General features: G+C 47.6%; 2 protein-coding genes across 2 annotated transcripts; both read right to left on the reverse strand.

Moving 5' to 3' along the window:
- Positions 1 to 30,899: 30,899 nt before the first annotated feature.
- LOC142575699 (monocarboxylate transporter 9-like) lies at positions 30,900 to 41,216 on the reverse strand. Its single transcript, XM_075685263.1, has 4 exons — positions 39,803 to 41,216; positions 36,248 to 36,391; positions 32,691 to 33,842; positions 30,900 to 31,582 (listed from the first exon to the last, which is right to left on the reverse strand). Exons 1-4 carry the CDS (start codon positions 40,020 to 40,022, stop codon positions 31,383 to 31,385), a joined length of 1,716 nt encoding a protein of 571 aa, XP_075541378.1. The 5' UTR covers positions 40,023 to 41,216; the 3' UTR covers positions 30,900 to 31,382.
- A 7,462-nt stretch (positions 41,217 to 48,678) lies between these two features.
- On the reverse strand, positions 48,679 to 50,996 carry LOC142573968 (uncharacterized). The gene is made up of 3 exons (XM_075683167.1): positions 50,952 to 50,996; positions 49,119 to 49,270; positions 48,679 to 49,036 (listed from the first exon to the last, which is right to left on the reverse strand). The coding sequence occupies exons 1-3, from the start codon at positions 50,993 to 50,995 to the stop codon at positions 48,903 to 48,905; spliced, it is 330 nt and encodes a 109-aa protein (XP_075539282.1). The 5' UTR covers position 50,996; the 3' UTR covers positions 48,679 to 48,902.
- Positions 50,997 to 72,089: the final 21,093 nt, after the last annotated feature.

The following is a 72,089-nucleotide window of genomic DNA, read 5'->3' on the forward strand; positions in this document are numbered from 1 at the left end:
GAGAGCTCGTAGTAAGGTAACACCATCTGTCGCAAATTCGATTCAAATGGGCAGGTCGCTATCGCTAATCGATGCGTCAATATCATAAACAACGCAAGTCGTGGCTTCGTTGTCCTGCGGAATAAGGTAGTGGACATTGATGTTGCTCAGGAGCTTTACTGCCATCAAAGCATCGATTACGCATTGGTTGTGGACATCAATAGCCAGGTAGTTATTTCGATTATTAATGCTGATATCCTTGATTTCTCCTACGACAAAAGCCTCCATAGAAGCTTGTCGATTAAGGCAGTTGAGGTTGTCGGCAGGTGTGTCCAGAACAAAGAAAATTGTGTCTGCCGACGGCCTTCGCTGTAGCATGACAGTTGACTTGACAAAAACGGTCCGCTGATGTTTCGGCCCTTGGCCTTCCGGTGTACCACTATCTCGAAGCCTTCTTCACCTGAGGTGTCATCGCTTGAGCAGGAGTAAAACACAGTGTCCTCACTCTCAGCTTGACTTGGGGGTGCAGTTTCTCTTCCTCGGGCTGGTTCCTGGCGAAGTAATCACGTGGCGTCGGCGTTCTGCCGACTCCACTTCCATTGCCGTGGCAATGCGGGCGGCGTCTCTTACTAAAACCACGGGGCAGTACGTGCACAGCTCACCCTGTTTTGAACGCACAACCTCTTGCCCGCCACTCGGAACCTATACTGGTCGTTCATTCTCAGTAGCCGTAGAAACTTTCAATCTACCAGAACGACGAGCTTTTCATTCACTCCACCTCGATACGCCCCGTCTTCGTGACACATTAAAATTCGCCAAATTTCTGCTAGGTTCATTTGGCCCCGACCACCTCGCGCCCGCTACAGAGCGGCACGTAATATCAACTTCCCGCAAAGCTTTTAGGGCACGTGCCCCGTCCTACACATATCGGGTCAGCTTTGAACGTTCTTTCCCTTCCCCTCTCGGAAGAGTGGAAACAAAATGGCGGCGCTCAGAGACAACGCGCAAGCAGTTGGAAAACGTGACACATCAATGAGCACCTTATGTCAGTGACAGGCACGCACCCGGGGGGGGGGGGGGGGTGAGGGGTAGGTGCCTGTCAACACAAGAAACAACCAAACACGAGAAAGGAACATGTGGACTGTCTTGTTTGCCAGCAAAACTGTCCGGCAGGCTCACTCGTTTGCCGGCTTCAATCTCTGAAACTACGTCTCGGCATGCATTATGGTGATGATTATGACCTTAGTTGTCGTCATCGTCGTCGTCGTCGTCGTCATCGTCGTCGTTGTTGTTGTCGCCGTCGTCGTTGTCGTCTCACAATTTCATTTTCTTTCATTGATGGCGCATACCCATTGCGGAGAGTATACAGGCTAATACAAGCATTAAAGGCACGTCACCTCTCTTCTTTACGCGTTCCTTCAATGCATAATATACGTATAAAATATAGGTATAAAAAATAGGTATAAAAATACGTTATCGTGCAATATTTAGCTGGAATATGTCTCACCCTCCACTTATATTTTACTGAGCTCTGCTGTAAATGCTATTATTATTGCGACTACTTCTCCGCTTATAGGATCAGTTCTCCGGATTGCTGCAGAACCAATTATTTGTATTCATGTTCAGCAACAAGAGGTCCCACTTCGGTATGACCATTTTCATTACACGGGGTGTTTCTTCTTTATCGTTAACTCTCTTTTTTTGCATCACTCATGACATGAAGCACAATTCCAGTTCTGGAGTTGGGTCGCGATCCCAAAGGCAGACAATTTGCCGAAGAAATCAAAATAAACATATTACTAATTAACAAATGCTTCCCTAATTGCCTTTTCATCTAATTACTCTACACCTCATACTGAAATTTACTAATCGTATCCAGTGGCTCGGAAAGCGATATCTACTTGTAACGAATTCTCTTTCGAGATATGCATGCCTAAAGTTTGCGACGAACTGTATTGGTATTTCTGTAATTTTTTTCGTCTTCAATCCATGAAAATACTTTTTGTGAAAAAAGCAAGCTATAAAACAGTGTACTTCCACTTAATATATAGAAAAGAATTTATTGACAGGAAAGAGAGAGGTCGACCTGAGCTAGTGAGCTCCAGTCTGCTACTCTGCACTGGGGAAGTGGGAAGGGGAGGGAAAGTACTCGGATGGGTGATGATGATACTTAAAATTTGACAGCGCTCATATGGGGTGTCCTACGCGATTTGAGCCAAACCTTAAATATATGCTAATGACATGTGGCTGTACAGAACCAAGATAATGTTTGCCGTCGCTTGGGGATACTCAGATTATTTTTTGCATTCCGCCTAATTACATAATTATTCTCAATTATTTCATCAACTTCTCAAATATTATATTTAGATGAAAATTGTTAATGAGAGAGTCGTAGAGACAACATGAAAAACTCCCGATGAAGATTTCTGATGCACAATACTCGCTACATAAAAGTATTTTTCCGAGCGTGAAAGAAGCCAGCGGATACACGCAAAGTGCTTCGAGTGGGAATTCGCGCGGCACGGCAACCAACATTACCTTGATTCGGTACAGCTACGTTGCACTTGCATATATTTACGGCTTGGCTCAAGTTACGTGAGACACCCGTTATAAGAACTGCCGCTAGCATCCAAATTCTTTCTAAGTGGACGTGCCATTTCAAATATGCGGCTTCAATTTGCACCTGTCAATATGTGCGGCAAAGTAATTACTTTAATGGTTGATTAGTTACAGCTTGTTAATTGAGTAATTAGGAAATTTTGATTTCGAGTGCCAGTAATGCGGGCCTTTTCGAGTAATCGTGCTCAAGGAGTAAGCTTGAGCAAAGTTTTCAGGGGCGCCTTTCTTAAGAATTATGTAAACTGCACAGACACACCCTTACATGAGAGACCAATAATACGCTACTACCACTGGCACCAGCAGCAATACTTCCGCGACTACACTTGCGACTACTGATGATCACGTCACTCTCGTCGCAATTCCTTCGTCACCCGTGATACTCACGATAAGAGCGGTCCCTTGCGCTGACGAAAATTCACGGCGATGGGGGCGTGCTGCCCGGCGTGAGAACTTGAAGGCAAAGTCTGCGCGCACATGCTGTGAGAGATGTGACAGCTCAACGCTGTTTATTTTTTTTTTAACAATACTGTAGGCCTTTGCAAAGGCCGGAGCCTGTGCAAAGGCCAATACTGTAGGCCTTTGCACAGCACATTGGCCGGAGCCGGCGAACTCGCTGGAGCCAGCTGCTTCGTTTGTGTTCTTTCTTTCTTTCCTTCTTTCTTTCTTACTTTCTTTCTCTCTTTCTTTCTTTCTTTCTTTCTTTCTTTCTTTCTTTCTTTCTTTTGCATTTCAATGCGAAAGCAATATACGACTCATGAGGCTCTGTGACCTGTGAGATTCTGTGAACGACTGACTATTGTTTTTCCTTTTCTCTCCGTCTCTATTATTGCCCTTTCCAGCTACCCAAGTGTAGGGTAGCCAATCGGGCACGTCCTTTGTTAACTTCCATACCTCTCCCTCTTCGTTTCTCTCTCTCTCTGTCTTTCATCTTCGCGATTCTGGCTTCAGACATTCCTGCGGCGCTAACGTTTGTGTTTTGTCTTTAAGAATTATCGTTTTGCTTGCTCAGAACTGAAACTATTCGTCCACTTTTGCAAGCGAAAAGTGCACACGTACAAGCTGTGAATACCGCCATTTCTCTCTCGCAAGAGATACGCGCATGATCGTGTCGAAAGAAGCTAATTTGACCAACATATTGTCACAGGCGGGCAACTAAATCCCGCTATCACTAAAGTCCTCACTGTGACTTGGACAAAAAAGTGTCTTGTACAAACATTCAATTTTCGATCCACACAATGCGACCGAGTTCGAAGCGAACTGCGATGTGCAGCGGGCGCCCGGTTGGTACAATAGAATAACGGACCAAGTATTCTTCGTTGCTGTCGTTGGTTAATTTTCGCTTCCTAAATATGCAAATGAAAACGGTGTCACGTTGCTCAACAAAAGAACACACGAATTATGAACCCTCTTATGTGGCATTCATTGCGTCCTGTTACTTCCCGTGGTGTTAAATACACCATTCAGTAACCTGCTTGATCGTTTGCGCTTTTTTGATACGTTAAAAACGTCATTAAAACACAGATAGTTCACAGCTGGACATATTTCACCATGTGTGATAGTCCTTCAGAATTTCACTTGCCCATCTAACCAGCTATACGTCATTTAAGTCCCAACATTTCAAAGCAAATTAAACGTGCAAGAAGAGGCGAGCGTAAAGCGTTTGTGAATGGCAATAGTTAATTTAGGGGTTAAATGCAGGCGGATAAATTAGAATTTCAATGAGCTCATTTTTGTTTTACATTTAGATACACAAACAGCGAAGCGTGATACAGCTATACAGGGTGTCACAACTAACTTTAGCCAAAGTTTAAATGTGCCTGTACCCTCTAAGACGACGCGGCCAAATGCATGTTGCTGACTATTGCGTGGAGTAACTCACGCTACTTTTTGTACTCTACTTAATTGCACAATTAGTCAATAATTATTAACCAACTTCGGAAGCAACGAAGTTAGGCAATAAATTCCAATCAGAAAGTTCTAGACCGCTTTGTAAAACGTCCGATTAGACAGTTTCTAACTTTCTATCAATTGGGCATTAGTGTTTTTGCGTTTACTGCACATGCCCTCGAAAAGCAAAAAGATACCACGTGACATGTCTACTTGCGCGCCGTGATTTCAGCGCTCCCAAACACTCCGCATACAAACGATCATAACACTTCGCCGGGTGTGCTGCCGCTGCGCCTGCTTGTCGCTATCATGAAGTGCCACGAGGGAAGCACACCCGTGGCGTAAATCGCGCAGCCAACGCCTGCGTCACTGCCCAGTCGTCTTTTAAGCGGCTCTGATTGGTTGCGCAATCCTTGCTGATGACTCGCGTTGCGTCGCCGGCGCAGCTGTGAAGTCATAAAACCTTTCTTTCCCGCAGCTGCTCTGCTCTGGGAGCAACCGTGAGCAGACCGCCACCGAAACTTGTGAGCTAATACAGGCTGCGCTTGAAAACAGTTCACAAAAAGGACTGACCTGTAAGCAGCAGTAAGTGTCTGTGACGAAGTGACGGTGGACATATCGTCTTCGGAGCCAACGTTTCTTGCAAGGCCAAGGATACCACTTTGCGTAACCCAAGTAGGTTTACAGGTAGCCGAGTAGATTATATTATAATATTTCTTTTAATATTCATATCTTGGACAAAACTACGTGGTGCAATGCAGTTGTACAAATAGCATATACCTCTTATCTAAATTACAATTGAAAACATGTGTCGCTAATACAAAATAAAATAACATATTGCTCAGTCAGCCCCTACCGGCAACCACCGTGAAGCCATAACTTTTTTCATTTTTTGCGTTATGTAAAGCGCTTCTTTGTTTCTTTTATTAATTTGCCCACTTTGGTAGGTATTCATCAGGCGAGAAATGCGGGCCAACTTACTGGGCAGAGCAGTCTGACACAGCGCCTTAATTTTAGAGCGCAGCACTTTGGCGCCCGTTCCCGCGTCACCGTCGCCCTTGTCGTCGTCGTAACCAAGGTCATCATCCGCACGCTTCTCTGGCTGCGCTAAAACCCCTTAAACTTCGTAAAGTAGTGCCACGCTTTGAAGAATGCCGCCTCGTCCTCGCGCGCTTTGGCCGAGGCCGACGCCGTGTCGCTATTGGCATAATAACATCACGTGGGCCCTCGCGCCGTACATCAGCGCCATTTTTGCTCGAGAAGCGTCTACGGAGTGGCGAGGAGCGCATGTTGGCGCCGTTGCAACGCTCGAGCAGCGTAGGCGGCGCCACGATCGAGGAGGGAGCCTGAAAGAGAGGAGAAACGAGGAGGAGTGAAGGTGGAGGAGGAGAATGTCGCTACTTTACGAAGTTTAAGGGCTGCGCGCGCTCCTGCTGCCGTCTCTCGCGCGCGGCGCGAGTCTTGCTGTCTCCTTATCATAGAGTTTCATACAATAAGTACTAGGGACAACTCTGGCGCTAGTGTCTACTAAGGTCCCTCTACAATTTTTAATTTAGCGACATCTGCCGCGCGCGCCACCTGGGAAGTTCCTGTAGCAGACCGCGCCCAAGCTAAACCGCGGCGCCGCGGCATTGACGAGGTGAAAATGCACATCCGCGGAAATAAAACCTACTGGTGCCTGACTGTGGTGAAAAACGAAAGAATGGCTCGAACTGCTAAAACTAGTGCTTTAACTTCAAATGAGCGCTGAAAGAAAAACATTCGAGAGAGCGGAATGAGTGCTTCATCGCCTCGATTCCGCATGTTTACATTTCGTTCGTTTGCGCTCGTATTAAATTACATTACATGTTCACAGTATAAATTATCTGGATATGATTAAGAAGAGCATGAATTGTTGATTTATTTGCATTCCATAAAAGAGTTGAAGTGCTTGACGGGTGAAAAACGCGGAGTCTAAGACTTACAACACGAGACGTTTTCGTGCCTATCCGCGCGGCCTTGGTGATTGCTTGCGCTTAATTCCATTTGCTCCGTGAATTCTTTTGCTTATATGTGTGCTGCGTACACATAGCGGTTACTTTGAACGGAGAATTCATGTAACAAGGAAGGCTTGCAGTCGCTTGGACCGAAAAACTGTCGACATAACGTCGCTGAAACGTGCGACCCGCACGGCAACTAAACAACAGCATGTGTGTGTGGAAATGAGAACGAGCTCGCAGCTGTATGTAATGTACTTTGAAATATTGTATTATACTTTATTATTTGATGGCCAGTAGCAGTGGCTGTGCAGTATTTGTTTTTAAAAGCAGAGTAATGCAGGCACTTAAGCACATATTTATTCACATATGCAATGCACAAAATGCGATTATGATATGCAGGGTTGAAAATGACTTTTTGGTCATATTGTAAAGTGCAGTTAACAACGCGCGCACAAACACAGGAAAGTATAAAAGTAGAATTCGCTTCTGAAATTTGGGATTTCTTTATCGCACGTAACTCAATGCGGATATTTGTCAGCGAGTCAATGCGCATCTGCCCCGCTATTTACTTGCATGCTAGGTCATACTGCACTTGCTAAGTGAACGGGCTCATAATGCACTAAAATGAATAATCTCCGCAAATTTCGGGTGCCAACATTCGTATGTGCGAGTGAAATACCATCGCAGCTCTGCAGACACACGTGTATGGTTTCTCTCGCACCTTCGTATCGCTCTACGTTACTTTCTTCACATAGTCGTGCAGTTACCGACGGTTCAGTCTTTCCGCCCAGTTCTATGCGACCACATTTATATTCTGGTTAGGTTTTGCTTGCCGCGCGGGATGCAAAATAAGTTCTTGCCTTCCTCCGTCTGATCTCGGCACCCACCCGCACAGCAACAAGGCATTTCGATCTTTCGCATCCTAGGTCATACTGAGCTATTCAGCGGGCTCATAACGAACTAAAATAAATGATCTCCACAATAAAGTTTTTGTCTGTCTGTCTGTCCACAAACTTCAGCCATCAACTTTCATGCGCGCGAGTGAAATACTATCACAGCTCGACACATGCACGTGTATACTTTCTATCCCACCTTCGTATTGTTGCATGCTATTTACGTCGCATAGTCGTGCAGTTACCGACGGTTCAAAGTCCTTCCGTCCAATTCTGTGCAACCATACTTTTCTTCTGGTTAGGTTCTGGTTGCCGCGCGGGATGCAAAATACCTTCTTGCCTTCCTCGGTTCCGTTTCGGCACTCAACCGCACATCAACAAGGCATTTCGGCCCTCCCGGTACGAAATTATAGCAGCAATGTGCATAGCACAACAGGCGAAACGCGCGCTCTGCGCCCGGCGCGCAGGAGCTTTCATGGCGGCAAAGGGGCGGAGCAAGGTCGCATGTTACCGATATGCCCATCGCTGGCGTCGTCGGCTGGTTCAAAGCCTTTCCGTACTTTAAGATTATTGAGGGACTTTACTGGAGCTGCAATAGGGGAGCGGTTGTATCAGCACACAGCGGAGCAACCGTGGAGGGCACGAACGAGCGTAGATTACCTTTCAACAACTTAACGCCGTAAATATAACTCGTCTTCGTGATCGCGGCACCTGTTGTTTAATTCAAGAAGCCTCCAAGTATCGTTTGAAAAACCAACGACGGGTCTATAACGTTACTTGTTTCTGTTTTGCCATTGTGCAATGGAGCAGTAGACTTTATCGTCCATCGCGCATGAATTTTGAGCGAGACAAACAGGTTCACATAATGATGGAGACTTGAGTGATCCATAGTGTCCGAGCCAGATAAGCGTCCGGCTGGGTATGACATTTTGATAAAGGTATTTCTATCCGTCAGCACAGAGCTTCCTGCAAAAATTACCAGAAAAAAAAAATTGGCGGTAGAGTCTACAGCATCTACAAGCATGGCGGTTAAGCCGGTAAGGAAATTATGGGTGCGATACGTAAAGCACTTGTTGAGTGGGTTAGTGACCGGCGTGTCGAAATAATGAAGAAGCACACCCGTAGAGTTCAGTAGATGTTACATTAGGCTTTCAATCTTATCTTTATCGCTACTTTCAGTCCTACAGCACCCCTGGATTTTGACCCGCCGTGGTTTCGCAGTGGCTATGGTGTTGGGCTGCTGCGCACGAGGTCGCGGGATCAAATCCCGGCCACGGCGGCCGCATTTCGATGGGGGCGAAAGGCGAAAACACCCGTGTACTTAGATTTAGGTGCACGTTAAAGAACGCCAGGTGGTCGAAATTTCCGGAGTCCTCCACTACGGCGTGCCTCATAATCAGAAAGTGGTTTTGGCATGTAAAACCCCATAATTTCCTTTTCACCCCTGGTTTCATCGAATTCTTTGTTCTCCTTGTGCAGAGAAATGGCGCGAAGTGGGGTGACGGGAAAGCGAGTTTTAACGGCAGCGAAAGCCGTCCTAAGTCAGAAGCAGCCGGTTGGGAAGAATGAGCCCATCGCGCTCTCGTAGTGTATCTATCTGCACATGATCTACATTGTAGCTGAACTACAGCAGCGCCAGAGCTACCTCAAATAATTGTAGTGGTATTATAGTAGGAGGAATAAACATTAATAAAGAAACTCGCCGGCGAGAGAGTCTTCGCCCTATGTGGGAAATTTATTGTTTTCACAACCGAGGTGTTCGCGAAGAAGCTACTGCCCTGACGAAGACAAATTCCCCTGCTAAACATTGCACGTGTGCGCAAACAGAGACATGCGAAGGAAGGAGGCATTAAAGCCCCTGGATTTTCGAAACGTAGCGAAAGGCTTTGGTCTCGCCGCCGAGCTACGCAATCGCTGATGATGATGGTGATGATAATTGTCATCTCCTTTGGAACGGGGTGGAGGCAAATGGTCGCCTAGCCTGCTTTAGTTATTCTGGTCCTGCTACATTTAGCGCCACCAATAGCCTTTTGCCTTTCTGATCTCAATCTTGACTTTCGTATTCAAACTTTATCGCTATGTTGTACCGTTACAAACGATTGAAGTGACTCCGGTTCAAATAATCTGCTCACAGCATTTTTTTCTACCAACACGCTAAAGGCCTCTTACTTAGCTCCACTGCTAACCAGTTAATCATTCTTGCTTGTTTGAAATGGAACGCTTCTCGAAGGTGGGCACTACCTACTGGTCTTGCTGGGTGAATATCTTGGCGTTCAATGACGACGTGCGGTGATGTGTTGTCATATTTTTTTTCTTTTATCTTGTCGCTACAGTGAGAAAGAAAAGTCGCTAAACTTCCGCTAAGTCTTGCTGGGACGTCGCTAAAGATATCGCTAGAACGTCTGAGTGAATTTTAAATAACGTGGGGGTTTTGGGACACAATATAGAAGCCAACGCGACGTAAATCGCTTATACGAACATGTCTCAGGTTTGTCTATGCACTCTGCAAAAGAGGTATAAGCAGTGAATTTACCCTCCAGGATGCCGTGCACTTTTCACTTTACAAATATGCTTAAGTCACAACGCATGATGACAACTGAAATTGCGCATTGACCTTCACATTGTAATCTAGAAGCTTTGAATGTTGAACTAGTTGGTTTTTCATAATTGAAGTAGTGACTTAGTGCAATAAAAACCACGGAGACAAGAAAGGCGGACAAGGACAAGCGCTACTCGCAACTGTTTATTGGAAGGATAGACTTGTGTATATATATATATATATATATATATATATATATATATATATATATATATATATATATATATATATATATATATATATATATATTGGCGGTGAGGAGTTACGGAGTCGCCATCTATCGGAAGCGCCTCGCTGGCGTAGTATGAGGGAGGATCACGCGGCGCGCCCGTCATAGGTTTTGCTATCAGCGCTCACTGAAAACACCACGCGGGAGCTCCCGGACATCTCCTCCTTTCTCTTCATTAAAATCAACTCCTCCTCCTCCCGGACATTTTTGTAAGTACTTTCGAAACGAGAGAAGTTTTTTACTGTCTAAATAATAATCTTGGGCAAACTGAAAGCACAGAATCGTTTACAGACGCTATCTCTTTACCGAATACGTTCAGTGAACGCCACTGCGCGCTGTCGCCGCGATGGAGGGCCCTATAACGTAAAACTATTCCAATACGTTTTTATTCCAATCTTCTGACGTTGAATTTGCGTAACTGCCGACGCATGGATCGGGCGGTAACCCACAGGGTTCTCTGAATAGACCAATCGAATGCTCTCCTCGTCCATAGGATGTCACTTTTGTTTGCTTGAAAAACGAATAATATTGCCTACACTGAGCGACTTGTCTTATCTAATTGGCTGACAAGAGGCGAGGAGCAAGCTCATGTGGTTAGGTATTCGATGGGGTCGAGCCACTGCACTGAAACTCGATAACCGGAACAAGAGGGAGGTGCCGGTGTCTGCGATTGGTCCGCTTTCCCTTACTTAGCTTGCGAAGGCTCGTCGAAAATCGCGGCGGCATGCAACTGGAGCTTAAGAATGACGCTGAAACGGACCCTCAGCAAAGAAGAGTTGGCAGAACGAGGTTGTAAACGTGTCGAAAGTGCTCAAAAACGTTACACGGCCATGCAAAAAGTTTTGTTATACGCAATTAAACCCATGCTCTCTGGCAGGTGCGAGTCGCCAGTGCCCGAGTGATCGGCGGCAGCCATCTTTTATTCCTTTCAGAAAGGGGCAGCCTGCGGCTGTTCCGAAGAAAATTAAGTTTTGTTCGGCATATTAATGCATCTTTATCGCGTACACGTCACTTTGACGCGGTGAGTTTTTTGCGGTTTTGTGACGGCGCGTGACAGGGAGGTAAAGTGGGTGCAGCCCGAAAACGTTTCACCAATAGCCGAGGGCTAATGGCGAAAAGGGGTCGAATCAGAAATAACAATTTTTCTTTTGTTCGATCAAATCATGCATAATCAGTGCGTACACGGGGTATCAGATGGGGAGCTATCACTGTTTTAGTAACGTCGCGTGACAGACAGGTTAAGTGGGGGTGGTCCAACAAGATTTTTGACCAATCGTGGAGGGCTGATTGCAGAATTGGAATAGAAAAGTTTGGAATAGTTTTACGTGATAGCGCCCGGAGTCTCCTGAACCGGCTTCTTGCGTGAAAGGTAGGTAAACGCTGAGAGCAAACTATGGGAAATATGTTCTTCTAGTGTTTGTATAACGAAATGGAGCGTAATAGAATGGAGCCTCAATGCAGCGATCGCACAAATTCGCAGCGACCGACTGCGCGTCTGCATGCTTGTCCGCGCACTGTTTCGCTTTCGCCGCGTGCGCGTTTTCGCACCGTGCCATGAGCTTTAGGCCGAAGAATATGAGAATTTGATAGTATACACGCAATAATTGTTGCGTGGGCGCTATCAGAGCTGTTCAAAAATAATTTCATTGTAGAGACTTCGACGCCTACGGGGACTATGATGTGCCGTCGCGACAATTCAATCTTTTTTTAATTCTAAATTCTTGGATTTTTCAATATTATTTCCCGAGTTGGCGTCGCACTGTATGTTTATCGGTGTTCTCAGCGTGCGATTTCCCGCTGCTTCTTTTTTTCAATCCAGTGCATTAATTCATTACACAAACATGACCATATGCCATGCTTTTTTTTAATGTGCTTCTTACCGCTCCCTTTCCACTCCAGTGAACTTGCCAGTATCTATAGCATCGACAAGTTCATAGACCAAACTGTCATGACATTAGCCTGGCAGCGGACTCGGGCGAGCGACTCAGTGCGCGTTTTCCGAACATCGCAGACCCGGCGCCGTAGCAGAAATCTTCCCCGCGTCTGTGCTTGCCGCGTACCCGAGTTGTAGCCGACGATTGTTTGCCGGTTTTATGTTTCGCGAGCCAAGCTTCACGCAGCTCCTTGTCCTGCGGCTACGTGTGAATAAGGCTGACACCGGGCTCCGTTGCGTACGTCCTGCACTGCGGCACCGAGCAGTAACCTACCATGTTGCGCGCCTTCACAGGCAGCCACTACCTATTGTAGTGCTTTCAAGTGTTGTAAAGGAGACACTCGAAGCGGGAAAATCTCGCCACTAAATGAAAACTGCAACGTACGAGGGAATTGAAACTCTCTTTTTCAGCTCGCTTCAGCGCTCTCGAAGCAGCCGACGCGGCCGTTATGTCCACGTGATCCCTCATAGCACGTCACGCCGACGGTGGCGCCAGCTTTTCCAGTGGTGGAGCTCGAGGCTCATATATATATATATATATATATATATATATATATATATATATATATATATATATATATATATATATATATATATATATATATATATATATATATATATATATATATATATCCTCTTGACACGCACGCGCATACCAAGCGAAAAGAACATGCACATGCACATCAAAGGCAATTGCGCAAGAAGTGAGATTCAGCATCAAGTAATCAGATAGAAGGCTCACCGATACATCTATCTCTGTTCTTCTTGATAAAGAAGGCCTGCAGTGCAAGTTTAGAGGAGGCGTTGCCGCTCCTGCCCAGAGTGGTGGCATTAGAAAATCGAGGGCCACGTCCACACGCGGTAACATGAGCCACCGTATGTTATCCCTCATCCTGCTTTTCCTTTATTTTTTGCGGATGTTCTTTTAAATGGCCATTCACGCAACGCTCGGGATTGTCCAACGTACAGTTGCCCACAAGGGTGCAGATCAAGTAAATTGCATATAGAGTCCCTCTGGAGCACATTACAAAGAGCTTTTTATGCCTATTGCGGAAGCCCCGCCTGCTCTCACAGCAAACTCGAGAGCACAGCTTCGAAAGCGTGTTGGGCGCAGAAAAATCAAGAGGAATACCATGACGGTTAGCAACCTTTTGAAGGTTGTGTGACACCTTGTGCACGCAGGGTACAACCTCCAGTCTCAATTCCGGTCGTTGGACCACTGCTCTTGCCCTTCGGGCTCCAAGCTTTACTTTTTCCAGTAGATACTCTGCTATAGCGTAAGCGACCGTCAAAGGATAACCAGCTGCCAAAAGGCATCCACACAAAACAAGCGCTGCGAGGTTTCTGTAATTGTATTTTAGCAATCCAGGTTCACTTGATCTTTCCCTTTCGTGCCCCTTTAAACACAACTGATTGTGAGCGTAGCTCGGCAGTCGTCTCATTAGTACAGAACTGATGGGCTACTCGGAACACATAACGTCAAATATATTGAGGTTACAACAGAGCTAAAACAATAATTTGCTACAAAATATGGACGCCATGACGTCACTCATTTGTTAGCTTGTGTTTTGCGTGTGTGTGCCATTCAATCGTGTATCCCCTTTCGCGCACAAAATAATATTAGCAGACCCCATCAACTTGCCCAAGAAAAAAGTCCCGTCAAGTCACCCTGTCGTAGACGTTGGCTTCAGGCTGAGGCTACGACCCCATGTTCCCACATCGTTGGTCCCATCGTGACTGAATGCTTCACGGTATACGCAGGTGCCGCGGAGACGCCAAGATGTGCGATCAGGTGATCTGCGCACAGGTCAGCGCGTCTAGCTGCAAGTATGGCCTGGGAAAAAACGGCTGCTGCTTCGTCTGCGCGAGGGTGAGTGCGGCCGCGAGAGCCAAGAGGTGACTGCCACCGGTTACTGCACTAACATCTTCGATGATGAATACTCAATCAAGCTAGACGAGCACTGCCGAACACCTTGAAAACGAAGGGCTTCAGGCCTCCGAAAACATTCGTTATACACGTCTCTTCGCTGTAAATGACGCGCACCGCACAACTCAGAACAGAATCGGGGCAGAATTATTCCGTCGTTATGTAGGTCATTTCGTTGCAGAGGAGTTCGTTGCGAAGGCGCTCGGCAGTGCATTACACTTGTGCAATGGCAAATGGGGCAGTCGTCAGGCGAGTGATGTCTCGGTAACTACTGGTAGTATCCGATGGTAGGATGCATTGTACAGCTATCGCGAGATATCGCGGGAGATCGCGAGCTGAAGAAACGCTTTTCTGCCACTTGTTGCTTGGCGTGGTCATCACAAATGCCTGTTCATTTTACGTCGAAATGGTAAATAACTATATGCATTTGATAACAGCGGCTGCGAGGAAATCGTTGCGCGTCTTTAACTTTGTGAATGTCCTCCCTTCAGTGCATCTATATGAAAAGCACTCTCAACTACATTAGACAGAATCGACAATATCTCCCTTTGTTGGAAGGTACAATTATAGGGCACATGGTTTGGGTCGTCCTCATCACAGAAGGCGTTGAAGGCGTTACTGCGCTTTTTGAGCACGAGTGGACTGGTTGACAGACCTTGCGAAGTGTCGTGAGCTACGTCACTCTCGTAACACTTGTTTTTAATACGTTAGCATTACTAGGGCACTTCGTGTACTTTCCGGAGGCCGTCTGTCTATCTTGCTATATACATGTTTGTTTGTATGTTTGTATCTAACCGTTTTCCCAACTACCTGGGTCCCTGGGTTGTCGGCGGCCGAATGGGTAGCGCACCGGGCTGCTGTGCTCAGGTAAAAAGAGGCTTCGAACCAACCATCGGACCGACTTGGGTCACTGAGTATCTGCAAATGGGCCACTGTAAGATGTGGGATGGGTCATGGGTCACTGTAAGATGTGGGACCGGCTAGCTACCGCTGTTTGAAGAAACTCTTTGACGCAGACTTGGAGCACAGGCTATGTGCCACTTCGTCTTTTCTGATCTTCAATGGCCCTCTTTGATGCCAACTTAGGTCACTGGGTATGTTCCAGTAAGTGCGTGCCACTCTTCAATGAACGGCTTTGACGCCAACTTGGTTAACTAGAAGGATCGACATTTGGGCGAGTTGGTACTGGTTGAACTTCTTGAAGGGGCAGCGCAATATGACGAAGACAGAAGGCAGGAACACACAGGACCTGTGTGTTCCTGCCTTCTGTCTTCGTCATATTGCGCTGCCCCTTCAAGATGTTGGGCAACTAGGCACGTACAACTGAGAATGTGCCGCTCTACAATGACAAAAAATATCGCTTAAAATTCTCCGATACTGAGCTGGATCGAGCCCACGGCGCATGGGTTCCTCAAGGACAGCAAGTCGATGCTTTCGCAGGCTGCGTCACGAATGCACTGGGCATGTGTCGCTTTTCAATGAATGGCTTTCGCGCCAATGCTTTAGAGATCCGCGCCATGAATGCCCTGGGTATGTGCCACTCTTCAACGAACATCTTGCCAACTTCACCGGTGTGACTGAGAATGGGCCCCTGGGTGCGTGGCAAGCGATGGAATAATTTGCAGCGATCGCACGCGCCGGTGCGCCGCGCTGCTCGTCTCGAAGGCCACGCGCGAGCTCCTCGGCAACGCCACTAGATGGCGCAGCGCGTCCACAAAGAAGCGCGAGAGAGGAGCCCGCTTTCCGCACGACGCGTTTCTCGGCGTTCCCATGCACCGGCGCGCCATGCATTTCAATGGCCATGCGCAAGCTTCGACGCGGTGGTGGTAGGTGGCGCCGAGTGTTCTCAGAGGAGTGCGAATGAGGAGTATCGCTGCAGTAAACGCCTCATGCAAAACTCTTTTCGACGGTGGTAATACACTGTCTCCATGTTGATTATAGATAATGCATTACTGTCGACAGTCATCGTGAGATGGGTTCTGCGGCAATGTGTTTTGTAGTGTTTTGTGATAGCAGAGCAGGACATGCTCAGTCATCCAAGTTGGCATGAAAGACGTTCATTATACCCAGTGTCACATACTCAGTGGTCCAAGTTGGTCCAACGGTTGGCTTTGAACACGGCTCCCTTGACACAGCGGCTCCCTTCTCTACCCATTAGACCCAGTGAACCAAGTTGGCGGGAAAGTGGTTAGAGACATAGAAACAAACATCCCGGAAAGTGTATGAAGTATTTCAACAACGCTAATCGGATTAACAGACGTTCCGCAATTATTTAACGCGTATCTAAACATATAATGGTATTGATGATATTTGTGGAAATTTTGGTGACCAGCGCTGCTTTGAATGTGTGCCAGTAAAACATAAATGGGTCTTTAGTGCTCTGTCTCTAATAATCACAGTTGTCGCATTAACGCGTTGTGGATGTGCTGCTATATTCTTTTACCACAATAGATGCAACTATAACTTTACCAAAAATGTACCGAACGATTGCGCTCCTGCAGGGCCCGGGTGAGACATGCCTTACGAATGACAAAGAGTGTGGCGTCGGCATGTTCTGCCACACTGGCCGACCGAGCAGCATTTGGACCAAGGCCGGAGTGTGCGTCTACTTCGACGCTTCCAGGCGTCGATAGGAGTCGGCTATCATTAGCGCGGCTCATGAAAGCCGGAAATGCTACATGAGAAGACAGCTACGTCGACAACGCTGACTTTGGACTTGTATTAAAATTACTCTGCTTGGTAATAAAGTGGGCCTAGGCGCTGAGTTCGTTGCTTGATTGTGATGGACGTTTTTCTACAAACTGGAGGGACGCCGCAGTCGGATCGAGCTGCATGAAATTTTTTTTTCTACATTCAATTCAGCGATCAAGAATTTGATATTTCTACGAAAAGCAGCTACGTGGGCGTGTGCTATCGTAAAGGAAGCTATGTATACCGGCCCCTTCCGCTCTATTCATTTGACGCATTGTATATTGGGAATCACCTGACGCCGTTTTCCCCGCTTGCATTGGTGTGCGCTGATGTGCGCAGCAACAACATCCACGATATCGGAACCTGTCAGTTCTGTTGGAAGGCAACAATACGTACCATTTTTTAAGAACAAGTTCCATCTTTATGGCTACTACTGCTACTTGCTATACTATTACTACTGCTGCGACTACAACCCCTCCCGCTACTACTTCGACAACTGCACTACTACTACTACTACTACTACTACTACTACTACTACTACTACTACTATTACTACTACTACTACTACTACCATTACTGCTACTACTAATAACTGGTACTACTTCCACTACTACGAACTTTGTCCTTCTTTTTCTCGTAATCTTGCAAGTGCCAGCTCCGTCCATGTTCGTGTCTGCACTCTATCATCAGCTGAGCATGCGTTGCGCTCTACTATTCTCGTTCACCTCTATACCCTTTTCCATGTTCGCACACTACAGCACAGGCTACGGAGTCCCCCTTTCTTTGTCGAAATTATTCATTAATTTTTTTTCTTTGATTTTTCACCTGCTCACTTCCCCTGACACCACTGTTGCTTGCTTGCTTGCTTGCTTGCTTGCTTGTTTGTTTGTTTGTTTGTTTGTTTGTTTGTTTGTTTGTTCCCTCACCTTACGACTTGGATGAATAATGCAAACGACAATAAAAGATGTTATTTCTCTTCGAAATTGGCAATAAAAGGTAAATTGAATGTTACAGTTGCACGAAATAGAATCACTTAGAATGAATTTAAAAGTACGCAGATGGATGGAAAAAAAGTTATGATAACCAGGCTCGTGTCTCCCTAAGTGGTTGGCCTCCTGATTTCAACGATGGCTCTTTGTCAGGGTCTCCTGGAACACCAGCAGTGCCTCCCATTGATCTTCCGGTGGTTACTGTACTTGTGGTGCGTTTGGGTTGATTGTGTATCTCCACACCATATGGTAGAGGTTGTTGGGTGCGTCTGCACAGTGTTTGTGGTCTCTTTCATATTTTCATATTTCCCAGTGTACATTACGTTTAGTAGAGTTCCGTGCAGGTATGTTTCTGTCTCTAGTCTTTTGCATATTACTGCTTGTTCCCTCGGTAGTCGTCTGTGCGGTCGTAGGTAGCATTTCCGTTCTTTCTTGTAGTGTTCTAGATTGCCCTTGTACTTGCGTGGTATTTACTCTTCGATGTTATCAGGGGGGCGTTGTCCCTGCCGGGTATCCCGGTATACCGGATTTCGAGCTGGGGCGCCCAGAGAAAAAGCAAAGTAATAATAATCAACAAAACAATTCAACAAAGTAATCACGCAGAATAAAAAGCGAGATGCCTGACGGAGACTCGGACATCCCTGCGGCTATACCCGAGAGGCGAAGCTTCAAGTGAGAGGATAGCGAGCATTGGGGTCATTTCGAGGTCGAACTTGCTAAGAAAAAAAAAAAGGGAAAGGTTCTTTTTCTCGAAATGGTAAAGGGGCAGCATGAGAAGAACAAAACACGCAGATCCAGCACAATGTTGGACTCCAAGTGACGCAAAGATTGTTTGAGTTAGCGAGGTAGCAGCTCTAGCGGATGATACAGCAGAGCACCGTCGGCACAGTCGCCTGTGGCAGTTAGCTATCTGCGTCACAGGGGCAAAGGTGTCGTATGACGCCTGTCGAAGAAATAATGTTGATGAGAAGTGCATGGACAGTGAAGCACGACACATGTCTAAATAGATTTAGAACGTCATCTTTCTTGTGCCACAGTGGCACATACGTTCTGGTGAATTCGTCACGAATGAGCGCGTACCTAGTGGCGCAACTCCGGTGCCGAAGTTGTCTGTTCGGGAAAATACCCAGTGGAAAAAGTAGTCTCTACATATCTACAACCGCATTCGGCGAGGAAAAAACGGTGAACGCCAAACACCGGGAACAAAGCAAAGGAATCCTTGCTTGAAAAAATTCATAGTCTTGATTATAGAAAAGGCACATGAAGGAACCTAATCTGTGCAGGTAAATTTTGAGGGGGGCAACGCGGACACGTAGTTTGGCGAGGAGTAGTTCGAGCGTTCGTGCACTGAAAGAGTAACTGTGTCATTGATGTTAGAGGTGCGAATGCAAAGGGGCAGCAGTAAATGCCTATAAGGTCAAACAACGCGCGCTTAGCTGCGCTGCAGATCTGGCACTCACTCAACGTTGACAATGGCAGAATTGCTGAGGGGACAACTTGGGCAGTATGTCCACAGTATCATTCGAAAGCAAGCCCTTGCGGTCAGGCACCCATGTTCACCGAGCACATTGTAAATGAGCAGGGACTAGAGGATGGAATAGGTCGTAGGACAGGGCTGTTACCAGACGCGGTAAAGGAAGAGCACAGAACTAGGTAGATTATCCCAAGTTATAATGAAAAATAAGATATTATCATTTCCATGTACTTAGTGCTGTATAAGGTGCAATTATCTACCGCCTGGACAGTGACACAGTTACCGCGGTGTTCCCCTTCCAATAGCCAGCTTCGCCTCCTGCTCGTCCTCATTGCCTATCTTTCGTTGGTGGTGTGAGCCAATGCTCGGAATCATCATCGCAGGAAGCAAGCAGAAGCAGCAGCAGCAGCAGCAGCAGAAGAAGAAGAAGAAATCTGACGCCATACAGGTTTCAGAGAACGCCAGCGAGGAGCTCCCCGTTCGCTTCGGCTTCTGTCACTTGGCCAGGTTTTGGGTGATATTAGGCTTTGCTAATCTTATTTCTTGAGCTCTCACTAATTCTAACGCCACCTTCTTCCTAGGCGGATGTCTAAAAACTCCCCAGGCAGGGGTTTGTCCCCATGGGCGGCCTCTATTCCAACGGATGAATTACCTCTAGATTTGTTCATCCGCAGTGGTGTGAGCAACATCCCGGTGGCTCTGGTTCCTTCAAATGGAGGCTTTATACGTCTAACCAATCCCCAGGCGATCCAGAAATCCCTGCAAGCTGCTACCTCTTCATACCAGACCATCACGGAAGTGAGGCAGTTCGGCCGCGGAGGTATCGTGTGTCGATCGCCAGACCTGTCCTGTGTCGCGGATTTGCTAAAGTGCTCGTCATTCGCGTCATTACCGGTGAGTGCCTTCATCCCTGCTCACCTCGCCTGCACTAAGGGAATAGTCAGAGGTGTCGATGCTGATCTTTCTCCCGCTGAAACACTTGAGAGATTGTCTGGGACTGGAGTAATTGCTGTTTACCGATGCACTCGAGTGGTAGACAATAAGCGGGTCCCAACAGAATCAGTGATTGCGACTTTTGCTGGAACTTCCTGCCCGTCAGAGCTAAAGGTGTGGCCCCTTGTGTTCAGAGTTGAACGCCTGGCGTCGCGTCCGATTCAATGCCGCAATTGCTGGCGATACGGCCATAGTATGGCAGGGTGTAAATCAAGACAACGTTGTTGCGCATGTGGGGGAGAACACGCTCAAAGTAATTGTAATGCCCAAGAAGAGCGATGCTGTCTCTGTGATGGAAATCATCCAGCCAATTATTTAAACTGTTCTGTTAGGGCTCAAGAGTTACAGGTGCTTGAAATAATTGATCGTCGACGCTGCTCTAGGATGGAGGCCATAAACATTGTGAAAGAAAGGGCATCTGGCTATGCGGGGACAATAGGTAGACAAACTCTTACCACGGACCGATCACTTACTGCAACTATAGAGGCCGCTGTGGAAAAGGCAGTTACAAAAGCTATGGAAAGGTTGGCAATGAGCCTTGGTGAATGTATCTCCCAAGCCGTTTCTAGTCATTTATCTCATTTGATGCAAACTACCTGCCCAGCTCCTGTACCAACGCAAACAATTGATCCTGAGCACCAAACTAACCATGAAAGATCATACACCAATCCTTGCAATAATGATATTGGACTTTCAAATCCCTCTTCTGCGGGCCCTACAACTTGTAATCTGATTAATACAGATTTGGAGATGACAGAGGTAGAACAAAATGCTCGAGCATATAAAAGAACCATGTCGTCTATTAGTGAAGACTCCTCCCCCGGTCCTCACTCAAAGGCGAAGAAAAGTCAGTCCAGTGTTGTTCTAAAGGATAACATTCTGCAGAAGGCAGTTTCGACTGCGGCACTTTCCAAAAAATAGGATCACTAAAAGTGCTTCAGTGGAACTGCCGCTCTTTATATTCTGCATCAGTAGATTTAACTTGTTTAACTTCTCAACTAAATCCTGATTTAATTATGTTACAAGAAACGTGGCTAAAACCTGAGAAATCTTTTCAACTGAAATTCTACAGGTCATTTCGATTAGACCGTCCTACAAGAGGTGGCGGATTACTTACACTTATCTCATCTAAAATTTGCCATAAGGCTAAAATTTCATTTCAAGTTTCTACTCCAGAGTGTGAAATCCTAGCTATAAAATTGGTTCTCCCGGGATGTTCTCCTTTTACCGTAGTTAATGCATATTTTCCATCTGGCGTACAGGACACTAGCACACTGGATAGTGTTCTTAACTCTTGTGGACGTGACATTGTGATCTCAGGTGATTTCAATTCTCACCATATCTCATGGGGTTTAAGAACAGATTTGTGCGGCACCCGATTGTGGAACTGGTCGTTGGACAATCGCCTCACGTGTGTAAACTCCGGATCTGTTACGTTTGTTAGAGGCCGATCTTACTCTTCACTAGATCTTACATTCTCTGGCCCGAGTCTCTCCGTAACTTCTTGGTCGACTATTGATTGTTCGACAAGCAGTGATCACCTTCCGATAGTATTTGACGTTGCACGTCCGGTAACATTTATAGGTGTTCAGGTTCGAACCTTCATAAATTACAACATTTTTAAAAAATGCTTACGAAATGTTCTTTCATCTCTGTCTGATGCGCCTACAGAACAAAAAACCACGATTATCTGTTCCGCTTTGGAAAGTTCTCAAAAAAAGGCTCAATTTGAGATTGGATTGAATAAAAGAAATTCTTACAGTCCTTGGTGGAATGAAGAATGCACTCGAGACTACAGAAAGAGAAAAGCTGCTTGGAAAAAATTATTGCATAACCAGAGTCCCCAAAATTGGAGTGACTATAAATTTTTTCGAGCTGTCTTTAAACATACAGTTGCTAAAGCCAAAGATGAATTCGACTGTAAGCATTTTGATTTCTTATCTAACAATAAAAATAAGCGTGCATTGTTCCGTTTTCTCCGCGGTAGAAAAATTCTTCCGCGTCAAATTAATATTGACTCTATAATCTTAAGTAGCGATGAAATGAAACAATCACTAGAAGAAATCGCGAAGGGATTAGAAATTAGATTTTCTTCTGTCTTGCCAAGTGGTTCTCGCTTACGAAGGGCATCAGATGATTTTACAGAAATCTCCATGTTAGAATTGGCTGAAATCGTGGAGCGACTTCCAGATTCAGCTCCCGGTGTGGATGGGGTAACATCTACTATGCTCAAAATTTTATTTAAGGAAGCTCCCGATGACCTTTTAGCTATTGTAAATCACTCAATTTGCTTCTCATGGATTCCGTCTGCGTGGAAAATTGCTAAAATCATCCCTATTCTTAAAAATCATGGGGAAGGATATAAAATAGATAACATTAGGCCAATTGCGCTAACTTCAAATTTGGTTAAATTAATTGAAAGAATTCTATATGCCCGCATGCTTAAATTTATACAGAACAAGGACTTGCTTAGCCCCTGCCAAATTGGATTCCGACCATCATGTTCAATTTGGCATGCTCACGTGGACCTAGAAAGTAGAATAAAATTAGCACGGCGACAGAGGAAAATATGTGCCCTTGTGACATTAGACATTTCCAAAGCCTACGACAGTGTAGAACACTTAATTTTATTAGATATATTGCGAAATATGGAGATCCCAAATTATTTTTCAAACTGGATTGGTGAATTTTTAAATGGAAGAACATTTTACTGCAGTCTGAGAGGCGTTTCCTCGAGTATATATAATCAATCACGAGGTGTTCCTCAAGGAGCTGTCGCTTCACCATTACTATTTAATATTCTGATGTGTTCCATTCCTCTTCATCAAGATGTACAAACATACGTATACGCGGATGACATTGCTTTCTTCGCATCAGACAGTGATATTCACTCTCTATATTATCGACTGCAAAACTACCTCAACGCCATAGAAACCTGGTTAAACCAAATTCGCCTTTCACTTAACGTTAGAAAATCCTCGATATTGGTTTTCCCTCTTAACAATCCCGTTAATATATCGATATCCTATCGCCTCGAGACTATACCTCAAGTAGAGTCGGTGAAATACTTAGGTGTAGTATATGACGGTTCCCTCAACTGGCTCGGCCATATTGACCATATCGTTAAAAAAGGAGTACGAGCAGTTGGTATGCTACGTAAGCTGTGCAATAGTCGGTCCGGAATGCGGAGAGATCCACTTTTAATGATATACAAGATGTATGTGCGGCCCATTTTAGAATTTGGATGTGTTTTATTTTCTGGTGCCCCAGCTTATAAATTACGTCCCCTTGTTCTACTTGAGCGGGAAGCCATACGACTGTGTTGCGGATTACCGAAATATGTTGCCAATAACATATTACACCAAGAAGTCAGGTTGCCTTCGATATTGTGTAGATTTCGGTTACTGACGGTGCAAACAGTCTTGAAATTGTATGAATCCCCTATTAGAAGATTTAAATACATATTCATTTCTCAGCCTGCACTTTTCTTCGGAGTACACTGGCATCGTTTTCATACACCACAGGTCGTCTTCGTACAAACATTGATAAATCCCTTAAATGTACGTCTCTGGGAGGTACCGCCTATTTGTGATGTGCGAGAGAACCTAGAAATTATATTTGATGACATCTACCCAAATAATGCAAAACATCTCCCTTATAATATATTAAACGGATTATTACAGGATCATTTATTGAGTTTAGCTATAAGTACGGTCATTGCGACAGACGCCTCACAGTGTGAAGAAAAATCTGGAATTGGCATTTTCTCTCCCTCTCTTAACTGGTCATTTGCAATCAGGATTCCGGACTTTTATTCCGTATTTTTGGCTGAATTTCTGGCTGTAGTCCTAGCCTTACGCAAACTAAATCTGTCAACATCGGCGGTAGTAATTATAACAGATTCTTTATCCTTATGTTCCTCGCTCACAGCAAATGGTGTCACTAACCTTTTACGTACATTTCATTTTCTAGTGCCTGCCCACTTAAATTTAATTAGATTGCTTTGGGTGCCTGGACATAAAGGATTAGTCATGAATGAAATGGCTGACAGTCTCGCGAGAGCGGCCCTCAGTGGCCCTGTATTACCATTACTTCCTACAATAGCTTACCTGACGACTACTAGATTCAGGAGATATACAATTACTCAGGACTTCTTGAACCCAGCTGTAGCAAATTTTACAGAATATCGACACCTCCTATTCCCTTGGCCTAAAAATTCCTTTCACACCAGAAAAACTGAAGTCATCTTTACCCAATTACGTTGTCGAATACCAAAATTAAACTTCTATCGTCACAGGGCAGGTCTGGTGCCCTCCCCTCTGTGCCCAGTCTGTGGAGAAGATGAAACAATAGATCATTTTTTCATATTCTGCCGCCGTTTCACTTCTTTAAGAAAAAATCTAGAATCAAGATTTACACAGCTTGGTTTGAGCTTTTCAATTATAAATATCCTTTCTCTGGGAGCCTCCTCTCTTGGACAGTGCCACAGGGATATTTGCTCAACCGTGGAGGATTTTATAATTGCTACAAAGAGATTGTCTTGAATTCTTAAACATTTTATTTTTGTTCATTTCCTCCAGTTAGCTTTACCATTTCCAGTTTTTTAATAAAGATAGCCTAATTTCATCCAAATCTTGGCCAATCCCCCACAGTGGGTGTGCGCCATCGCATAAGGAATACCATACCATACCATACCTACAGGTGAACATGGTAGCCGTCCTTGTCTTGGCCGCCTACTACGGCGTCTTAGTGGCGCTCTCTTCTTGGTCCGGCCGACGAGGGAAGAAGGGAGCTGCGAGACGCGCCACCTTGAGCTACGGCAACGCCTACGACGAAGCGTTGAACCCCGGCTTCGTCAGGTTGTTGCTCGCGAACAGGAACATTCCGATCTTCCTGGGCGTCAGCTCAATGGCAGGTATACGCTTCATCAACGACGCACATTTACATTGCGCAATGAGCCGTGTTCGTGGAATGCCGAGCTTCTGCCACCAACTCGACCCTCAGCTGCATTCGGACCGCCACCTCACATCCGCGTTATTAGACTAACGGGACAAATTTGAAATACTCTTTTCAAGCACTGCGTGAACATCCTGTCGATGACAGTGGGAGCCGTGGCCTCAAAGGTCGGCACGCGCTGTTTAAACAACGCCTTTCTGTGGACTCCGGCGCGGGCAGCATAAGGCCAACGTGCGGCTTACGTACGGCGGCTGGACAGCATAGCTTGGGAGAGCGCGTCCAGCCTCAGAGGCCATCCTTCATATTGTTCTGAAATTGGCAGTTCTAGAATAATTTTAGAATAATCTACTTTTCATTTTTCGGCCCCCTGTCTCAACAGTCTGAAAGATGAAGTCTATGAAGCTGGTAGAACCACCGTAACGTCAAAATTCGAGTTCCAATTTCTTCACGGATTGTACTCCTCGGTTCGCGAATGCTCGTAAGTTTGGTTACTATTCCTAGGTTTTATACGACTAACATCGCATGAAAATTTGACCTTGTCTTCGGCTGCAAGAAGCAGTGCCACCCATGATTGACGTACGGCTTGCCGTGTAATACCTACCTCGCCGAAATATTTCCCACTTATTGACTGTGCTACAAGTCATTCATGAAAGGACGTTGCCTCCCAAAGGAACCGCGTGTGTTTGCATTGTTATGGCATGCGTCGATAGATTTTAGTGAATGTCCGAAACTCCTGGACTTGCTGGCATTCTTGCGTTGACGTCAAAGAACTGCCAGTAGACATTTCTCCAGGGTGTATAACAATTTCCTGGGAAATGTCTCGTATGACATCAGGGGGGAGGGGGTTAACATTGGGGCTTGTTCATTCTACGTGTTGAAGCGAAATGCACTACTGAGCAAGAGGAACGCCGGAAAAGACCACCTGGCATGCACTTGCCCACGTACCGTGTGTGTTCTTTCCGTGTGCTCTATAGTTGCTCAATGGCGTGTTTCAGTTCAATGTTTCAAGCAAGCTATAAGACTCACGTCACAAGGGGCATGAAACATGCGTCGGTACTTTCGTGTCACAAGTGTCAAGAAAGTTTCGAGAAAGAAGCTTGCGCGGGCGCGCTGCGCCTGAGCTGCGCTGTCGACAGCGCTTCTGAAACCCCTATGGCAATCCGAAGATGCGTGTTTTCAAGCTGATTAGTATAAAGAAGAGAGTCCTCCTTACTTTTAACAAGGTTGAGTTGAATACAAGTCGAGCACGAACACAATATTCGCGATCCTTTAGTGACTTGGGAGTCTACAGCCCCTTACAAATGTGACATGCACCTTTTGCTATACAACAAAAGTGTGATTAATTGCATAGCGTATGTAAAATTTCCTTACTCTCACCTCTCTTCAGCGACCTGGGTCGGAGGAGGCTACCTGAACGATACTGACGAGGCTGTCTTCAAGCACGGCCTGCTTGATGCTCCAGAGTTGAAAATTGGCCTGCACATGCATAAACCAAACTCGACGACTATTGTTCCAAAAGCTGCGAATATGAAGCTCTGCGGCGATGACAGGAGATGTAATCGTGGCGTGTTTTCTGTCTGCAGGAGTAGGAACAGCGTCGTCCATGGCTAGTGTTCGAAAAACAACGTAAATGTCCTGGGCCATCATTTGCTGGGAATTCGGCTTGACAGAAGCAAGGAATATGCAGCTTGAGAACAGAGAGTCGACTGGCTTTTTTTTTAAGTAAAAGGAGGTTTGCCGAGTGGCAGTGGGGGCACCCCTCTCGGGCAGCCGCTCTTCGGTTCCAAGAAAGAGCAGAGGGCAATGACTCCCACGGAGGGGACAACGAAATGACGGACGGTCGCTACATGTCGCCGCCAGCTCTGCTTTATTGATTGGAACGCACTATTGATGGGAACTGATATGACCGCTATGCAGTTCGAGCTTGGTGGTTAAGTGGAAAAATCTAACGATCGCAACTGTTTAACAAGAACGTGTAACGCACTTCTGGCAAGAAGATTGATTGATTGATTGATTGATTGATTGATTGATTGATTGATTGATTGATTGATTGATTGATTGATTGATTGATTGATTCTATACAACGTAGGCTTCGTCCTCGGCTGCTCCGTCCGCATCTTGTGTGGCAAACCGTCCCTGGGCGTGCCGGTGGTGCTGCGGCTACCCTTTTACGACAAGGAGTCCGGTCAGCGGTTTCCGTTCCGCACCTTGTGCACACTGGTCAGCGTCGCAGCCCTCGTGGCGGGCTCGGTGCTCGCGAAGACCGCCTTCTCCCGAGGCTGGCTAAGCAAGGACTTCGACGTGTGCAACTGCTTCCAGGACGGCGACGCCAGTCCAATCGTTCCTTGTGCGACCACCACGCGCGGCGGGGTCCGCGGACGTCCGACCACGCTCTTGCTTGAATGTGGCCGCACCGCTGATGATATCCCAGCAGCCGCTGCGGGAAATCTGTCGGCTCCCCGCTCCGCGGCGTCGTTAGCCACCAGTCCTTTAAGAGCGGTCTTGACGCGCCCGGTTTCAAGCGCGGACGACAGCCCACTGTTGAGCAGCCCGCTTATTGAACCCGGCGCTAGTGGACATCTCGGCTCGGCCGCCTCCGGCGATCTTGGCGCAGCGGCCGGAGACGTTGCGTCACACTCGCCGGCTGGTCTGTTCAATGCGCCTGCGATCCCTAGCGAGGCGGAAGGTCGCAGCACGGCGGCGCCGACGACACTCGTCAGCCTTTCTCCTGCCGAGGGCAGGTCCGCCGTCGCGTTCGTCACTCCACCTCTGGAGACGACGGGCGCTCGCGAGCCGGTTGGTGCAGCGTTGCCCGTGACGAGATTGGCCATGTGGTACCGTGGTCACCTTCTTTCAGATCACCGGCACTCATGAAGGGAGTCAGTTCCCCAACGGGTACGAGCGTGCTGGGCACGGAAGCGTTCTCGCCGTTTAGTGTCTCGCTGTCCCTTGACAACACCCCGCTCACCGTGGACGTAACGACAGCGTCCGTAGACGATGTTCACCCCGCGCGGTGTCTGACGACGAAAGATATTTCTCGAGCCACGGCTCCAACGCCCATCGGTGGCACGCTTGCGCAGAACGTGACTTCCAAACCGACGACGACGGATAGTGGTACCGCCCTCGCGTCCGCCATCCAAGAGCTGAAGAGCGGGGCAGTAACAACTGCGAGCGCTTCGGGTCAGCACGAGACATGACATAGCACGATTCGACGCGCAGGCTCGGTGGAAAGCAATCTTCACCAGAGCGGCGAAGCGAAGATGACCTCCGGTGAACCTGATGGCCAGCCCTCTTCTTCCACGGCCGCTCAAACAGCGGACGGTTCCAAGAAAGCGGTAGAGCCACCCGCTTCGTCGACCATATTCGCTGTGCGCGACGACCTTTCGTCCAAGTTATCGTCATCATCATCATCCCGGACATCGAGGTAAACGTCGCGCTCAAAAAAGGATACCCGACGTGAGCGGACAAAGCAGCACAAACCGAGTAGGCGTCAGTGACTCCAGTATTCTGGAATGTCTCCTTCATGGGCTGACGTCGTCTCAACATAACACTATTCTACCAATTTAAACGTGCGTACCTTTCTGTATTTACATCCTGTGACACCATTGCTTTCGCGGTCTTCAACTTATAGTCGGACAACCCGGAACCGCTTGTGTGTAAACTGTGGCATTCGCCCACTTTCTCTGACAGCCGCTTTTTGTGACTGGATTCTTGGATGTGAACTTGCGTGCCACGGGAGGACGTGTGGTGTGACTTAGCCAACAGTCCACGTAGTCATAGTGTAGCTGTGTGGCCATGGGGGGGGAGGGGGGGATGATACCGCTTGACTTACAGCGTGCGCACAAAACGCATTGGCTCAATAGTGTCAAGCTTCGCGCCAAAAGTGGGTCGAGCTGTTTATGCATGCTGAAGGAAGGCTCACACTTTCCGCAGTTGTAGCGCTCTGTTCCTTTGTTCGTGACTTAATTGACTGATCGTCGCGCTTCAGAACTTCGCTCACTCGCAGCCTACGCTTGTGCTTTCAAAAGAGTCCGTGCGTACGCTATGTTTAACAATATTAGATTGCGATCAACAAGGCCTATTCCGGAAATGATATGACGCCTCTCGCCTGCTCAGTTTTGTGCCACCGACTACAGTCATGTACTGAGTACTTGTAGCCACGGCGTAAACGCTCAGGTTGGGCTCTGCAAGCTCAGCGGACAAGGCGATGGCGTGTGCTGCTGATGTGTAATCAAGAGATAAAAACCTATGAATCGGTATTTAAAACAAGCAACATCACCACTCTATCGTAAGTTACTTCAAGCGGTCTCTCCAGCTGCCTGGGCAGCCGCTAACACAAGCTTCGCAGTCGCAGCCGGAAGGCTTCTGAAAAACGACAAATGGTCCCCACTGGTACCGATTGTAACGCCTATATGCAGGTTCCACGAGAGCATATTTGTGTCATGCTACAGGAATGGACAAAAGAACGCAGACCCGCGGCAAACACTGTCAAAGACACTATCAAAGCGCATGTCTTGCACCTTCTGTAGTCCTGTCCTAAGGTATACGATTGCTAAACCTGTAATTCTGAACAAGTTGCCCTAGCAGCACCTTCTTTTAAGCCAATATATATATTCTGAATGGTGGCATAATTGATCTTCTACAAATCTGTCCCAGGAGAACCTCTGATCGAAGGTCGAACGCTGGTATTTATTTATTTATTTGTACCCGAAGGGCCCTGCAGGTCATTACATGTGGGCGGGGGGTGAACAGCAAATAATGATCACTTGATCAATAAGTTGTAGAATGCATAACACAAGTTCACTTATCAATTTATACAAGCAGATGAGTGCACTACTGGAAAATAAATATAGAATGTTTCTTCACTCGGAAATCAGCCTCAACTCTATAGGTACCTGTACTCAGAAAGTACAGTACCGCAAGGCCTTTCCACTGAATGGCCCTGCCCTTAAATAGCGTTAGTGTTCTGTAATGTCATTGTATGTTATTAAATGATCTCTAGATTCCCTGGCTTGATGGTTAACGGCTCGGTTGTGACTGTCACGGTTAGCGAGTCCTCGTGCCAAGTCATGAGCAACCTCATTGAGGTTTACCCGAGTCTCGTCCACTTTCCCCATATGCGCAGGAAAACATGGACTGCAACGATTGTAATGGCATCATTGGAATCAGACATATGCTGGCGGGGTGTCCCGCGACTCTCCCCAACCTCGTTGAAGAATGGACACAGTGGGAGAAAAGGATTCAAAGCCCATTGTTTCAGGACGAACTAAGGGCTGTCCAGAGGGCCCATGATATCGCTGAAAGGCTTGGCCTTACAGTGCCAACGTGGGAATGGCCCGCCTTGGCTTAAGAAGTCGAGCCTCCGGACCTCATTACAATAATTTTCACACACACACACACACACACACACACACACACACACACACACACACACACACACACACACACACACACACACACACACACACACACACACACACACACACACACACACACACACACACACACACACACACACACACACACACACACACACACACACACACACACACACACACACACACACACACACACACACACACACACACACACACACACACACACACACACACACACACACACACACACACACACACACACACACACACACACACACACACACACACACACACACACACACACACACACACACACACACACACACACACACACACACACACACACACGCACACACACACGCACGCACGCACACACACACACACACACACACACGACATGTTGGGCGCGTACCTACAATGCCTTCAACGAAATGCAGCGTGTTATTATGTCGGGCAGGACACCGAGGCTGGATGTTTCTCTTTCAGTCACTGCATGCAACACGCTATCAAGATACAGAGCGAGAGGTGTCAGGGAGACACCATGGAAGACTTCTTATCATTTGTAATCATGACTGCCCAGCAGAATATGGCGCATGAATGAGAGTTACCATCGGGGTTCCAGCGTCTTTCTGTTTGTTGTCTTTGTTTCACTCACTGAAGAAAATATAATACTGTAATCCGCGCGACATGCATTGCGCTACGCCACAGAAGATTGGAGGACACTTGTCGACGTCCTTCTGTAATTGATGGCCGTACAATTGCGCTGCGGAGGACACCTCGGCCTTGCCACTTGCATTGTTAAAAACGTTTCGGTGATTGGAACAAACTATGCATAAAAGGTACAGAGTAACAGATGTCACGAATGCACTGCAGAACTCTGCTGTTCACTTGTCGGCACTGCGTCCCAGCGTACTGCGGCCGAGGCCCGCCTTCGTCTTCTACGGATGACCACCATGCGAAGGGCGTCTACCAGCCACAGCGAGCCCACCAAGAAGGTCACAATGCTGCTGAGGTAGAATAGTCCCTCGTAGGAGCCTAGCTCGTCCTTGAAATGCCCTGGATGAGGAGCGAACGAGACACAACTTGTCAACTTCACTGACAGAATTCTCGCAAGGAAGTTCTTTACAGGCCTGTGAAAAGTTGGGCTGCATTCACGCCACCAATTGAATAACCATTGGTGGATTTATGGTCTACACTATACACGCTTAAAGGACTTGGGGTGTTGCTTTCACCCGCCGCTACGCCCGCCTGTTCGGTCCGTCGAATAGCCCTGACTACGAACACTGTCAGACGCCTGAAACGCTGGAACACATTCTATGCGATTGCACCGCATATATCGTTTTCGATATATACACAAATCGTTTTCGGTGCTCCTACATCGCATGTTGTTGCAACCGCCCACCAACTTCTGAAGACGCGCGAATTAGTGAAAAAAAGGGAAAAAAGAAATAAAAGCCAGTATATTCCACGCCCTGTGGGAATCGATGTTATGCGAAGCAGTGCGCGGGGAGCCCACCAAGTTAACGAAACGACCATGAGAGCACCAACACATAGGCGGCTGTTTCGTGACCTACGTGCGTGACACGCATGTCATGACATTCATGTCATGATCTATAATTTATGTTCGTCATGCACTCTTGTCATAATATGCCAATTTTGGTACATGCCAAGTTAATGAAACGACCATGAGAGCACCAAGACATAGGCGGCTGTTTCGTGACCTACGTGCGTGACACGCATGTCATGACATTCATGTCATGATCTATAATTTATGTTCGTCATGCACTCTTGTCATAATATGCCAATTTTGGTACATGCCAAGTTAATGAAACGACCATGAGAGCACCAAGACGTAGGCGGCTAGATAGATACTGTCAAAGTGGTAAATGTTCGCCAAGAAATCCTTCGCATTTAAAAACGACGGACTGCCGGCAACTGCTTTTGGGGGGAGGTAACGGCACTCCGTATCTTTTCTGGAATTTCCGTACTCCCCCATCGGGCTAAGTTTGCACCACTCAGTGGCTTACATTGCTTGTGCTCAGTGTTAACGTACTCCACTGGGCAAGTAGGGAAACTGTCACAGAGGAGCTAAGTACGGGACATGCAGTAACTTCCTTAGACACTCCGTTTGCTCTTAGAGTAATCTCTTCATATTATAACTCACCGATTATAATCGGACATGTCAGGTGACCCACACCCATGGCAAACCTGCAGAACCCCATGGACAGCCCCAGGCTGGCCACCCCGACCCGGTCGGCCATGATGGGCACGAAGAGCACCACCGCGGTGCCGGTACTCCAGCCGAGAAGCACGCACAGCACAAGCAGCGCAGCGTACGACTGCGTCGCCAGCGGCAGCAGCGCGCACACGAACGCCACGGTCAGCTTGCTGGCGCACATGAGCGTCCGCCGGTCGACCAGGTCCCTGTCGGAGAGCACGCCCGACATGGGACGCGAGATGGCGTCCCCGATGGCCCTCACCGACAACAAAATGGCGCCGTCCTGGGCGCTGAACCCCCTCTCCTTGACGTAGTCCACGAGGATCGTGAACGGTAACATCGAGAAGGCACTGAACGAGCACGTCACGAAGATCATGTAGAAGACCGGGTACTTGAGGAAGCCGAAGTGGCGGGAGCTAGCTGACGACGCTCGCCTGTCTTTATCCGTGCGGTCGACAGCGGTCGCTGCGCCCTCCTCTACGGCTACTGCGGCCTCGTCGCTTAGCAACGCAGCGGCTGCACTCGCGGATGCAGATGAACGATTGGGTTCTTGGTTTCCGTACTTGGCACCGTTCCGCAGGACGCCATCGCCCTGCTGTCCTTTTTCTCGGACAACGTCCGCAGCACAGACAGCACCGTTACACTCCGTCGCGTCACCATTCGCGCGGGTCACCAACGCTTTCGAAAACGTTCCATCTACAGAGTGCGAGACTTGGCCGTTGTCGACAGTACGCACATCTTCTGTCTTGGAGCTATTGGACGATTTCGAGACCTCACGTCCTGTGCTGTACCTGTCGTCTCCCCTGGCCTTCAGTCCGGCGCTGTTTCTCCTGGCCTCTGTTTCGTTCTGTGCTTGTGCCCAGGGTGGCTTTCTGTAGAACAGGGATCCGGCGAGCGCGTGGAGCTGGAGGCCTCCCGTAATGAGCAGTGCACCGCCTAAATTGTACTCCTGTACGAGCAGCAGCAGGACCATGGGGTAGAGGAATGCCGCCAGGGTGCCACCGATGAAGTAGATGCCGTTGGCCGAACCGCGGTACCTCCGGAAGTGGTAGCCTATGAGCAGATCCTTGGTCGGCATCACGATTCCCTGGCCTATTCCTGTAAAAGACAGGACACGAGTACCTTTACACGAGTGCAGAGAAAGGCGCTCCTGCATGTGTACCAGACCATTCTTGAAGTAGTAGAGTTACTTCTCATGTGTGGTAATAATGATTGATGTGTCAGTCAGCTTTTCTTTCTCGCTCACCGATAAAAAAACTAGCGTTGCCTAAACTCGTGAATATTTATATCCTTATGACACGCACTGCCTCTTTATTTCCTCTGTCTTGTTGGTTGCGTAATGGTACACCTAGTCTGCAGGCACAGAGCTTCCTTTAGGTTTCTTTCTGTAAACTTTTTCTGGGTACAAGCAATTAAGTCCTTGTTGCAAACCTTCTCTACTTGCTCGAATGATCTACCCGCCGTGGTTGCTCAGTGGCTATGGTGTTGGGCTGCTGAGCACGAGGTCGCGGGATCGAATCCCGGCCACGGCGGCCGCATTTCGATGGGGGCGAAATGCGAAAACACCCGTGTGCTTAGATTTAGGCGCACGTTAAAGAACCCCAGGTGGTCAAAATTTCCCGAGTCCTCCACTACGGCGTGCCTCATAATCAGAAAGTGGTTTTGGCACGTAAAACCCCAAATATTATTATTATTATTATCGAATGATCTATTCTCGTTGTCTTCCTGCACTGACAAATGCTTGAGCGTCATTAAATACGAGTTCAAAGTGCGTGCACCTGTGCCTTCTAATTTCGTGTGACATCTTTTGCGCAATTGTCCTACGCAAGAGTGTAATTCAATTCGTGCAATTTGCTTTACCTAAAGGAGTGTCTTCTTACGTACATTCTACTTGTTGGATGCTATCGGTGTGCCGGCTCACAAAATATATGAATGTGCACTGTGCGCACCAAATCATCAATCAAGGGTGAAGTTGTCGAGTATGGCACACTGCAGCGTGAAATGTCCAGGAGAACTTGTAAGCGAGTTAGTCTTTTGTGGTTGTTCATACAGCGTTTTCCTTTTTTCGTTGTGTAGTATGGGCGTGTGCGCGTACCTTTTTGTGCGACCATCAGCGTCGGTGTAGCATCCGGGCCGAACGAAACACGAGAGGAGGCTAGGTTCGGATTCTACACAGCGCCCAGGTATAGAAGGCGTCAACGACTCCAGAGCAGTGCATGAACGTGCGAGTATGTATGGACGCAAGAGAGTGCACGACGTTCCCCTTGTCGTTATAGGTTTATTACAGCCTTTCTTTTCACTATTCAACCGAGAAGGAGACTAAGTATTGCATCCATTCCATATTCTCCTGTGCGACCGCAACGGCAGCAAACCTTATGGGTAAACACTGTCACATATAACATGTGCTATGTTATGAGATATATGCCCAGAAATGTGTGCGTCACGCCGACAATTAAAGGTAATCTGCACACGTCTCAAGTACGAGATGTGGAGTATGTGTAGAGGTAAGTTGCTACGCAGAAATAGCAACGCAACCCTTGGTACAAGCGATGATAGTTGTGAGTGGACGGAGGATGCTAAGTTCAAAAAGTAACTAAGGCAGCTCAGAAAATAGCTTATTATCCTTCCAAATGGTTTAGCCCTCTCGAGGGCGGCATAAAAGAATCGTTATTATGAGTCTGCACAACGCCGTTCGCGCAAATCCTAACGTGAAAACACGTACCGCTGAAGACAGCATGAACAGTACATCCTTTGCAGCACTGCTCTCGGGCATGCACAGAAGCAACGGGAGAGGTGGTTTTGCAATAAATATATTGTTTTCCTGGAGAACCCCGTATACGTCTGCTCATAAAATAAATTTCATTAATGTGAAAACATTATGTGGCTCATGAAGCGGAAAATCCCGAGGCGTGGCCAGAGATGGTACAAAAAGTCTCGTAGTCATAGGTACGTGTTCATATGACACTGCTCGTGTGTTCGTCGTCATCTTCTTCCGCAGCTGGCTTCGTTTCCGCCCATCGTGCCAGCGCTCCCATACTGCCCCACCCTCTGCGAAGGCGCCGATGGTACCGGCCCACTGCCAATCTGTGCGGCGATTTCGGTGAATTTTGGCATGCGCTCCCATGGATGAGCCTTCGACTTCGACTTCTCAGTTAGTAGCTGCGCCCGGCTCCTATGGACGTCCACGCAAGTACGCGAACAATGCAGAGGCACGCGATGCGAGAAACGATATAAGGAAACGTGAAAACAATACCGTTAGGTTTCGTAAAACTCTCGTTCATCGGGAAGATGTCGCAACGCTTTCACATTTATCTACGTGGGCATATCTAAGTGCCCTCGACATTTCCCCCTCCTCCTCTGGATCGTTACCCTGCAGCGCTCTGTGATTTGTATAATCCATAGGAAGAAAGCGTATTGTCATGGCTCAAAGTCAAAGAGAAAGAAAATTGCGGAACACAGTTATGAACACGAACAAAAAAGAGACACAACAGCATTCAACTCACCACCGCAGACGCCTTGCAGGACGATCACACTTGTCAAGGAACGTGCGAAGTAGCACAGGATGCTGCTCACGCCAACGATGAGACATCCCAACAAGGTCTGTGTCCGCAGAGACAGGAACTTTGTCAGTAGGCCCCATACAGGACCTGCACGTCAGAAGGTCGCGAAATGGCAGAGATGGCAAATTGGAACTCTGGAAGCATTGTCCACAAAATTAGCGTTGGGCGGCGACCCGGTGCCGCATTTCCAGCCACAGTTGTCAAGAAGCGAGTTCTCGTTCGTCACAAACAAGCGTCGGTGACTTCTAAGCGTACAGATCAGTTTCTGGGCATGTTATTGTTAATTATAGGCGACGTGTTTTCATCACACAGGGTCGTTACAACATATGATGCTGACAGCTAGCTACAGGTCAGCGGTATCTGTCACAAAACCTTTGTTTTATCGTGTTACTATCATATGACAGTAACACTTGATGTGGACGCTTGATGTGGACACGACCAACGATCCTATTGGAAACGTTTCTTCCATGCTATGCACAGCGAAAGGCTTGAAGGTACGCTCAGGAAATATTATGTTTCTCTGTATAAATAAAATGCGCTTCTACAATACCAAAAAAAAACACCCTTGGATTAATGCGACACTTTCAAAAAACACAGAAGGACGTACACGGGCAATGTATACGTAGAAGTCTCAGCCTTGGCAGTCCACCTCAACCAGTTCGACTTCGCGCGAAATTCCACCCCCTATAACGCATTAATGGCGGCGGCTAGTAACGCGAAGTAGATAAAACAAATGGCTTTTTGCAGCATATCTCCGCGCGTAGTTCGGAGATAGCGATCGCAATCGCAGGTGGAGCGTTTTTCATTTTCCTGCTGCCAGCCCGGCCGGCTCGGAAACAAAAAACTCGTTCTCCTTGCCGCGGCGGCGAGCACTTACTTGACCAGTTGACCACTTAAAATGCGACGCCCTCTCTCAGGCACAGATGAGGGGAAGAGTCGCACTTCGCGATAAGCGTTTTCCAACCGATGCTGCCTGAAGGTGAAGGCCGAAGGCCACGCGCTTATTGCCAGCTCCGTCGCCACGCCTTGTGGAAGTGACGCTTATAGCACGCGATGCGATGCAGCTGTGACAGGCGGCTCAAGCTCTGCGTACCGTAGTCGCAAAAGAAAAAAAAAAGTCTTACGCTGGAATTGTTCGTAAGAGCAAGTTACAGCCAATCCTGACGCTGGACATATATTTAGGCGATCGATGGAATTTTTCGTAAGAGCAGCGAGAGAAAAGGTTTTTGTTGGAAAACATTTTAGCCGGCGTGTGTACAGCCACTCACATGCTACTCTGTATAGGGATGAGGGGAAAGAGGATTAAAAGATTCCAGATGATATTGGAAAACAATTAGATAAATATAAGTATGAAATGTGCTAGTGAACCTGATAACAATATTTAACAGTGAGCGGATGGGTGGCTTTTCCATATCACAAAGGGAATCTTTAAGGCATTCCGAGAAAGCCATAATTTCTAAAAGGTATCGAAAAACATATATCGAAGACCCGCCGTTGTTTTGAAGGTCCGTGCATTGGGCCTAAGTTGTAACGTTAGCGGATCGTGACAAATTATGTCCATTTGGTGCTCAAAAGCAAATGACAGCCAATCCTGATGTTATACATATATTTAGCGAAGACGGCCACTCAATGGCATAGATCACTTACGAACTAAATGCTTTCAGGAAATAAGTCTCTGGTTACTAATGATACTAAGTTTCCGGAGCTCTGGAGTTCATTAAGCAATGCCATTGAAGGGAACGGGGAAATTTTCCGTTTACTGTGCAAATAAAACCTCCCAATTTTTCTGGGAGTTGTTCCATTTTAATTTGTCTTGTTTCTGCACACCTTTCTGCATGAAGCGAGGGTATCGACCCCTGGCAGCCTCGAAGTAGCTAGCATGCGAGGGCTCATTGGCCAGCTTCCTGCTCCTAAGTTCACACGATTCATGACGTCTGCTCTTGACGAGATGCTCCACATCCGTAGCCATGGGCACGGATCTTTTATTTCTACTTTTCACTCATTGTTACACAAATTCCTCTTTATGAGGGATGCATCGAGTGACTCATACGCAAATATTTACTTCGCTCCTGTGTAACTCCTACCATACAACCTATACTTGGGATCGTGCCACGTTTGAGGGCCTACGATACACCGCGGACCTGTATGCATCGACCTTGTTAAGAACACTCAAGTAATTTACGTGCGACATATCCGGCAATTACGCGTATTCCCGTGACGAGATTTGGGCCGATAAAAAAAAAAGCAAGCTGCTTTCGCAAATGCCATTCGTCTAATAAAACAGTCGCTCCGACAGAAGGAACGAGAAATTTCGATAAGCAATCGATCGCCTTCGAAGGAAATTGCAAATACAGCGCCCGACCGGACGTCGCGTCGGCGCCGGTTTCCTACAGTCCCCATCGTCAAACCATTAATTTAATGTCCGCCGCAGCCCCAAAGACCCTTCCGGTGATCTGCAGTTACGCCTGTCTTGCGTCAGTCGACTGCGTCGTGTGCCCACGAATTGCCCGATCGCGATCACTTTTGCCTAATCTTCTGGCCTGCTTCGCTAGGAAAGTCCAATTTCCAGAGCCGCTTCCCGGCAGATTTAGGTACCGCATATGGCAATTTCACATCGTTTTTGTTCGTCGCATATTCTCTCATTGGTGCATCTTGGCTCAACGCTTGAAATTTTTTAAGTTTGCACACTACCAAAAAGTTTACGGTGAGGGGGGTTGCGGGGACACTTGACTATCTCACGCCCCTGCTCCCCCCCCCCTCCCTGATGTAGCTTTCCCCGCATGCTTCTCGCGTCTCCTGTAATCGCATGTCTGATCCTTACAGTACTATAATCAGAAAAGGTTTAATCATGCAAGAATTAAGATCTGGAGTGGCAATGGCATATCACTCCACATCTATATTTAAGCGTCCTGGCTCTGTCGTGAATGCGGCCAAAAAAAAAACAAGAGTGGGAGTGGAAAGCCGTGGGCATCGCAACGAAGGCTCGAAAAAGGACCCCGAGATGGTTTGGACACGCACAGAAAAGAGACGACAGCTGCACCGGAAAGAAGGTCGTATCTTAAGCGCGATGGCGTGCCACGACATATACTTAAGATGAGGTTAATCTCAGAAACGTCGTAGGACATTAAAGAGGTACATTTAACATGGGAGAGGTTGAAGGAAAAATTCCCGACAAAGTGAGCAAACAGATTGTAATCAATAAGAAGAAGCCCGTAGATAAACAGGAAAACCTACATAAGACAAAAAAAGATAATATGCATTTCCCTAATTCTGCATGTCTTCCCTATGATTTGAGCAGATATAACGAGAAAACTATAGGACATGTACGAAAATATATCATTTCAGTAAAGATTACACGGGAAATTAACGGACTCATTAGAACGCCCATGAAACATCTTTTGTATACCGCAAACGTAGTGCCTGCGACATCCAATGCGTCTACATTCTCTACACATTGTAAAACTGCGGACGGCATGCTGTGAGATACGTGTGGCTTACCTAAGAGCATGGCGAGGCTCATGTTGAGGCTGATGACCCAGCTGGTCCTCTCCCGGCTCTCGCCGAAGGTGGCCACCAGGGCGACGAAGATCACGCCGCCCGAACGACGCAGGAGGCTGAGCCAGAAGAGATTCCAGGCTGCGGCCGAAGCCACGAGCCAAGCCCACGGCCCGTCGGGACCGTGATGCCGTCTGTTCCACGGGGATTCGCGATGCCTCATCTCGAGAGCGTCTTGGAACGAGGATGTTCCGGATTGGCGCCCAGTCGTTGGCCCGGCTACGCACGGCAGCTCAGACCGCGGTGTGTCTTTCAAGCAGTGGACAAGGAAGGGCTCGCCTAGAAACAAACGCTATCAGACTAAGCACGTAGGTCAGAAATCAAGAGGGACGCCGACGTTTCCACATCGTCTATTCTTCGGAAGCATGTGCGACGCTGCTGGGGTCAATGTCTTCGCTGTCGGTTCACGGAAGTATATTCTGCTTCCTTAAGGTTGCCTCTTGCAGCGTTCAAGAGTGAGTTCCTCTTCCTGCCGTACAGAGCGCAGTGATATGTAACTATCGAAGATATTTAACCAGTAGCGCGCGCATAACGAGGTCCACTGAGGCCAAGTGCATTGAAGAGCACTGCGATTAATTTTGCGCCTTAACGGGGCTTAAAGCGAGATAAGGTAACGTGCACATTTGAACGCGCTGGAGCTGTCAAAATATCGTTTGCGCCGAAGCTTCCTCTGGAGTTGTGTGTCAACCCTTTCTACCCAATAGCAACCGTGTGGCCTTCTCCTAAAACCCTAAATTATCTTGTAGTATAAAAACCTAAAGTTCGAAAAGCTTGCGTGTGGTAGTCTCCAGCTGATCCTTGGCGTTAAAAACTTATTTCACGCAGGATCATATCCTTGAGGCGCTTCCTTACGGCGTGTTGTGTCCTCTTCCGTATTAGTCACACATCATCGACTTTCTGAACACTTGGTCGTATGCTCTATTGACCGCGCACATCCTCAGCAAGGCAGACTTCTGGGGCTTCCACAAACGCGATACACACACCGTTAAAATGAAAATAAGGCACGACAACAGAGAGCAAAGTAAAGGAGTCAGCTCCGTCACGCCATCCGGAAGACGCCCATCATGTAACACGAATCTGCGGCCATATCGGGAATATTTACCGGCGCTTCCGTCTCGAAATCGCCGCTGTATCAAGTTCAGCCGCTCAGCATTTCCGGAGCGCACACACCCACGCGCGGCGGTTTCCTAAAGCCAAGCAAGCGAAGCCAGTGCTCCAAACGCTGCCAGAAGCCACTGCCACCGCCTTACTTGATATGCGTCCCATCGAGCGCACGCCCAGCAGTCTGCGCGCCAGCTGGCAGTTAAAGTGTCTTCTCGCGTGTGTGCAGCAGGAGCCCGCACGTCTTTCTCTCACCGGCACTCGTGCGCGTCAGAGAGAGAGAGAGAGAGGGAGAGAGTGAGGGTGTGGATGAGGGCACTCCGCAATGACGTTTTGACGCTCGCCTTTGGAGAGGCGAGGGTAACCAGTTTTTTTCCAGGGCTCTTTCTTTCTTTTTTGTATCCTCAAACACCGCGAGTAAGTAAATGCGATTGCGACTCCTTGAGGCAGCCGTTCCGCGAGCCGATCAAACAGTCGGTCCGGGCGTTCGCGCAAAGTTCGGCGCGCGCCGAACAACGAGAAGCGCGCGATTGCGTAATGGCGTCGCATTACCGCCGGAGACACATCGGCTTGCCGAAAGGGAACTGGGTCTCCGGTTGCGAGCGCTTCGGTCCTAATAGCTTCGCTCAGATAACCACGCCGCGACCCGATGCCGCTCGGCTGCCGCCGTCGTCAAGGTCGACCGGGGCGTGGAACAAAGACTGAAGTAACAACGCTGGGCCGTGGTTTTTGACATCTGTCGTTGCACCGTTCGATGTCCGCGCAGCTGAGAGCCATGGCTCATGGGTCTACAGGTCCGGAAGGGAACGCGCGTATATCTAGACCACGTGCTTCAAAGATACGAAGATATGGAGATGCGTTCCAGAGATATGGCCTTGGCGAGAACAGCAAATTTTCTTTCAGATGCAGGAACCACATTGACCGTACGTCCCGTATAGGAGCTCATTTGATATCGAAAAGCTCGTGTTTGTCTGTTCGGTTTACAAAGTTGTGAATCAGCGGCAGCAGAAGAGCAGCAGCACCAGCTTCTTACGTGCAACATCTCGAGGTCCCCTTGCGCGCATCTAATAAAAGAGAAAAGCAAAACGGAGAAGCCTAGTTGTGTGCACAGTAGAGCGAAAAGCTCTCACACAAGTCTCTAACTACTCTTCTGCTGCATCGGCCGTGTGTCTCGCAAATTTCTCTAGCCTCGCCATGCGATCAAGTTTTCTGCCGCTCTCGACGGGCGTTTATCGTCTATTGCCTTGGCACCCATTCTGCCGCTCTAACAGAGCCTCGGTTATCTTCTCTAGGCATTACACGACCTGGCTAACTCCACCAGTTCCTCTCCGATCTCAACTATAATAACAGCTACACGCGGTTGCTCCCCATTACGTTGCTGGCGTCTTTCGGTCTCTAAAGCGTTGCGCCGTTCATTATTTCGTATTCCGTCGGTGACTGCATGGCCCTTGGATTCCTTTCAAGTTCCCTCGTTATCCTCCGAATTTCGTCATCACAGGTAAGTGATTGAGTATACCTGGTGATCCGAATCTCAGCATCGCAGGTTTTATAGCGTAGTACTTGGCGAAATACACTGACTATACCGGCATACTCTCAATTCGTAGACCTTCTGGATGCTGTACAATTCCACGCTTAACTTACACTACCCTGAAGAGGTACTTAGTCGCCGTTACGCTTAGGTGCACAAGATTAATCTATAATTGGCAATTTTAATTTATTTTGTTAGTTCACCTCTTCTTGTTCGTTTCGCTTTAGCACCTGATTCGTGGCCAAATGCGCCGTGGATATGTGCCAGGATTCTTGGGGATAACAACAGAACATCAGTGATGAGGTAGGTGATTTGGCAACGGCCGATGTAGAATATGTCCGAGAATTGGGCCCTCGAGGCGACTTCGATATCCTAACGTCGTATTGCGGAGCGTAAGAGGAGGATGTTGTAGGCTGATCTTGCCTTTCAAGGGATGTCAGTAATTGCTTCGCCCGAGCGCCTGCTTTCAGAAAAAGGCGCACTGTTCGTACGCTGTTGTCAATAATTACTTCTATGTAATGCACTGCGACTTAAACAACTTAGAAGAAGAATTATGGGGTTTTACGTGCCAAAACCACTTTTTGATTATGAGGCCCGCCATAGTGAAGGACTCCGGAGATTTTGACCACCTGGGGTTCTTTAACCTGCACCTGAATCGAAGCACACGGGTGTTTTCGCATGGCCGCCGTGGCTGGGATTCGATCCCGCGACCTCGTCCTCTGCAGACCAACACCGTAGCCACTAAGCAACCACGGCGGGCACTTAAACATCTTGAAGATTGCTTCATCACAGGCTAAACTGTTGTTGTTGTTGTTGTTGTTGTTGTTGTTGTTGTTGTTGTTGTCGTCGTCGTCGTCGTCGTCGTCGTCGTCGTCGTCGTCGTCGTCGTCGTTGTTGTTGTTGTTGTTGTTGTTGTCGTCGTCGTCGTCGTCGTCGTCGTCGTCGTCGTCGTCGTCGTTGTTGTTGTTGTTGTTGTTGTTGTTGTTGTTGTTGTTGTTGTTGTTGTTGTTGTTGTTTATTCAGGCACCACTGCCTGTTCTTTCACGTCAAACTTGGGCTGTCCAGAGAGCCCACAGTGCGGTGGTTAGGCTCGGCCTACCAGTCGCCACGCGGGAGCGGCCCGCAGCTCTGCCCTAGGGCAAACCTTCTCAGGACCTTGTGAATAAAGTTCTTTGTCTGTCTGTCTGCCTGTTTTGCGACAGCTGCAGCATTTCATGCGGAACATTGCTGTCACTTTTAGTGAGGAAAGCGCAAAATGGGAAGTATAGGCTTCTTTAGCACTGGCTCTGTTTTATTCATTTTTACGATCCACTATGGTGTTTTGCTACTAAACATTGACGTCTGTTGTGAAAGCTCCTCGATGCCACTCAAGAGAGACAACAGATTTCTTCCTAGAGTATTTCGTAAATAAATGAATTTCATTAATTAAATATCGATATGCCACAAGAAGCCTCATATGAAGCTTACTTGAGATTATAGCACAAAAATTTATTTATTTGCTATTCACATCACATTCGGCCAGAAAAGCTTTCGGTCGTTGTGTTTACAATCTTCTGTGACCAAAAGGCTCTCCTTGAGGAGCTTTCTGTGTAGCGCATAACTTGTCTAGCATACACGCAACTCACCACATGTCTGAGCTTCGGCGCTGGTGCTTTTTTGTTTTGTGTACGCCAGAGGTATTGTATTGTGTTTAGTAGGCATGGTGTTTTTGCACCGATGCCTCTTAAGACTACATCAATCTTGAAGCGTAGTCAAGAACATTAAAGAGCAAAGGCTCATGGGAAATGGGCCCTCATCACGTGGCACACAAGAGTTAACTTCTAGCCGGCGAGCGCGTAGGGAGTACGGTAGATAGTACTCTCCCGTACTCTATTGCGATACAGTACTCCCTCCCGTGCGGGGAAAGAGACCTTGCTTTGCTGGGAGGCGAGGTTGCTAGCCTTTTGAGACCCGGCGTCCACCTGAGTGGAATAACTTGAATTATTCTTTTAGCAAATGGGCGGTGCTTTCATGCACCCTGAACGCTCGTCCAATGCTGTTTAAAAATCTGAGCTATGATCTGAGTTTGAGTTTGAACCTAATATTACGCACCTGAGCGACCTGACATCCCTGCGAAATGGCGGCTTGGAGCGTGACTACGTTTTACGGCAGGCGCCCGCGGCACTATCTGCATAACAGTCTTCACACGAGTTTAAGATGAACTAAGCACATCGCAGTATGCTTTTGAAGGAACTGAGACAAACGCTAAAAGTTTGTTTCGTAGATGGCGCTACTGTGTATTTTTTTGCTACTAAGTAAGTGTTGTTTACTACCAAAGCAATGTTCAGTAGACTTTAAAGGGTAGAATAATGCAAAATCACCACTCACCCTCTGGAGTATGTGCAGGAGTCTGTTTACCTTCGTCATTTACTCACCAGTGATCCTGATCATGAGAAGGAAGTTTACAGAAGAATAAAAGTGGGTTGGAGTTCATACGGCATTACGAAATCCTGACTGGGAGCTTACCGCTGTTGTTGAAACGAAAATTGTGCAATCATTGCATTCTTCCGGTGCCATCATATAGGGCACGAAGTTAGAGGTTAAGACGAAGCTTTAGCTCGGGCCTAACTCCGACGCGGCCCATTGAAATACATGTAAAACGCAAAAACATTTTGTGGGATAAACCCTGGACGGATTTTAATGAAATTTGTTGCGATTCTAGTGACTGTTGGAAGCGTAATCTTGATTTAGGGCCTGAATTCCATAAAAAAGATTTTCAAACATTCGAAAGTTTGAAAAAAATAGAAGCACTACGTTTATATAATAATAACTCTGCATTAAGAACAGATATCATGGTTCTGTAAACGGCACACATTAGATCATTGAAAGCGTACAAGTTCGATATGTTATTTTACATCTTACGTGAATTTGCTACGTTCTGTACAAGGATTCTGCAAAAGCTGTATTTTCATATTACTAACTATTTGAGAGTCATGGGTAACATATCAATTTTTTCCACCTTAATATTACTATAAGATGCAATTCACAAAATTGTGATATCATCTTTCATTGCGGAGTAACAGAGTTGTAAACGGTGATAGTTTCGTTTTCTGAAGATGTTCTATTTTTGTCCATTTTTAATAGGAAATTGACAACGTAAATCATTAATTCGACACCCAACAGTCACTAGATTTCAAGTTTTCCGTTTAAGTGCAGCAAACCTCGCCAAGTTTGGTACAGTGGTTGCCGATAAAAACGAGTTCTCGTTTTACATGTATTTAGATAGGAGCACCCGAGCTAAAGCTTACAATTATAAGCTTTAGCTCGGGTGCTCCTATGTAAATACATGTTATAATCTTAACGAAGAAGCTCGAGAACAAGTCAAGCGCCGCCCAAATAGCGATGGAATGAACATTGTTGGGCGTAGCGTTAAGAGACTGGAAGAGAGCGGTGTGGATCAGAGATCAAACTGGGGTAGCTGATCTTCTAGTTGACACTAAGAGAAAAAAAATGAACGGAGCTGGGCAGGCCATGTAATGCTTATAGGGCATGCGTAGGACCTAAGTTACAGAAAGGGTGCCAAGGGAAGGGAAGCGCAGTCGAGGAGGGCAGAAAATTACGTGGACTGACGAAATTAGGATATTTGCAGGGGCAAACTCGAATGAGCTAGTGCAAGACGGGAGTAATTGGAGATGGCTCGGAAAGGCCTTCGTTCTGCATTGGACGTAAAGATGGGTTGATGATGATGATGAAATGTTTATGTACACGATGGTGGACACCGGGACTCTAGAGTAGTGCCTCTGAATTTGACACTGTCTATAAAGAACCTCACCCGAAGGGGGCTACAGGTGGGCAGAACAGGGCGCCAACATGTTCGCAATAAAATGGCACAATAACGGAGCTATGGGAGAGAGTCCTGCCAGCGTTTACTGTTGAGGCCGTGTTCACGGTTGCTATAAGCGGGCATTTTCCCGCGTGTTCCCACCATTTGCTTACACAATTCGCATAAAGTTCAGTACTTATCGATCGAATCGTCCTTGTCTTTTGACTTAAGAGCCCCTACCGACAGTGCATGGTCACCTACGCAGGAAGAACAAGGATCAAGAATCGTTTTATTTGTTTCAAAGTGAAAAATACAGCGTATCTTGCAGGAAAGAGTTTCAAAATCAAGATAGGCACCAGCGAAGACGGGGCGAGAGGTTAAGAGCATGGCAAAATAATGCGTGTTTGCCGAACATGTCGTTATTGATGCTTGTTCGATTTATACACGTCTGGGATACAAAGATATTGCCAAAATGGTGAGAAAGAAGCGTTTAAAAACCATTTTGTGGTAGGCTTCTGTGTTTCTATAAAATTCACACTAAAACTCATCGTAATAAACAGCATTAGAAACTTCGTCTCACGAGAACAAGTTATAACAATAGGCACTATTTGATGAATTACCATTAGAAGTAAATAGTTCTGTTACAGAAGCCACTACTCTTTTCAGTTCTCACAATTTCGCACCTGCACAAATCTCTTAATGAATCTACAAATCCTGAAAGCTCCTTTTGTCAACTGACGAGTGCGGCAAACGTGCACCCGCTAATATATTTCGCCTGATTTTGGATTGCTGCTACCTCGTACGTAGTTTTGTTAAATGATAGTCCATTTCTGGCATTCTTCTGTCTCGTATGCGGGGTTCCTACTTTCTAGCTGTGGCAACACATTTTTTTAATTCATCATCATCATCATCAGCCTAGTTACGCCCACTGCAGGGCAAAGGCCTCTCCCATACTTCTCCAACTACCCCGGTCATGTACTAATTGTGGCCATGTTGTCCCTGCAAACATCTTAATTTCATCCGCCCACCTAACTTTCTGCCGCCCCCTGCTACGCTTTCCTTCCCTTGGAATCCAGTCCGTAACCCTTAATGACCATCGGTTATCTTCCCTCCTCATTACATGTCCTGCCCATGCCCATTTCGTTTTCTTGATTTCAACTAAGATGTCGTTTACCCGCGTTTGTTGCCTCACCCAATCTGCTCTTTTCTTATCCCTTAACGTTACACCCATCATTCTTCTTTCCATAGCTCGTTGCGTCGTCCTCAATTTCAGCAGAACCCTTTTCGTAAGCCTCCAGGTTTCTGCCCCATATGTGAGTACTGGTAACACACAGCTGTTATACACTTTCCTTTTGAGGGATAGTGGCAACCTGCTGTTCATGATTTGAGAATGCCTGCCAAACGCACCCCAGCCCATTCTTATTCTTCTGGTTATTTCAGTCTCATGATCCGGATCCGTGGTCACTAGACCAATCTAGACCAATCTAAATCACCCCCGCAGGGGCGTCTGCGTCAGCAGGCGTTTGGTGTGTTGCGACACCACGTACCCGAGCACATGAGGACTGGACCCTCCCTCGTAAAGCCGTGCGCGGCTTAGCCGTGCCTGGGGAAAGGGGAATCCTGGGCGTTGAGCCGATGCCGGTTGTTCGAACCTTTAAGGCCCACCGGCCTCTTTGGCTCTTTGGCCTCTGCTTTACATAGACGGCTCCTCCAGACTGACCCACCTGGAAGAAAACGGCAGTCGCCTTTTCCTGTCTCTCTCTCTCCTCAAATCTTCGTCTCTCTCTCTCTCTCTCTCACACACACACTTTTTGGCCTTTCCTGTCTTCTTTTCTCTTCCATTTACTTCCTTTCTGCTTTGCGGCAAGGGTTAACATTGTGTCGTTATTCTACCTTGGGTAAACGATATTTGGTTATAGGGACGGCGTACGACTGGTGTCGTGAACACTTGTACGCAAGCTCTGCCGCGTCCCATCGTTGGGCTCCGTGGTGGGCCGTCGGCGCTGTTGCCGAAGATACACATTTTTCTTATGGCAGCGCAAAACGCTGTTGTCTATGATCGGCGTCTGAAAAGATGCCGCACCGAAACACCATTCCAGATCTCCTTTCGGCGCAACACTCCATGATTTCCCAAGTACTATATAGTCCACACTGTAAACAAAGCTCTCTCCATTCCTGGTAGCCAAATGTCTGAACGAGAAAGTCGGGCCGACATACAACGCCTCAAAAATGTCTAGCAGGGACCTCGCCCTCGAAATAAATGACAAAGATCAAGCTCTAAAGCTCTCGGAACATACCAGTGTTGGCGACGCGACAGGGACAATTTCACCACACAGGACACTAAATACAAGCAGGGTGTGATATCACAGAAAGACTTTATTGGCCTGAGCGATGAGGAACTGCTTGAGAGTTTCCAGGAACAAAACGTTACCAAAGTACAGAGAATAGTCATCCGCAGAAATGACCAAGAAATCTCGACAAAACATGTCATATTTGCCTTTGGAACAAGTGTAATGCCTACTTCGCTAGATGCAGGGTACGTAAAAGTAAACGCCTGACCATATATCCCTAACCCTAGACGGAGTTTCACATTCCAAAGCTTTGAACATGCTTCACATGCATGCCGAGGCCACACAACCTCTGCTAAATGCAGCTACAATCATCATCAATCTGACAACTGCACTTCTTCCCCACGTCGCATTAACTGCAAAGGAAACCATCCAGCTTACTTGCGGTCTTGCCCTTGCTGGAAAAAGGAAAAGGAAGTAATTGCACTAAATGTGAAAGAAAAAATCTCGTTCTTTGAAGCCAGAAAGTGAATATCGTACCTTTCACGAAGTTATGCCAATGTGATGCAGAGGGGCGGGGAGGGAGGGGTGGGGGCAGCGTCATCCTCCGAGCCCACGCACAGTGGTCCCGCAGTGACCCTCCCGCCCCCGTGGTGGAAGCAGCCAGTGCTGCTCCATCCTCTTCGAAGGGCCTGCAGACACCGTTTCCACAAGGCTCCAAAATCAACCGGACTCCAAGGCCCGAAACACGTGCCTCGACGCTCGATTCGCGGTCCTCCAGCGCCTCAGAGAGAGCGATGGAGGTGCGTCGTCCCCAGTGTCGTCGACGTCGAGCGTGGAAAGAGGGACAAAGTCCAAATAAGCAGGTTAAGTAAGAAAGCGATAACCTAAAGGTTATCGCTCCTTTTTATTAATATTCTTTAACTCTGTCACCTAACATCTTATCTATTGTTCTTTCGTAATGCCATTTTTTACCTTTCAATTTCAAAATGGCTTTCATTATACATTGGAATTGTAGAGGGCTGTTATGCAACTTAGGTTACATCAAAGACATGTTAAGTAACTTCTCCCGTGTGGCCTCGTGCTTACAGGAAACAAACCTAGGCGAAAAGCACAAAAACAATTTAAAAGGCACCACTCTTGTACTGCGCGACCGTAATCAGGCGAACCGGCTTTCGGGTGGTGTAGTCATTGTTCTACAAGGCGGTATTGCAGCTAGAGAAGTTGCCATTATTAGTCACATAGAAGGCGTTGCTGTCACCGTTTTAGCACACAAAACCATCACCATCTGTTCAATATACATTGCGCCGCATTCGCATTTTACTGTAAGATATCTAGAGTTAATTTTAAACCAACTACCTGAACCTTGTTTAATAGCGGGTGATCTTACCGCACATAATACGTTATGGGTTAGTGAAACAACCGACACCAGCGGTCAAACACTTGAACATTTTATCCTAACAAACTACATATGCCTTTTAAACACTGGTGCGGCAACCTACTGCTCCCCAAGCAGAGGAGCATGAGTTGCCTAGATTTGAGACTGTGCTCTCCATCTCTCTATCGCGATTTTCAATCGAGCGTTATTGACCAATTCCTATGGTAGTGACCATAAGCCTGCTATGATTTTTAAAAAAACATCTCATTTTCTTACAATACAATTAAAATCACCTCATTGGAAACTCCATCTAGCAGACTGGCCTCTCTTCACTAAAAAGGCTACTCTGAAAACATATCAGATGAGTTAACAATAGACAAAATGAATTATAAGATTACCGCCTGTATACTTGCTGCAGCAGAACAGAAAATCCCCCAATCCTCTGGCTTCCTACGGAAAAATATTAAAACCCTGGTGGACGAATGAATGTACAGAAACTAAAAAACTACAAAACAAAGCGTGGGGTATGTACCCCCCCCCCCCCAACACAACATCACCTCGTCTCTTTCAAAAAAGCAAAAGCGAATGCCAGGTACACACGCAGGCAAGCCGAAAGACAGTCTGGAAAAATTGTCTATCATCTATAAACAGCTCGATAACATCCAAAAGAGTGTGGAATCAGCTTCGGAAATTTAGAGGCGACGACGCTCCTTACACCATCCCCATACTCTCGCCCCCAGGTACACAAACGAACTTAAAAGAACAAAAAGACATATTAGGGCAGCATTTCCTTAACAAATCAAGCTCAGTAAACTATTCTGTTACATTCCTAAAATATAAGTAATCAGCACAAAAACTAAAGCTGCCCACCTCACGAAGTTCAGAGAGATCGTATAATGCCCCCTTAACACTCCCGGAAATACGTAGAGTACTCACTAATGGCAAAATAAACAGCACCCCGTCTGGACAGAGTACACTACACAGTGCTAGCTCACCTATCCTCTAGAGCAGTTGAGACCTTGCTTCGTGTCTTCAACATAATCTGAAAAACGGGAAAAATGCCAAATGAATGGAAGAAAACCATTATAATCCCTTTCTTGAAAGCTGGAAAACCTCCCATATCAGCAACCGGCTACAGACCCATTGCACTCACAAGTTGTCTTGCAAAGTCTTATGAAGCCATTATAAACATACGACTGACATGCGTCCTTGAAACAGAATCTGCTGAATAACCATCAGTGTGGGTATACAAGAAAGGTTGCTCTACAACTAATCATCTAGTCCGGCTAGAACATGAGATACGTGCGGTCGCTCTACACAAGCAATACTGTCGCACAATTTTCTTCGATCTAGAAAAGGCGTACGACGCAACATGGATGTTTGGTATTTTAAGGAACTTAGCGGATTTAGGAATCCGCTGTAGAATGCTCAAGTGTCTAGCCGATTTCATGTCCGGCTGAACATTCCAAGCGCATTTAGGAACGATGCTGTCACGTGTATTCGTTCAGGGAAATGGTGTGCCACAGGGATGCGTATTAAGCACAACACTGTTTGTGGTGAAAATGCACTCAGTAATATAATTCCATCATCTGTAATGCACTCATTATATGTGGATGATCTACAAATTGTATGTCGTGCATCGAACTTGGAAACCTGCGAACGACAAATTCAAATTACGTTAAACAAACTCAAGCAGTGAGCAACTGAAAACGGTTTTCGCTTCTCAACTGAAAAAACTATTAGTGTTGTCTCTTCATAAAAAAAAAAGAAGCCTACAACCAGATCCCATCCTCAAGCTGCAGGAAGCCACACTACCGGTAAACAAGGACACAAGTTTTTGGGTGTTCTCTTTGATAAAAAGTTGAACTTCCTCGCGCACATAAATAATATTGAAATTAAAGCCAACAATGACCCTAACATCCTCAAAGCCCTGTCCCGAAAACGCTGGGGCTCTGACCATAAATGCTTGCTACACATCTATCGCACTTTAGTACGTAGCATATTAGACTATGGCAGCACAATATATGTTTCAGCCAAACAGTGTTACATCCGACGACTTGATCCAGTTCATAACCTTGGACTACGACAGGCAAGTGGTGCTTACAGAACATCGCCTGTCCAGAGTTTATACGTTGACTGTAATGAAGCTCCTTTACAGCAGCGCAGAGTGCTACTAAGTTTTTTCCTACATACTCAGAATCCAGTCCTCACTTCGCTGAGCCCGACTCAGCCTCCCCTGATGCAACCGCTAAGAGACGCCGCGGGACTGCGCCAAAGTCAAGATGGCATGCTAGCGCGGTGTCAACTGCCGCAGCACAAGGTATAACGATTACCTCTATTTCTCAGAGAAAAAACGAAAGAAATTGGCGTCAAATAACTCCAGTGCGGTACTTCCGAAACTCTTCTAGAGCTTGCGAAACTGCAGTAATGTGTTTGCATATAAATACCTGGGAGGTTCGTAATACTTGTGTAAAATACCCCACTAGCGTAAAAAATTGGAGGACGCTTAAGCTTCGCCTTCAAGAGTGGAACGCGACAGCGTTCCCGTCGACCCGCCAAGGGGTATTGGGCTACGGCGCAGCGACTACGCGCCCCGCATCGGACGCGGTGAGCTTCGAGCAACGCAGCGTTCGGCGCGACAACGAAATGTGCGCCTGAGCAAGCGACGCACGCCTGAGCCTTAGAAACAGCTTGTTTCTAAGGCAACACCGCGTTCACTAGAGGCGCTTTTGTACCGATTTGACGCATCCAACTCGTGGCTCAGTGAATAAAGAAAAAAAAAACTCGTGGCTCAGTGGTAACGTCTCCGTCTCACACTCCGGAGGCCCTGGTTCGATTCCCACCCAGCCCATCTTGGAAGTTGCTTTTTATTTATGAAGTGCCTGCCGTGATTTATCGCTCACGGCCAACGCCGCGGACGCCGACGACACCGGCTTTTCTGCGACACGAGCTCCTTAACGCTATCGCGTTAAAATATCTGGGATCTTATGCTACGTAAATGCGGTAGCGTTAAACGTCCCCTGTCGCAGAAAATCCGGTGTCCATGTAGGCGTCGGCGGAGTTCTCCATGAGCGAAAATTACCGCGTATGCCATGGCTTGCTATGTGATGTGCGGTATATGCGAGTTATATTGCGGCACCATTCGATCACTAAAGTTGCTCAAATCTTGTTTTGCATTCTTGACATCGTTATTCCTCGGAATTTTGAGAATGAAACTTTGAATGAAAATGTCATGAAACAAAACACCGACAGCGTATGTCCTTTATCTTAAATCTTCTCAGACTTAAATATCAAAAGTGCGAAACAGCACCAGGAACCTCAAGATAATGTCATTTTCTTGGCACGGCTGTTCACAACCTCGGGGATCGGCCCACGCAAGAGGCCGCGTTTCTACCAAAAAGCTCGCCTTCGTGCATAGCGTTAGCCTCCAGCGTATCTCGGTATGCAATAGGGTTACATAAGCTGCAGTTGCCGTGACGCGTGAGAAGCAGTCAATGGATCTTTGAATGCTATCACGTTCCGCTCTTGTAACAGTGTTTGTCCCGTCATTGTCGAGGCGTGGGCACTGGAAAGTGAAAAAGGAGCATGGAGCGGGGGAGGGTGGTAGAGATGGCGCTACGAAGCACCTCATTGAGGTGCTTTCGCACCAATATAGGGTGTCTCGATCACGTAAGTGCCACGGCAGAGAGGAGCCTTAAGTATTACGGATGCCGGAACACCACCACTGCAGCATCAGTATCGCAGAAGCTGTGGTCCTACCGACGGCGTATGCGCGTCACGGGAGCGTAGATTTAAATTTTTTTCGAGAGACACGGAGTGTGTTTGCTTTCAAAAACGACTAACGAACGACTAACGGAAATGGACGCACCATCAATGCTACGCCAAATCTCCTCGTGGTGCAACAAACATGTTGCGCCCGCAGAATCGTAGAAGTGTTAAATGAGAAAGAATTCCTTGGCGAACTTTTGCCACTTTGACAGTATCTATGTAGCCGCCTACGTCTTGGTGCTCTCATGGCTGTTTCTTTACTTTGATACGCACGAAAATTTGCATAGTATGACAAGAGTGTATGACGAACATAAATGACAGGTCAGGATATGAATATCATGATATCCATGTCATTCAGGTCATGAAACAGCCGCCTACGTTTCGATACCTACCGAAATTGGCATAGTATGACTAGAGTGTATTACGAACGTAAACGATCTGTCATGACATGACTATCAATCATGACATGTGTATCATGTAGTTCATGAAACAGACGCCTAGGTCTTAGTGCCCTCATGGTCGTTTCGTTAACCTGGTATGCACCACAAATGGCATAGTATGACAAGAGTGTATTACGAAATGATCAGTCTTGACATGAATATCACATGTGTGTCATGTAGGTCATAAAACAGCCACCTTCGTCTTGGTCCTCTCATGGTCGTTTCGCTAACTTGCTAGGCTGCCCGCATACTCCTTCGCATAACATGAGAGACGCCAAAGGCGTCGAGGAGTGCGGAAGCACTCGCATCACACTTCGCAGTTACATGTTTATTGGTGTTCTGCGTTCTAAACATCCAGAAAAGTTCGACTCCACCTGACTCGTGAAGTCACCCGGACTCCACCTGATTCGTGAAGTGACCCGGAATCCGTGGGCACAACTTTTGTGGCCCGGGACCCGTTACTTTCGCCGCCACGTCAGAAGCCCTCAACTACGTGGCAGCCGTGCCAAGCCTACCGATAGGTATAGGAGACGCTGGCAGCTGCGCCGGTAATGCGGGCAACGCAAACGCAGATAGCGGCCCAGGCATCTGCACTCGACGCAAGAAACGCCGACGTGCCTTCCTTTACCACCACGGAAGAGGACATGGACCTTACCGGACCTTCGACGAGCAAAACACACAGTATCAGGCCAAGAGCAACTCACTCTGAAACTACAGAAAGGACGACCACCGAGGACGGCTGGCACACCGTCCTCACTTTGTGGAAAATAAAACCAGAAGCGAGAGAGAAGCTCACTAAGGTGACTGTTTGGGCATGTTGGTAGGACACGAATGCAGTTGTTTTCGCACAAGACGAGGACGAAGAAGAGGCTGAGACACACAAACAGGGAGTAAGAAAACCCGAAGGACGAAAACCAGAGGAAAACCCACTGCGAAGCCGAAGAAAAAGGAACGGGATCAAGTACCCGCCGTTTCCGAAAGGCGACTTCAAGATAGTGACTCGACCCCACCAGAGCCTACCACTGCGAACAATCAGCATGCCAGAGATGACTGCGGCAGTCTCATCCGCCTGCCAACACACCCTAAAAGGCGACCGCAGCTGTACACAGCGACTCACGAAGCCCAGCCCAAAGCTTGGGGCGATCCGCTGGTTTGCATGCGAGGACGAGGCATTGGAGCTTCGCGGCACAGCGAAGCCGCGATCGCCAAGCCGACACAGGACTCCGTCACCCAACGATCGAAGAAGAGCCCGAGCAGGCTCCAAGACACCACCTCCACCTCGACGGAGATCGAGATCAAGGTCCAGACCTCGAGCCACAAACAACAGTGTTATACAACAGTCAACAGAATCTCGAGTTGTGGCAGTGGAGCTGCCATTCCCTTCACAACCAAGAAACTGCACTGGCACAATTCGTGGAAGCAGTGGCAATCGCACCAGACCTCATATGCTTGCAAGAAGCAGGCAAACCAAAATGCGCAGCAAGAGGATACACACTCCACATAAACGGTAATAACACGGGAACGGCAATATTGGCTAGGGAGGACATTGGCCATTCAAACTATACCGGGGATTGAAATACCACATCAAATCGTCACGTATGGCCGTTAAAGCGAGGTTGCCCGAAGAACATCGTAGCAAATGTGTACAGCTCGCTACGAGGATACAAGGCGGACTTCATACCTATTATCTAACACGTCATGAGCTCCACGAAACCAGGAAACAGAATAGTATTGCTAGGGGAATTCAACTCCAAACAAACTGAGCGGGGTTACAGAAGGGACACGACCAAAGGCGCCAGCCTATTGAAGGCAACTCAAGCTCAGGATCTGATCCTCGTCATGCAGCCTGACTCACCCACCAGACTGGGAAATAGCGTGGCAAGAGACACGGCCACTGACCTTACCTTCGTAAGCGATGAACTAGGAGTCACTTGGACTAACCTAGATGAGACACTGGGGAGCAACCATTACATTCTCAGTGTCTCCATTAAAACGGCAAAAATAAGATATCCCATCAGCATGGCACGTCTGACAGGCTGGAAGAAACTTAAGGAATGCCAAACTGAAGCCCCGAACCTCAGCACGGCACGAGACTTGACAGGGTATCTAAGGGACACGGCTGAACAAGTCACCAGACAATTTCAAACTACACAGGAAAACCCAGTGGTCGGCGACCGTCTGAGCCACCTTTGGGAAGCAAGAAGAAGCCTTACCAAAAGATGGAAGAAACAACGGCACAACCGAAACCTCAGAGAGCGCATAACACAGCTCACGGAGGCAGCCTATGCGTACTCGCAAGAGCTGTGCACTACGAACTGGAGCAATTTCTGCGACTCTCCCCGCGGTACTCTAAGCACAAAGAAAACGTGGGCAATCCTTCGCAGTATGCTCGCCCCTGCAACCACACGGAGAGAAACGACGCTTGCCCTGAGGCGCATAGCTAACAAATACGCAGGCTCAGACGCGAAGCTACTGCACGAGCTCCAAAGCACGTGCACAGGGGAAAGGATGACCCGAACCACCTCACCAAGTTACACGGAACCGGCCAACCCCGCCCTTGACGAACTGATATCGCTTGCAGAAGTATGAGCAGCAGCACAGGCTTTCAAGAGGAACACGGCGCCCGAACTGGATCGTATCACAAACGCCATGATCACGAACCTGAGCACCGAAGCTTTAGAGAAGCTAACGCAGCTCTTCAACGATACGGTTTGGAATAGGAGGGTAAATACCATCATATTGGAAGGAAGCTGAGGTCATTCTAATACCTAAGCCGGGGAAACCAAAATCACTCCAGAACCTCCGACCAATATCGTTAACTTACTGCCATGCAAAACTTTTCGAAAAAGTCATCCAAGCACGGCTTGGGAGATACGTAGAGGACAACAGACTCCTACCAAATTCGATGTAGGGTTTCCCACATGGGATTTACACGCACGATGTCTTCCTCCTCCTTCGGGGCGTGATTCGCAACCCACCACCCAGAAGCATGAATAGAATCCTGCTTGCCTTGGACCTGCAGAAGGTCTTTGACAACATATTCTATGACGCGGTACTCACCGGCCTACGAGAGGTAGGCTGTGCGGAGAGGATCTACAGTTACGTGCCGAGTTTTCTCAAAGACAGAACGGCGTCCATAGGGCTGAGCCACCTAAGATCGGACGAGACTCACATGGCCAACAAGGGAATTCCACAGATTTCTATACTCTTCCCCCTACTTTTCAACATAGGCATGATGAAATTGGCTCTAGCGTTGGAGGAAGACCCGGGACATGGAGTGGCCATCCATGCGGACGACGCCACCCTTTGGGCGACCAAAGGGTTCTACGGGCAGAGATAAGACATTCTATGAACAGCGATCAACACATTTGACGAACACCTGAGGAGGGCAGCCAGGAGATATCAACCGGAAAAATCACAATTTATGCAAATCAGACCTTAAAACAACCGTCAGACACGCTCCCCCATCCTCAATTTGGAGATCAGCGGAAGCCAGGTCAAACAAGTGCAGGAGCTTAAGGTGCTAAGCATGCTAATTCAGGATACGGGTGTCGTATCGTCAACGCTAGTCAGACTCAAACACACGACCAGGAGCGTAGCGAGACTCATAAGGAGAATTGCCCTCAGTAAGGACGGCATGACGGAGGACGACGCCAGTAAACTGGTACAAGCCTTCATCATCAGCCGCATTACGTACGCTCTGCCATACCAGCTTTCACGCAGATGTAAAGTAGAGCAGGCCAACGTACTCATACGCACGGCCTACGAAGCTGCATTGGACCTCCCAGACGGAACTGGCACAGAGTGCCTGGAGAGACTGGGTATTTACAACACATACGTTGAAGAAGCAGTTGCAGACAGTCTTGATCGCACAGAGAGAGAGACTCAACTGGATAACCCAAGGTATACATTTACTACAAAGGCTTCACTACCCCTTGGCACCCCGATCCTGCGGGGTGGAAACGCACTAAATGCCCAGAAAAGGCAGGGAACGCATGCACGTGGACCCAATGCCTAGGAACATGCACCCAATTCTTAACTCCTGCCACAGACGAGCGAGAGCGGCGGCACTCGAACGGTTACGCAGCGACCCAAACATGTACTACTCAGACGCAAGTCCCTACCCCTCGAGGCAGAGAGCTTTTGCTGCGGTCGTCACTAGAAGGGACCAAGCGATCACGTCGACAACGATCCACGCCAAGAGCACGGCCGTGGCAGAAACGGTAGCCATAGCACTAGCCATACCAGGGGCATAGGGCAAGAGGCAAGCTGCACATGCTCTCAGGGATTCGCAAGAAGCTCGCCGACTGTTTCTCAGGGGCGTCCTCACTCGGAGCGTCGTAGGCATACGAGGAACCAACCTTCGAGAAGACCACGTCATCTCATGGTGTCCCGCTCACGAGGGTGCACAGGGAAACGAACGGGCGGAGCGCATGGCCAGAGGACTAATTTTCCGAGCCGCGGACACAGCGTCCCGTAAAGGACCTACGCTACCGCGAGATATCCTCGAAAGCCAAAGACGCGCCAGACAGACACGCTGCCCCACCCTAAACTCACAGGCTGGCAATCCAGGAACTGAAGACGGCTACAAACACATATCCCAATATACCAATATACACACACTGAGCAAAATACACCCGTCCCAATACGACGACTGCTGTCCTTGGGGCGTCGACACACCAACCCTCAAACACATCACTTGGCATTGCAAAAAAAGACCAGCAGAGGGTAACTCACCCCTCGTCACACACAACGAATTTGAAAGGTCGTGGGAAGCGCGACTCGGGCCTGGCAGGATCTGGGAAGCCAGCAGGCAACCTCGGACAAGGCCGAACGAGCCGCTAGAGCCAGTGGGGCCCTGGAATAGGTGCTTCACCCGCAAAAACCTCAGTCGGCTATTTAAATAAAATGTTTATTCCCCCTCCTCCTCATAACATCGATTCCCACAAGGCATGGGATCTTCCTGCATTTTTTTTAGCCTCGCAGCCTTTACGCTGAGATGTCACGGAAGAATCAGGACCTTAAGAGCCCCAAGCGATTCGACGAGCTCGACATTAGAAGCGAGAATGCCTAGCCGGCCTTAATGTTAACGGTTAAACATTCGCGTTGCACATTCCTGTGAGGTTTTATCGCCACCATGGAATGGTTGAGAGGCAGTAGTGTAGAACGCCCATTGACAAGAAGTCACTCGTGTGTGCCAACCCCTGTTCATCTTATGTCGTTAAACCGACGACAATATCCAAAAAATTACGAATTCTGAATGTTTTCCAGATTGTGTGGATAGATTTAGTTAAAAGCACTATGCAATACACAAAATTCGATTAAGTGCTTTCATTTTATAAGTTTTCACGGGTTCCCACGAGTACTGTGCTGCCAAAAACCTCATAATTGACCAAAGATACTTTGAAGGTTCCGTGGGATAGCAGAAATGTGGCATTGGCGTTATAACTTTGGCTCCAACAGGACATCCATCGCCGTAATCATGAGTTCGCCAGGTGTGACGATAATGGCGAATTTCAACTATTCTCACCGGTTCTTTTTTTTTTTTATTTTGTTAGGGCGCAGCTCTTCATGACCTATTCCTGCCGCGGTGGCGTAACCGAAAGAAGGAGGACAGCAGCTAAATGTGAAAGTGCGAACGCGGAGCGGCAAATGAAAGACGAGAGCGGCCCCTTCAGTGGCGTGCGCACGGGAAACTGGTTTTCATGCGGACCCGCCCAACCACTCGATACGTACTCGTATCTGGGCTCAGCCGGACCGCTCATTTCGTACTATCGTCTGCTCGCGTCACCTCTTGCTCGCGTTTGTTTGGTTTGCTTGTTGTGGTCTCGTTTGCGCTTGTTTCGATTGTCATGGTTTGCGATTGTTTTATACTCTGATTGCATGCGCGACGCTAATTGTGTAATGCTTTCTGGAAGTCAAGCGGCACCAGCAATTACATTGGAGCCTTGGACACGTCATGTATAAAGGCCGACGCGCTTGATCCTTAGATCAGATTTTCGACGATTGTCAACACTGCTACATGTTTCTCTCAACTTCGTTGCCTAAATGTATCGCGAAATGAAAACGAGTATGGAGCTGCCCTCAAATTGCGCATTAAGGAGTATCGTAGTTGTCGGTGAGTTCTTTTGCAGCGCAGCTCTTTGGCGCCCGTTCCCGCGTTCCGCCTCGCCGTCGGCCTCGTCGTCGTGCCTCGTGGTAACCAAGGTCATCATCCGCGTGATGTTCTAGCTGGGCGCGCTCCTGCTGCCATCTCTCGCGCGCGGCGCGAGTCTTGCTCTCTCCTTGACATAAACTTTCATACACTAATTACTGGAAGGGACTCTGGCGCTAGTGTCTACGGGAACTTCAATGGAAGCGGTTATGCCAGCATGGGAATTATGGGTAGTACATGAATTTGCCCAAATTTCGTCCTTCTGACTTCAAGCGGATTTGTGACTTTGTAAGCTCGTCAGTTTCAACAGTGTACTGTGTAATAAGTAATTAAATAAATGTTGTTAAAATTGTCCGACCGCATGAGTTGAGCACAGGACCTCTAGCACAGAAGCCGGACATTGAAACCATTACGCCACGGACGCTTTATTCTTTATTTATTTTAAGCCACGGACGCACGTACCGAAAAGCGATGTGAGACGCCCTTATGGATTTATCGCGGGCAGGACAGGCCTTGAGAAGCTTGGCGCGTTTTGATTTGGCCACCTCGACAAGCTAAATCGTTGCAATTAGTAACGATTGTGCGTGTTCGCGGCGTCTTCTGCACTTCGAAAAGAGTATAGATTGCTTTGAAATTTACGACAATAAGATTTATGCAGTGTAACATACAAAGCCACAAGAACTTTTGAATCCACAAGCACGAAGATCAGACAAATCCGTGTACAATCATTCCCATCATTCGCATGGTAGGACAACGACTGCAGCGCCAGAGTTCCCTCTAGTATATTGTAGTAAAGTCCCTTGTAGCCCCTTGTCCCCCAAAGCCGGATCACGTGTCCTCGCCTATCCTCTCGCCCCCTTCCTCGGCGCAGCGCCGTTGCGGTGCCTCCCGCTGCTACCGTTCACTCCGCCCTCGCCGTCCCTCTCCCGCTATCGCGGCACTGCCGCGGTGCCGGCAGCGGCCGCTCTGTGCCTCCTCGCCCTACCTCGGGCGTGATGCACGGCTCTCCGCTCCTCCGTCTCCGCGTCGCGTGGCTGTACGGCTGTCAACCGTGTCTCTCGCTTCCCCGTTTGCAGGTCGCGTTCCCCAGTGGCATTTGTCCCCTCTGGCAGTGCTTGCGCCTGGCTGTCCTTCTCCCGCCTCCACGCTTGCCCTATGCGTGTCTTTACCTGGAGCAGTGCCGTTTCGGTGACTCGAAAGACAGTTATAGTGCTTCGTCCCCTTTCTTCTACTTCCCACCCGAACCTTGTGCGGCCACATTGAGGCCTGTCTGTGAGTGAATGAGTGTGTGACCACTACTCAATACCCCTGTTCTCCACCCGTTTCCTTATGCCACTTCAGAAGATACATTAAATAATAATTGCTAATCTCCCGCCTCCCCCCCCCCCTCTCCGCTGCGGTGACAGTGGCGCGTCGCCGGAGCGCCGGCTCGATAGCGGCGGATAGCGCTGTGTGCCGCCCAATCCGAAACGCAGAACCACCTCCGTTCAGCACTGCGCGTTCTGTATACGGTTGCCTGTTGTTTAAGTAAGGCAGCCGCTGCGCTCAAAGGTCGCATTACCAAGAAGCGTAATCGTCGGTCAATTTATTTTATTTCTCCTTTCGCGCTTTGGGGGGACGTCTTTACAACCCCTATATCCCACGGCCCATTGCATGATAACAAACCAGAAAGTCATCTCTGGGGAACCTCCCTGCCTTTCCTCTCTCTCTACTGTTGAAAATTGTTGCTGTATCACAAATTCCCGTTTTTACTATTTTCCTCACATATGAAGCTTTGAACAACGTAAGCACTCTTTAAAAGAGAAAATAAAAAACCCATCGTTAATTTTTCTCAAGATCTCGTAAAACAGCTCTTCACAGAAACTGTAAAAAGAATATTTTAAAAAACACGTTGCATTATTTTGTTTGTAATAAAAATATAGCTGTAGAAATGAGAGCTTCGCAAGGACGCAGCAAGATACTAAGAAAAGGGGTCATCGCGGTAAAAAGAACGTGCACATGCCGCGGACTTTCCTGAACTCGACCATGATTGCGACATAAAGGCAATTTCGGTAAACTAGAATTATGATTTCAAGCCCTCTGCTCCACAATGTCGAACTTTCTGACATAAATTCGTGCATTGATGCCTCTCCTCGGCCATCATTCACGCCCATATTTTGTTCACGCTTTAAAACGAGGCTGCTGTAAATAAATGCGCAGTTTCCCCTGAAATGCGACGAATCGATTGGGATAGCAAATTAGTAAACAGCTATTCGAGCTAAGGATAGCAGTTTTATCTCCGGTAGAGACTTGTAAACACAGGCATACCAACTAAATTATCAAGCGTGCGGTCACGCGCGCACAATCAAATATGGACAGATCTCACTCGATCACCGCGGAAACTCGTTGTCAAAACGCTGGAGTGAGGAAGCGCGGCAGCAGCAGCGAGCGAACTGACCTTTGTTCTGCATCTCGCACCCCCAACGCGAACTAAGCCGCGAAAAAGCACGTGGCAGACTTTGTCCCCGTCGCGGATGGCCTTCGAGTTACAGCAGCCCGGGGGCGCACGGCCGCCCGCGCCGTCCACAGCGCGGGTTTTTTTTTTTTTTTTGGTGCTTGTGTTCGGCGTGCGGGGCCAAAGAGCGCGGGAGTGCGCGTGGTTGATGCGCGTGCCGGGAGACAGCAGCTGCAGCGACGGGGTGAACCAGCTGACAGAACGACGCAGCACGGCGAGCTTCAGACTTGAGCGGATCCAACGTCCCAACGTCCCGGTCTTGTACATAGAACCGGGCCTCGCCCCCGCTGCGACGATCGTCGCGGCTCCTGCTGAGCCGGGTGTCGTCCCGGCTCTCACCACCGCTGCTGTGCTGCCAAGCTCGGGGCAAGTCCCAGAGCTAACACTCCGGAACCTGGACTATACGCCCTGGCGCCAAGTCCCTGAACCTGAACCCGGCCACTGCTTTCCATGTTGAACCATACTACGCGCCGGAGCTGTGTTCCTGAGCCTGGGGCCAGGCCCTGGCTGTCGGGGCGCCACAAGTCGACGACCTACGGCGTTCACCGCCGTCGCCAGCCAAGTCCGCCAAGTCATCGCCACGACACCTGAGCTCCTAAGCCGGGAATGTGAGTGCGTCAGTGGGACTGTCGCTGCGTAGAAACGGAGCTTATGTTTATTGTTAAGTATCTCCCGTGTTGGTCCCATGTGTAGTGCTGTTAATATAAAGGTGTTTCTTTGTGACTGTTGCTGCTTCCTTCGTGCGTCTGGCTGACCTACGGCCAAATTCTAGCGCCACACCCTACTTGGGCCTTCAAGGTTGGAGGGGTTTCTCTCCGCTCTGCACTGACTGCGACGAAATTGGCGACGCAGAACAAATCATCTGTTCCTGCCAATACTTCAATGGAAAGAGAAATGCTACACTTGAGGCTTTGCACAGAAGAAAATTTCATCATGAGTGCACGGAACAGGTAGTGTTTCTCAAAACTTCTAAATATGTGAGAGAGGAAGTGTCGAGCCTCTTTCTATCTCTTCTAAGAAACTGAACTTTCCGACAAGTGGTGATCGGACTTAGGAACGATGAACCCCTCGTCATCTAGTAATATAACAAACCATTTTTTTTTATTTCTTTAATGAGGCTGTAGAACAGGGCAATCTCTGGCACTATGTGCAAGCTAACCATGTCCTAACCAACACCATCGCCTCTCCCACCACCACATCTTAGATCATATAATGACGTTTGTGACGGAGCCATGGCCAGTGCGGCATATTTAGAGACATTTACCCGCCGTAAATTCTGTTGCTTGTGTACAACCACAGGGAGTTCACCATTAAATCTGCAGCAAACAAAGGAGTACAAACCTACATTAACAGCAAGAATAAATTACCTACGTTGCAAGCTACGCACACTTGCTGTTGAATAAAATGACCCATGTAAAGGTTGTTCTTTTGACGTATGTTCACTTCCATTCAAGCCAATGAGTAGCGCACTAAACGCACTTTTATGCTTAAGTATTAATCATAAGGCCGAAATTGCCTATCTGTCGCAATTATGGTAAAGTTTAGGCAAGACAGTTTTTGAATAGCCACTGTCTTGCCAGGAACTGTCTTGCGATGGAAATCTGCGAGACAATACACACTATGAATAGTAAAACGGCTACTTGCGTCAAGGTACACTGGATTCAAGGCCATTCAGCGAACCCTCACAACATTGCTGCTGACCAGCAGGCACACTGCCCTCCTAATCCTGATCCTCCACCTATTCCCCTCCCACCCCAACCCCGTAACTCGCTCCGAGACCGTAAAAATGTTCTCCGGCAGGACACACGCGCGCTTATCCCACCGTGTGTCTGCTCCCTCCCCCTTCACCTTACTAGGGCGGAGGAAGTTGTGCTTAGGAGGCGTCGGGCCGGGCTGGTCCTTACACCGGCTGTTGTCTCCAGGTGGAACTGGTCGCATTTACCACTGGGTGCTACGTGTCCATACTGCTCCGTTCCTGTGGTGGAAGCAGATACATACCGCCTAATATGGACATGTACGGGTTTAGAATCTAAACGCTCGCGTCTCCTACTGTAAGCCGGCCTCCGCTACAGTGTGACAACCAGCTATGACCGCTGGATGCATGACAACAGATTCCACAAAACACTGCTTCAATTCATACACAACACAGGCCTCACAGCACACATATAATACACACATACGCTCCAAGAATTATGCCTTAAGGGCAAGTCTTTATCGCAATAAAAAAAAAGCAAGACAGACTCTTACGCACGTCATTTTCATCCCGATGTCATTTTTTCTTGGCACTTTGCTGCACGCTGGCAAAGCTCTTATTTCTACCACCTATATTCTCATTACAAACAAAATAATACAACATATCTTTAATGTTCTTTTTCCAGTGTTTGTGAACAGCTATTTGCGAGATATTGAGAAAAATTAGCGATGGTTTTTTTATTTTCATTTTTAAATAGTGTTCGTTTTCGTGAAAGATTCTCATTCCAGAAACATGGCAAAAATGGTAATTTCTGTTACAGCAACAATATTCCCAAAAATTGCTGAATACGTGAAGTTCTCACAGCCCACCAAATTTCGAAAGGGTACACACATTGGTTTAGTAGATTAAAAATCTTAAATATAGCGACTTCTGAAAACTGTATCAAATTAAGGAGTTTTTCTAAAACACTTCCGTTTTGCACAGTAATCTCAAACAATATTAGCCGACTATCCTTTATGCGTACGTTTTACAAACAAACAAAAAATATTCTTTGTCGCCATAATATCTGCTCTTTCACATTGCTATGAATTTGGGAGAAAGTCCGGTGCATGACAATGGCTCCTCAACACTGAAGAATTTCGGCATTTTGTTCCTCCTAAGGTGTCCTTTGGGCAAAGAAGCCGAGTTCACTTTCGCGCTGCCGAGTGATATGCGCATAAAATGTAGAATATTCAATTAAATCGAAAACAAGAATTTCGGTACCCGTGTCGATCTCTCGTGGAATGACCCAGTGCTTATTACATCAGCAAAGAAAAATACAGACGCCAAACCGATTTTGTCAACGAGATAGGCATTGCGTTTCGATAACGTAGGCGCGCGTAAAAGCGCCGTTTAGCCTCGGTCTTCCTTTGCCTGTCCATCCGGGTTGCCTTCCCTGCGACGTGAACTAGACATAACCAACTACCACGTGGCACGTTCTCGACATGCGCATATTTAAATGACGGAGACGCAAGCGCGAACGAGCGACGCTCATCGTTTGCTTCTCGGTGTTGCCCGTCGATGAATGCAAAGCACAGCACGTTATGTCTTCACGCGTGTAAACGTGCATGAGGCCATGTGCCTAGCATTAAACGAACAGGAGCTCTGTTGCATTTAATCTTGCTCTAACCGTTTCAAAGCAGCGTATTCTGTGTCACCGGGAAACTGCATGGAAACTGCACCACCACCACCACCATCACCATCATCATCATCATCATCATCATCCTGCTTACGCCCACTGCAGGGCAAAGGCCTCTCCCATACTTCTCTAACTACCCCGGTCACGTACTAATTGTGGCCATGTTGTCCCTGCAAACTTCTTGATATCATCCGCCCACCTAACTTTCTGCCGTCCCCTGCTACGCTTTCCTTCCCTTGGAATCCAGTCCGTAACCCTTAATGACCATCGGTTATCTTCCCTCCTCATTACATGTCCTGCCCACGCCCCCCCATTTCTTTTTCTTGATTTCAACTAAGATGTCATTAACTCGCGTTTGTTCTCTCACAAAACCTGCTCTTTTCTTATCCCTAAACGTTACACCCACCATTCTTCTTTCCCTAGCTCGTTGCGTCGTCCTCAATTTAAGTAGAGCCCTTCTCGTAAGCCTCCAGGTTTCTGCCCCGTACGTGAGTACTGGTAAGACACAGCTGTTGTACACTTTTCTCTTGAGGGATAATGGCAACTTGCTGTTCATGATCTGAGAATGCCTGCCAAACGCACCCCAGCCCATTCTTATTCTTCTGATTATTTCAGTCTCATGATCCGGATCCGCGGTCACTACCTGTCCTAAGTAGATGTATTCCCTTACCACTTCCAGTGCCTCGCTACCTATCGTAAACTACTGTTCTCTTCAGAGACTGTTAAATATTACTTTAGTTTTCTGCAGATTAATTTTTAAACCCACCCTTCTGCTTTGCCTCTCCAGGTCAGTGAGCATGCATTGCAATTGATCCCCTGAGTTACTAAGCAAGGCAATATCATCAGCGAATCGCAAGTTACTAAGGCATTCTCCATTAACTCTTATCCCCAATTCTTCCCAATCCAGGTCTCTGATTACCTCCTGTAAACACACTGTGAATAGCATTGGACAGATCGTATCTTCCTGCCTGACACCCTTCTTTATTTTTATTTTGTTGCTTTCTTTATGGATGACTACGGTGGCTGTGGGGCCACTGTAGATATCTTTCAGTATTTTTACATACGGCTCGTCTACACCCTGATTCCTTAATGCCTTCATGACTGCTGAGGTTTCGACTGAATCAAACGCTTTCTCGTAATCAATGAAGGCTATATATAAGGGTTCGTTATATTGCGCAGATTTCTCTGTCACCTGATTGATAGTGTGAATATGGTCTATTGTTGAGTAGCCTTTATGGAATCCTACCTGGTCCTTTGGTTGACAGAAGTCTAAGGTGTTCGTGTTCCTGATTCCATTTGCAATTACCTTAGTAAATAATTTGTAGGCAACGGACAGTAAGCTGATCGGTCTATAATTTTTCAAGTCTTTGGCGTCCCCTTTCTTATGGATTAGGATTATGTTAGCGTTCTTCCAAGATTCCGGTACGATCGAAGTCATGAGGCATTCTGTATGGAGGGTGGCCAGTTTTCTAGAACAATCTGCCACCATCCTTCAACAAATCTGCCGTTACCTGATCCTCCCCAGCTGCCTTCCCCCTTTGCATAGCTCCCAAGGCTTTCTTTACTTCTTCCGGCGCTACTAGTGGGATTTCAAACTCCTCTAGACCATCCTCTCTTCCATTATCGTCGTGAGTGCTACTGGTACTGTACAAATCTCTATGGAATTCCTCAGCAACTTGAACTATCTCATCCATATTAGTAATGATATTGCCGGCTTTGTCTCTTAACGCATACATCTGATTGTTGCCTAATCCTAGTTTCTTCTGCAATGCTTTTAGGCTTCCTCCGTTCCTGAGAGCATGTTAAATTCTATCCATATTATACTTCCTTATATCAGCTGTCTTACGCTTGTTGATTAACTTCGAAAGTTCTGCCAGTTCTATTTTAGCTGTAGGGTTAGAGGCTTTCATACATTGGCGTTTCTTAATCAGATCTTTCATCTCCTGCGATAGCTTACTGGCATCCTCTCTAACGGAGTTTCCGCCGACTTCTATTGCGCACTCCTTAATGATGCCCATAAGATTATTGTTCATATCTTCAACGCTAAGGCCCTCTTCCTGAGTTAAAGCCGCATACCTATTCTGTAGCTTGATCCGGAATTCCTCTAGTTTCCCTCTTACCGGTAACTTATTGATCGGCTTCTTATGTACCAATTTCTTCAGTTCCCTCCTCAAGTCTAGGCTAATTCGATTTCTTACCATCCTACGGTCACTGCAGCGCACCTTGCTGAGCATGTCCACATCTTGTATGATGCCAGGGTTAGTGCAGAGTATAAGGTCTATTTCATTTCTAGTCTCGCCATTCGGGCTCCTTCACGTCCACTTTCGGCTATCCCGCTTGCGGAAGAAGGTACCCATTATCCGCATATTATTCTGTTCTGCAAATTCTACTAATAACTCTCCCCTGCTATTCCTGGAGCCTATGCCACATTCCCCTATTGACTTGTCTCCAGCCTGATTCTTACCTACCCTGGCATTGAAGTCGCCCATGAGTATGGCGTATTTTGTTTTGACTTTACCCATCGCCCATTTCACATCTTCATAGAAGCTTTCGACTTCCTGGTCATCGTGACTGGGTGTAGGGGCGTAGACCTGTACGACCTTCAATTTGTACCTCTTATTAAGTTTCAGAACCAGACCTGCCACCCTCTCGTTAGTGCTATAGAATTCCTGTATGTTACCAGCTATATCCTTATTAATCAAGAATCCGACTCCTAGTTCTCGTCTCTCGGCTAAGCCCCGGCAGCACAGGGCGTGCCCGCTTTTTAGCACTGTATATAGTTCTTTTGTCCTCCTAACTTCACTGAGCCCTATTGTATCCCATTTACTGCCCTCTAATTCCTCCAATAGCTCTGCTAGACTCGCCTCACTAGATAACGTTATAGCGTTAAACGTTGCCAGGTTCAGATTCCAATGGAGGCCTGCCCAGACCCTGAGATTCTTAGCACGCTCTGCTGCGTCACAGGTCTGACCGCCGCCGTGGTCAGTTGCTTCGCAGCTGCTGGGCATTCAGCACCGGGGTTCTTATAGGAGGTTATGGCCAAATACTGCACCAGGGTGGCCAATCCTGCTCTGGTGAGGGAGTGCATTACCGGTATTACCGGTTGTGGTCACCGGGATCAGGCCGCATTCAGGCCTACTTATGCAATTTTATCAACACGCGGATTTTTTTTTTTTTGTAATCCTGGTGGTAAATTGCGCCGCATCGGGATTCGAACCACGGTGCTGTTGCATGCGAGGCGGATGCTCTACCTCTACGCCACCGCAAAACAGAAGAGTAGGTCTAAAATTAATATGCAGAAAACTAAAGTAATGACTAACAGTCTCGGAAAAGAACAGCAGTTTACAATAGGTAGCGAGGCACTGGACGGGGTAAAAGGACACATCTACTTAGGGCAGGTAGTGACCGCGGATCCGGATCATGAGACTGAAATAATCAGAAGAATAAGAATGGGCTGGGGTGCGTTTGGCAGGCATCTTCAGATTATCAACAGCAGGTTGCTATTATCCCTCAAGAGAAAAGTGTATAGCAGCTGTGTCTTACCAGTATTCACGTACGGGGCAGAAACCTGGAGGTTTACGAAAAGGGCTCTACTTAAATTGAGGACGACGCAACAAGATAGGGAAAGAAGAATGGTGGGTGTAACGTTAAGGGATAAAAAAGAGCAAATTGGGTGAGGGAACAAACGCGAGTTAATGACATCTTAGTTGAAATCAAGAAAAAGAAATGGGCAGGGGCAGGACATGTAATGAGGAGGGAAGATAACCGATGGTTATTAAGGGTTACGGACTGGATTCCAAGCGAAGGGAAGCGTAGCAGGAGGTGGCAGAAAGATAGGCGGGCGGATGAGATTAAGAAGTTTGCAAGGACAACGTGGCCACAATTAGCACATGACCGGGGTAGTTGGGGAAGTATGGTAGAGGTCTTTGCCCTGCAGTGGGCGTAACCAGTCTCATGATGATGAGGAATTACCTAGGACCGAGCAGACATCAAACTCCATGACCTCGTCACGGCGAGCTGTTACAGGAACATTAAGGTGACGTCACCCCCGTCTTTCGCTTTGACGCCTTTTCTGGCTTGTGTACCAAGCGTCTTCTAGTGGGGAGAGTGATGTTTACAGTATAGTTTTTTCAGTATATAATATAAGGAAGGCAATGATTTTAATCAGTCAACAGCACATTTGGCTACCCTACGCTGAGGGAAGGGAGAAGGGGAAGAGAGCGAAGGGAGAGAGAGAAAGGGTATAGAGACGTGCACAGACACTACTTGAGCCAAAGCCGCTCGTACAAGCCAGACGTTCTGAAAAAGCACAATAGTGCATTCACTACCTTCTGTGCCGATGATCGGATGGGGACGGTGTTCTAGTACTCTCTGTTCACTCAGAGGACGATCATTTAGTTCCCTCAATGCCTTGGACAAAGATTGTCATTGTGCTTAAAATTGGGCATGCGGCCAGTATTCTCCTCGCATCCGCAAACATCACGTGCAGGACAATCAGCCATTCCAATTAGTGCTCAATAAGCTCTAGAGAAGGCAACTCCCAGCCGCAACCGACACAGAAGCGACGCTTCGCATCGGTGCAGTCCGGCCGGAGGTCTGAGTTGCAGCGAAGAGTTTAGTCTGTACTGCCTGGTGCGCCTTGAATGCGCGGTATTCCACTCTGCTAAGGAGATCGTGCGTGCTAGAATGCGAAATTGTCTCGCAGCATCGGTCCTTGAGAGAGGAATGGGAACGCAGCGGTCTTCTTTGTTTGACGTCCGAGCCGCCTTATCTGCGTCATCATTTCCAATGATACAGCAGTGGCCTGGTATCCATTGAAAATAGATATCATGGCCTTTTTGCTCAAGTGATCGACAAATTCCGCGACTTCGCACGTCAGCTGATCGTGAGTCCCACGTCGGAGAAACGACTGCAAACATTGCGAAGGCGGCCTTGAATGGCAGAAGACTGCCCATTTTCGAGTACTTTCAGCATTTATCACATGAAGCGCGTCGAGGAGAGCAGCGAGCTCTGTAGCTGTAGACGTCGTGATATGGGTAGTCTTGAATCACTGGGTTATTCCCATTGTTGATATAACTACAGTGTCACCGGAACTGGTCGATGTGGTTGAGCCATCAGTATCGACGTGCGTGCAGTCGCTGTATTTATCGTACAGGAGGAGTAAACAAAGTTACTAGAGTGCAGACGGCAGTAAGTCCGACTTTTTCTGAAGTCCTGGGATTGTTAGGTTTACTTGAGTACTCATACACCAATGAGGAATCAAAGGTCTTGCCGCAGGTGCGTAATTTGACTTGAGAGAGGCACGGTGCATGAAGGCAGTTGTACTGAATATCGTGTGGGGCCTTTTTACTGGGAGACTTGCGAGGTGGTGGGCAGGGATCCGGGACAAGTGTCTTATGTCTTCAACCAAGAGTTGCAAGTACTGGACTCAAAGTATCCAGCACCTGTAGAGCGATTTGCGCAGACGAAGATTTCACGTTGTTAAGTATAACGCGAATGGCATTCATGAGCGACCGCAGAATGTTGATAAGCTGGAGATCATCAGCCAGCTACGATTCAACAGTTGCCGAAGCCGTCGAGGTCGGTGCGTTTTGAAGTAATTTAGCAGGGCGTTGTGGGGGCCCTCGGTGGCTCAGGCCTTTCCTCAGGACGGGCGAGTCTTTCCGTTTTGTTTGCCTTCCTTGTATATGTCTTGGTAGCGCTATGCGTTGATGCGGCAATCCTTCTGAGGGAAGATGGCGTGTCACTATCTGCAGCTGTCGTATTTCTTAAACATTTTTGGTGTCGATGTCGACGTCGCCTAAGAGCGGCAGCAGCCTCTCGATGCGTTGCATTGTCCCGCGCCATTCGTTTAGGGATCGCGAATTCTTTCTGCCCCCGCAGGCAATCCTTTGATAAGGCTTTGT

The sequence above is a fragment of the Dermacentor variabilis genome, chromosome 3 (genome assembly GCF_050947875.1).
Source record: "Dermacentor variabilis isolate Ectoservices chromosome 3, ASM5094787v1, whole genome shotgun sequence".
Classification (NCBI taxonomy): domain Eukaryota; kingdom Metazoa; phylum Arthropoda; class Arachnida; order Ixodida; family Ixodidae; genus Dermacentor; species Dermacentor variabilis.

Bases quoted from the DNA above. Each gene is read 5' to 3' on its own strand.
- LOC142575699 (XM_075685263.1), bottom strand. From the start codon at position 40,022: ATGAGGCATCGCGAATCCCCGTGGAACAGACGGCATCACGGTCCCGAC. The intron at 36,392-39,802 runs GTAAGCCACACG...TCTGACGTGCAG, and splicing joins GAGCCTCGCCATGCTCTTAG to GTCCTGTATGGGGCCTACTG. The intron at 33,843-36,247 runs GTGAGTTGAATG...TGTCTTTTACAG, and splicing joins CCTGCAAGGCGTCTGCGGTG to GAATAGGCCAGGGAATCGTG.
- LOC142573968 (XM_075683167.1), bottom strand. From the start codon at position 50,995: ATGTTGAAGACACGAAGCAAGGTCTCAACTGCTCTAGAGGATAG. The intron at 49,271-50,951 runs GTGAGCTAGCAC...CGGTGTCTGCAG, and splicing joins TCAACTGCTCTAGAGGATAG to GCCCTTCGAAGAGGATGGAG. The intron at 49,037-49,118 runs GTACGATATTCA...TCCTTTTTCCAG, and splicing joins TTGGCATAACTTCGTGAAAG to CAAGGGCAAGACCGCAAGTA.